The 72,089-nt window shown below is 38.6% G+C and overlaps 1 long non-coding RNA gene across 2 annotated transcripts; it reads right to left on the bottom strand.

The window, feature by feature from the left end:
• Nucleotides 1–16,161: 16,161 nt before the first annotated feature.
• On the bottom strand, nucleotides 16,162–38,172 carry LOC136230662 (uncharacterized). 2 transcript variants are annotated; one of them, XR_010689490.1, is made up of 3 exons: nucleotides 37,956–38,172; nucleotides 36,783–37,864; nucleotides 16,162–16,582 (listed from the first exon to the last, which is right to left on the bottom strand). It is a non-coding gene; the product is annotated as an uncharacterized lncRNA (long non-coding RNA). The 2 variants fall into 2 exon arrangements; XR_010689491.1 differs by lacking the exon at nucleotides 16,162–16,582 and adding an exon at nucleotides 31,513–31,643.
• Nucleotides 38,173–72,089: the final 33,917 nt, after the last annotated feature.

The following is a 72,089-nucleotide window of genomic DNA, read 5'->3' on the forward strand; positions in this document are numbered from 1 at the left end:
CACCGAATGGATCCTGCCGATGCTGGGGCGGGGCGTTGGGCTGGAATTTTCGGCACGGTGCCCGGCGTTGGTTGTCCTATCCCGGGCAGTGCTGGGCAGGCTGGGGCAGTAATTGGTGGGCATGGTGCCTCGAGTCAGAGCCCTTTAAGGGCTGGGTGTGAGGTTCAGGGACAGGGGAACGTGGCTTCCCCCAGGACTGTAGTTGGCATTAACGGGATAGGTAAAGGGTCTTGGAAAGACACAGTTATGGGGGTGGTTGAGGAGGAGCTTTGTTTAGAGGAAGTTGAAATGGTAGGGGATTCTGCGGATCTTTTCTCTGACTCTGACGAGGAGGAGGGTGCCCAGGATGATCCTCTTTGTCCGGTTATTAGACTGTCCTCAGAAGAGAAGCGGGAACTCAGAGAGAAGTGGAAGGTGTCTTTGATAGTTAAGGTGCTGGGGAAGAGGATCAGCTTTAATTATTTTGCCCAAAGGATTCAAGCCCAGTGGGCTAAGAAAGGGAAAGTCAGTATTACTGACCTTGAAAATGACTACTATGTCATCAAGTTTACTAGAGTTGAGGATTACAATTCTGTGATCAAGGGGGGCCCATATATTATTTCCAACCATGTTCTGGCTTTACGGCCTTGGATTCCAAATTTTAATCCTCATGATTCTACTGTTAACAGGATTTTGACTTGGGTTAGGTTTCCGGGCCTTCCCATTGAGTATTACAGTGAGAAATTTCTCAGCAAAATAGGAGGCATGGTTGGGAAGGTCCACCATGTGGATAAGACTACTATTGGTGCCATTAGGGGCAAGTTTGCTAGGGTTTGTGTGGATGTTGATCTTGCGAAACCCTTATTATCTAAATTCTGTGTTCAAAACAAGGTGTTCTTTATTGAGTATGAAGGCTTACATAACATTTGTTATGATTGTGGCATGTATGGTCACTCTCAGGAAGGTTGCCCCAAAAGGGAGAGTGTTTTGAAGGAGACTGTTGTGGAGAGTGGAAGTAAATCTGTAGGTAACCAAAGGAATGGAGGAATCTTCCTCCTGATACTATCAGTAAGGGGAATTCCTCTCTTTCTAAGCCTATTATTGCTCCTAGTGTGAAGGAGAAGCCTATCCCCAAAGCTAGGGAGGAGGCTGGTTCCAGCTTAGCTCTTAGGTCTGGATCTAGGTTTGGTGCCCTGTCTATTGAGGACGTTCATGAGCCTGTCCAGGGAGATGAGCTTATGGAGCACAGTATGCCGGGTCTGGAGTCTGTTGAGCCTTTTGAGCTTGTGGTTGATTCAGTTGGTTCTGGCGGCCCGAAAGATGAATGAGACTAATGAGGTTAGTTTTTCTACTCTTAGTGGGGATCCTGGGATTGGGAAATCAATGGGGGTTATTAAACCTAGCTTGAAGAAGCCAAAGGGTAAACAAAAAAGCATCCAGAATTCTTTGGCTTTTTCAGAGAAGAGGGGACCTGCGGGTACCTCGGTGAGGCTCTCAGGAGCCCCTAGTAAATACCTGGCTTAGGTAGGGTGGTGCGGTCAGTTTCCTCCTTTCGATGGACTTGTTGTGCTGGAATGTTAGGGGAGCGGCTAGCAAAGCTACCCGTATCCATATTAATGACCTTATTAAACAGTTTAACCCTTCGTGTTTTGCTTTACTAGAAACTAAGATTAGTGGAGAGAAAGCAGATGAGGTGGTTAATAAGTTTAAGAACTGGAGGTGTGTTAGATCGGAGGCAACTGGCCATGCTGGTGGGATTTGGCTTTTCTGGAGGCCAGATTGGATTCATTTTGATATTGTTAGTATCGATAAGCAGTTCATTCACTGTAAAGTGAGTATTTCCGGCAATAAGCCCTTCTTGATTACCCTTGTGTATGCTGACCCTATCTTAGCTAATCGAAAACGGCTGTGGGAGGTTCTCTTTTCTATGAGTGTCAGCATCTCTGATCCCTGGTTTATTGCGAGTGACTTTAATGATATCGCCTTTATGAGTGACCAGAGAGGGGGTTCCAATCATTATGTTAATCGCTGTCTTCACCACAAAAATAATATGGATTTATGTGGGCTTTCCGACCTGGGGGCTTCGGGTCATAGATTCACTTGGAAACGCAATAGTACCTTTGTTCATTTGGACAAGGTCTATACTAATGTGTCTGCCCAGACTTCTTTCCCTGAGAGTTCTGTTTTAAATCTTCCGTTCTGTCATTCGGATCATTGTCCTATTTTGTTTAGACTTTTGAGAGGCAACCGCCCTAGGGGGAAGAGACCGTTCCGGTATCAGCTGGCTTGGGAGTCCCATCCTAAGTTCAAGGAGTTCGTCCAAGAGAATTGGAAACCTCATTCGAATGTCCTGCAAGCTGCTGAAGGGTTCAGGAATAATGTGCTGGGGTGGAATAGGAATGTCTTTGGGCATATTATTAGAAGAAAGAATAAGTTGTTAAATAGGATGGAAGGCGTTCAGCGTAGGTTGGATGTGAGGTTTGATCACAGTTTGGATGGTCTCCTCAGAACCCTTCAGAAGGAGCTGGAAGCTGTGCTTAGGCAGGAGGAGCTTCTCTGGTTTCAGAAGTCTAGGAAATCCTGGATTAGAGATGGGGATCGTAATACCAGGTACTTCCATCTGTCCACTTTGATCAGGAGGCAGAGGAATAGAATTGAGGCCATTAAGGATCTTAATGGTGAGTGGGTGTATGAAGATGAGGTGATTCAGAATTTGGCTCTGGAGTTCTATAAGGATCTGTTCAAAGAGGATCTTGTCCAGCTGGAGAGGGCTCACTCTGTTGCTACCTTTCCTTTGATCAGTGAAGATATCAGTCAGAGTGCCTTTCTTCCTATTTCCCGAAAAGAGATTGACCGTGCCATCTTCAGCATTGGGGCGTCTAAAGCTCCAGGAATTGATGGTCTTCCTGCTGGCTTCTACCACAAGCATTGGGGTGTTGTGAAGGAGGGTATCTATGATTTTATCTTAGGAGTTTTCAATGGGTCTAAGGATATTGAGCTGGTTAATAGAACCCTCCTGGTTCTTATTCCAAAAATTGATAAGACTTCTTCCTTTTTGCATATGAGACCCATCAGTCTTTGTAATGTTCTTTATAAGACGGTTACAAAGATTGTGGCTAATAGAATCCGGGGTATTCTCCCAGAGATCATTTGTCAGAATCAGGGTAGTTTTGTACCCGGTAGACAAATGATGGATAATGTGGTGATTGCCCAAAAAATGGTGCATACTATGAAGATTAGGAAAGGGAAGAAAGGCATTGTGGCTCTAAAGCTGGACTCTGAGAAGGCCTATGATCGTATCAACTGGAACTTCCTAATGGAGAGTCTGGAGAGAGCTAGGATCCCGGACAGTTGGAGAAAGCTTATTAAGGTTTGTATTACTTCTTCTGTGTTTCAGGTTATGGTGAATGGGGATATGTCGAAGGAGTTCTCTCCGGGCCCGGGCATCCGTCAGGGTGATCCTATGAGTCCCTTCCTTTTCGTCATTGCTATGGAGAGGCTTGCCCACCTTATTCAAGATGCCATTGATATTGGGAGTTTCCACCCGGTGGCCATCAACAGCTTCTGTCCCCAGGTGACTCACTTATTCTTTGCTGACGATGTCCTCATCTTTCTTGAAGGTAATGAGGAGCAGTTGAGTGTCATTATGGATATTCTGGATTGTTTTTGTTCGGCCTCTGGTCAGAGACTTAATATCCAGAAATCTAGGATGATGTGCTCTAAGAATATGAATCCGAGAATTTGTAAAAGATTAAGTGATTTGTCTAGTATTCCTCTTACTAATTATCTTGGGAAGTATCTGGGTATTCCCCTCCACAGTGAGAGAGTGTCTAAAGTTTCCTTTAAAGATACTTTGGACAAAGCCAATACGAGGTGTGCCACGTGGAAAGCCAAGACTCTCTCCCTCGCTGGCCGCCTAACTTTAATTCAATCTGTGAATTGTGCAGCTCCCAACCACATCATGCAGGCTTGTCAGCTTCCGGATCCTGTGCTTAATGATCTTGATAAGATTAACTGGAGGTTCCTGTGGGGGGAAGCTGCGGAGGGCAGAAAGATCCATCTGGTGCCTTGGAGTGAGGTTTGTCAGCCCAAAGATTCAGGTGGCTTGGGTATTAGGAGAGCTAAGGATAATAATAAAGTTTTATTAATGAAACTCCTTTGGCGTATGTGGCAATGCCCCTCATCTCTCTGGGTTCGCCTTCTTTAAGGAGAGAGTTGTCAATTGTTCCTTCCTCTGGAAAGGGCTTAGCGCCGTGTTTGCTGAGTTCTGCTCGGGGGTTGGTCTAGAGGTGGGTAATGGTAAGTCCATTAGCTTCTGGTTCGATACCTGGATTGGGGATAAACCTTTAGTGGATGTGTGTACTTCCCCCCCCCCCCCCCCCCCCGCCTAGTGATATCCGCAACTGGAGGATTGCCGATGTGGTGGACTCTGAAGGGGACTGGATCTGGCCTAAGTTTGATACTTTCTTTAGCCTTGAGACTCTCCTTAGAATTCGGGGAGTGAAGGTGAGTAATCAAGCTGAAGACTTGGATAGGCATTGCTGGGCGTTGACGAACAATGGAGTGTATTCTTGCAAATCTGCCTTTGAAGCTTTTTCCCTCAATAGGTCTGATCATCCCTCGAATATTTGGAAGACCATTTGGGCCCTCAAAGTCCCCTACCGTATTAGGAGCTTCCTGTGGCTGGGCGTTAAGGACAGGTTACTTACTAACTCGGATAGGTACAGAAGGCACTTGGCGAACTCTGGAGCTTGCGGTAGATGTAGAGGCCATGTTGAATCTTTGTGCCATGCTCTTAGGGATTGCCCTAAGAGTAAAGAGGTTTGGAAGAAAATTCTCCCACATCACAATTTCTCTTCCTTCATGGCCCATTCAGTGGACGACTGGTTCTATGTTGGTATTAGTGGAAAGTTACTGTCTTATATGGAGCATGGTGACATCTTCTTTGCCATTATCTGTCATCAGGTTTGGAAATGGAGAAACGAGGAGATTTTTGGTAACAAAGCCGTGCTTTTGCCTAACTTAGCTGAGTTTTTCTCGAAGAAACTCTCCTCTATTATTGATAGTTTCAAAGGAGAGTCCCTTGCCAGATCTTCCCAGAGTAGTGATGTCCACCTCGTGAGTTGGAGCATGCCTAGAGAGGGGGTTGTGAAGCTGAACACTGATGGCTCCCGCCTCAGTAATGGTAAGATTGCTGCCGGAGGGGTTCTTAGAGATACGGGAGGCGCCTGGCTTTCTGGGTTTACCCAGAATTTAGGGTTGGGTTCTTCCTTCTCTGCGGAGCTCTGGGGCATTCTCTCAGGAATCCAGCTTGCTAAAAGGCTGGGTGTTAAGAGGCTTTCTGTGGAGTCCGATAACATGGAGGCCATCAAAATGATTTCGGATAATCATGCCATGGGTCTTCATAGCCGCAACCTTATCAGAGCTATTAAAAGGCTTAGCGCCTCCTTTGAGATCTTAGAGTTCAGCCACATTTTCCGAGAGCAGAACCGTGTTGCGGATCACTTGGCGGCGGCTGGCCATGAGGGGGAGTTAGGTGTTTCTACCCTTTCCGTTCCCCCTATCTCTCTCTCTCCTCTTCTTTTAGAGGATAGGATTGGGGTTAACTTCCCTAGGCTAATCCCTATGTAGTTGTTTTTGTTCGTTTGTTTTTCCTTTCCTTTTCTACCAAAAAAAAAAAAATATACAATTCTTTTATTTATATATTATTAAGTGCCTCTGATATTAAAAAAAATCTAATACTATATTTTTTAAATAAAAATACGCTTGCTTTAGTTTGTTCATTATACAATTCTTATTTATATATTATTAAGTGCATCTGATGCTAAAAAAATCCAATACTATATTTTTTAAATAAAAATATATTATATATTTTAATAAAATTTCATATTAATATTTTATTTATATAAGAAAATATATTTTTTTAAACATACGTTAGAACATATATTTTAACTTTTAAAACACGAACTATGAAGTTTTAAACATACGACATATTTTTTAGAACATACATTATGTTTTTTAGAATATGCGTTATGTTTTTTCGAACATGAGTTATAAATTATATTATAGAACAAATGCAAAACTGATCCAGATATCTACTGATTTTTTTAAAACATTATACTTAATTTTTAGAACACAAACTATAAACTTTAGAACATCCATTATATTTTTTAGAACATACGTTATGTTATTTAGAATATGAGTTATAAATTATATTATAGAACAAATGCAAAAATGGTTCATATATTTACTGATTTTTTAAAATAAAAATATATTATATATTTTAATAAAATTTCATATTAAAATTTTATTTATATAAGAAAATATATTTTTTAAAACATACGTTAGAACATATATTTTAACTTTTAAAACACGAACTATGAAGTTTAGAACATACGATATGTTTTTTAGAACATACGTTATGTTTTTTAGAACATGCGTTATGTTTTTTCTAATGTTATCAAACTTGGACCGGACCGACTGGTCGGACCGGAAACCGGTAAGAAGTCCGGTCCGAGTTTGACTGGTTTGATGAACTTTAAAAAACCTGGTGTGAACCGGAGTTGAACCGGCAATCGGAGGTCGAATCGGGAACCGGTACAACTCCGGTTCAGTATGATTGGTTAAAGAAAATTCAGAAAAAAATCAGATCCCGACGAGTAATAATAAGATTCCGGCGAGTAATGTTGGTTTCCGAGGATGATAACATAGAAGAGAATTTGATTAAGAACCTAATTTGCTTTTAAGAACCTAACTTGCTCTTTGAAATAGCAGAGAGAGTGGCTTCGAAAAAAGGAAAAGAAATAGTAGAGAGAGAGAAAGCGAGAGGCGGCGGAAGTAAAGTAGAAGAAGGGATGAGATTATATAAGGATTAAATTTAGGGTTTCTACATTTACATTTATAACTTATAAGACTCATGGGTTATTGGGCTAAATGATTTTAAAGGCCCAAACAGTTTTGTTTTCTTTTTTTTTTCTTTTATAAAATGCATTACTGAAATATGTAATTTATTATACCACTCACATTCATTAGATCATTCCAAAATTGGTATTAAATTAATTATATATAAATATTATTTATTTATTTATTACGTCATCCGGTCCGACCAATCCGAGCTATTCGATCCGACCAAGTGACCCGTGACCCAATTATAAATCCGGTTTGATGTCCGGTTCGGTTCTGATAACATTGGTTTTTTCGAACATGGGTTATAAATTATATTATAGAACAAATGCAAGAATGATCCAGATATCTACTGATTTTTTTTATAACATTATACTTAATTTTTAGATCACAAACTATAAACTTTAGAACATCCGTTATGTTTTTTAGAACATACTTTATGTTATTTAGAATATGAGTTATAAATTATATTATAGAACAAATGCAAAAATGATCCATATATTTATTGATTTTTTTTAAAACATTATACATAATTTTTAGAACACAAATTATAAAGTTTAGAACGTATGTAACAATATTTAGAACATCGCCATTAACATTTTAAAACATAAATAACATAAATTACAAAAATATAGAGAAATTAAATAAATAAGAAATTTGAGCATGTTCTTGGATTTATTTTTCTATTAACAATTCATTATTATGCACATTTCTTTTTTTATTAATAATTCATTATTATGCACATTTAATCGATATTAATAAGTGTATGCGTCAAATATTAAACAATAGAAGATACAAGGACAGTAGTATATTAAGCAGCACGCGACATAATATACAAGAAAAACAATTGGCTTAGTGGTAAGCAGCATGGAGTGTAGGTGAAAATGCTTGGGTTTGAATTCCACTAGCAGCATTCCATGTTTTATTTAATTTTTATACTAGAAAAGGCGTAGTTTTGAGTGTTCTCACATAACAAAGTGTCTTCGCCTAAAAAATGGTTCTCACAAGAGTCATCTCCTATATATATATAAGAAAAAAGTTACCAAACATAGGCAAATAATTTATTTTTTTCTTTTATAAGGTCTTTCTTATCTGGCTCGTGGTATTCGTTTCCTTATCAAGGAGTAGTTTAATAATGTAATATTCTTTATTTCCTATGGTGGGATTTACCTTTTATTTGACAAACACATTTTCCACTCTATAATCACATAATGTGTTTGACTTTAAGCATTACATGGCTAAATCTTTTATTTTAAGTATGAACTTCTTTATTTCTTTCTCTTTAATCTTTGCTTGTAATTTTTAGGTTCCGATTCATATCTTTCTTCTCTTGTTATTTTTATTTTCTATGCAGTTCACCAATAGTATTTTATGTTGGATGAAATAGTTAGGTAAGACTTGGATTCAAACCTGTGAATGATAAAATAGTTACCCCTCTAAGATTTAGAGATTATAAGTGTGAAGAATTTAATGAGTATAAATGAAATTGGTTTATTGATAGGATATATTGCATTATGAGTATTGTAGAATTTCTTAGTAGATACAAAATATTTTATGATTAAATTAGAGTTAATTAAATACGAAGAAACAAATAAAAGTATAACGATAGTTTATATATATATATAAGAAAAAAAGTTACCAAATATAGGCCAATAATGTTTTTTTTTCTTTTATAATGTATTTCTTATCTGGCTCGTGGTTTTCGTTTCCTCATCGAGGAGTAGTGTAATAATGTAATATTATTTATTTCCTATGATGAGATTTACCTTCTTATTTGACAAATACATTTTCCACTATATAATCACACAATTTGTTTGACATTAGACATTGCATCAATTGGCTAAAATATTCTTCTTTTTCTTAGGTATGAACTTTTTATTTCTTTCTCTTTAATCTTTGCTTGTAATTTTTAGGTCTGGTTCATATCTTTCTTCTTTTGTTATTTCGCTTTTCTACGTTGTTCACCAATAGTATTTTATTTTGGATGAAATAGTTAGGTAAAACTTGGATTCAAACTAGTGAATGGCAAAAAAAAAAAGTTACCCCTCTAAGATTCATTCCAAGCTCGAATCCAGGATAAAAAAGAAAGCCTTTCCCCTGCTGGTTTTGTTCTAGGGTGTTAACAAGGGGTTATGGAGGTTCCATCGTTTATAGTTTTCAATATATTTTGGTTAATTTTGTAAATTAAAACATATCTATTATTTCCGTGGTATGTTTCTTATGGTTATGTTTTATATTTTTTTAGGGAGATGGTAGACAAAGGAAAGAAACCAAGCAATGGTGAAGAGGATCATTATGAGAAGCAGTATCAGCAGTCAATTGTATCATTATCCTTCATCAACATCAAAGGCTTCTAATTCAACTCATGAAAATACTGAAACAAATCTCATGTTATTAGATGAAAATGAACTCTCTTCTAAATTCATGACCTTGAGCATTCCTGGTTTTGCTGATCTATCTTCTTCTTCAACAAATGAAGCTAATATGGCCGAGCAGAATCAAGTTCAAGTTGCAGTGCCCCGAGCGGCTAGAGCCTTAAGGAAACCTATATCGAAGAAGGAAATGAGGTACACTACTATATATGCTTCATATGTTAATGTGATGTTAGTATTATTTTATATTATATGTGTTCATCATTTCAATATGATCTTTAAGTTTCTCATTGCATGAACTTTTCAAGGATTTCCGCGGAGAATATATTGTATGCAATTCATTGCAAAACTACTTGGAACATTTCATTGTTGAATTAGTATAATTATTATAACATTTTTTAATAGACTCTGAGTTTTATTACTTAACCATAGAACTTTTCAAGTGTTTGCTCCCAAGCTTGCCTCTCATACTCAAAACGGCGTAGTTTTGAGTGTTCTCACATAACAAAGTGTCTTCACCTAAAAAATGGTTCTCACAAGATCCCTCTTATATATATATATATATATATATATATATATATATAGGGGTGAGATCCAGTGTGACAAGGGCTTACGGTGCGACAAGAAGCTTATTGTGTGACATAACAAAACTACGTAGTTTTGGCAACAAAATTCAATTCAAAAAACACGCGTCAACTTCATTCTCATGCCTTCCTCACACAAAAAACGCGCGAATCAAAGTTCATTCTTCACCATGCTTAATCGATTTTCTTCTCCTCACCATTGTCGATCGATTTGTAATCTGTATTCAGATTAATCTCTGATTTTCTTCTCATCTGAGTTATCGATCGATTTTCTTCTCTCAACATTATTGATCGATTCTCTTATCCTCAACATTATCGATCGATTTCTCATCTGTATTCATATAATTTACTCTGAATATGGAATCCGAACACCAAAATATGGAATATGAAGACCATAATCAGTCCAAAATGACACATAGAACAACATCATCTTCTGGTATTTTGCTTATATCTGCAACTCAAAATTTATCTGATATATATTGAAAATATTGAGACCTGTTCACATTAATAATAGATTTCTTACACTAATTATTCACAAAGGCTGTAGACTGAATGTACCAGTTGTTCAATGTAACTATATCATTTGTTCCAACTGAATGTACCATTTGTTCCTACTAAATATATGGTTTGTTCCTACTAAATGTATGGTTTGTTCCGAATGAATTATATCTGCTATATACTGAAAATATTGACATCTGTTTACATTAACAATTTATTCACTGTCTTGATAATAGATTTCTTACACTAATTATTCACAAAAATTGTAGTCTAAATTCTAACAAATTGTACCACTTGTTATATGTAACTATATCATTGAATAATAGCTATGATTAGTTTTAGGATATTTGGTTAAAGATATAAAAATGTGACACAATGCAAGTTTATTGAATAATAGCTGATTTCGGAGTTGACATGTAACTATATCATTTGTTCCAAATGAATGGCCTAATTGTTCCAAATAAATGTATGGTTTGTTCCGAATTAATGTACCATTTGTTTCAAGTACATCTTTGTCCTAATCTCGATTCTCTTACCTGTTTTGTAGATTTGCTTTCGCCTAGTTACTCTTCTACTGCAATTGTACCTTACACACCAGAAGTAATTACAAGACTCAGTCCTAACGGAACAAAATTATGGGTACCTAATTGTTCAAATGAGTTAAAACCTGCTCTTGGAATGATATTTCAGAATTATGATAAAGCTCAAGAATTCTACAAATCATATGCATGTGCTGCTGGATTTAATAGTAGGGTATCAACATCAAGAAAAAAACAAGGTGTTATAAAAGAACAATTTTTTGTATGCAATAAAGAAGGTTACAAATATCACAGAAAAAAAGCGACATCCAGTTATGTAAAAACCAGAAAAAGGAAACTCAGTCGTGTAGGATGCAGTGCTAAAATGATTATCAAACTTTCTGACAATGGAATCTATGAAGTGACACAGTTCAAAGAAGAACATAATCATATTCTTTACACTCCAGGATGTGTACAATATCAAAAAGAGGGCAGGAACATGAACCTTCTACTCAAAAAGATGGTAGTTAATAATGCAAAGGTAAACCATCTTCTTTATAATAGTTATGCATTGTAAATACTAAACTGATTAGTTGTATAATTTTGCTCATTTCATCTAAAAATAAAAAATCTGATTTGGTTGAATAGATGAATGTTGGTCTTCTGAAAACTTATAGACAAGCAAATGAACTTTATGGAGGATATGAAAATATTGGTGCATCGAAGATAGATTTTAAAAACTTCCAAAGAGACTTGAAAGCCTATATTAAGGATTCAGATGCACAAATGTTCGTAGATAATTTTCAGAAAAAAAGGAGTTATAGAGTGCATTATTTTTCGAATTTGAAGTAGATCAAGACGGCAGACTCTGTAGAGCTCTATGGGCAGACCCTGTATGTATCAAAAACTATGCTCTTTATGGTGATATGGTCTCATTTGACACCACATATAGCACAAACAGGTACTACAAAATAATCTTTGACATAAAATTATTGGTTTCTGCCCTTCATATACTGGTGTTGCCCCAAAAAACTTATGTTGTTCCAATACAAATGTCATGTTCTTCAAACAAAAAAAAACTTATTTTTATGCTACACTGAACAGTTACAATATGATATTTGGACCATTTACTGGGGTTGACAACCACAAAAAATGTATTACATTTGCATCTTGTTTCGTGGCTAACGAAGATATTACATCATTTGAGTGGGTTTTTAGAACATTTCTCAAAGTAATGGACAACAATGAGCTGACTTGCTTGATAACAGACCAAGATCCAGCAATGATAGTTGCAATAAAAAATGTTTTCAAAAAAATAGAACACAGATTTTGCATGTGGCACATTATGAAGAAGATGTCAGACAAAATAGGTATGAAAAATCATTCTATGCCCTTTATTTTCTATTATCCCATTCAATAAATAAAATGTTCCCAAATAATACATGTGTTGTTCCATAAGAATAAATAAATTGTTCCTACAGAATATATGTGTTGTTCAATATACATACATTCAATTTCTTCTAAAACTCTTTTGTTACTAATACATGACGACAAATGGATTGGAACAGATTTTATTTGCCCCAAGAAACAGATTTTATCACAAAGATAAATTCTTGCGTGTGGAGTGTAGAATTGGAACCAGAAGAGTTTGAGGAAAAATGGATGGGAATTATTTTGGAATTCAATTTAGAAGAACATGGATGGCTGAAACACATGTACACTACACCATAAAACCCCTACTGCAACCAAGTGAAATTGTTGGCTTAGACCCCTTTTTGAGTTGCAGTAGGCCAAAAATAGGCCAAACGCAACAAAAATGCAATTGTTGCGGATGCTCCTGTAGCATTATTTGCTAATGCAATAATTTGTAAACTATAGCAACAATTAACAATTGTTGGATATTTTTTAATATGTTGCAACAAATTTTTGATTAAAGCAACAAATTTACAAAACAATGCAACATGTAATTATTGTTGCATTAAATCTAATGCAACTAATTTATTTAATTTTGCAACAATTTTAATAGTTTCTGCAACACGAATATTGCATTTATATAATTGTTTGCAACAAATTTTATTATTTTCCAACAATTTTAGTTCGATTTTGCAACATATTTGGTAGCTTTGTGCAACATTTATAATTGAATTTTGCAACAATTGTAACCTGCATCTTTTTGTTGCATAACTTTTTAATAATTTCAACCTGTAATAAATGCAAATTTTGACTAATTTCGGAAAGTGTAATATAAAATATGACAAATATATTTACAAATAATGGTCCAAGTCATACATACACAATCTCTTACAAAATAAGATAAGAGTATCATAATATATGTCCAATACATAGTTTTCAAATTCTAAAAAACCACAATCTTTCATCGATGTCACTCATTAGCTTCTCCTTTTCCCAGGAAGGTCCCTATGGACCAAAAAGCTCGACAGCAAGCCTCAACTCAGGATCAGCTAAGAGTATGAATGATTGACAAGCAGTATAAGACCTACATGACCAGAAATCATTTAAGTTAATACACTTTTTAAATTTCATTTCCAGTTCACCATAATATTACAAACAAAACATGACCCCAAAGTTTTGATGAAGGAATAAGCAGGGATATGAAAGATTGATGAAAAGATTGAAGATTTCCCTTGGTTTGGGAGTTCAATGATGCTAAAAGGAAAAGATAAGATTTCCTTCGAATCACACAAAATCAAAACAGACCGATTATATCCTCAGCGGCAGTTTGAACTGGCGAATCTGAAAACCAAAATCAAATGGACCGATTATATCCAAATGTCAAACATACTAAAATGAAAAACACCACCATGTCTCTACTGCAAAATATCAACTGTCAATCAGTACTGTCTAGGCTAAAATTAATCAACAGAACACAGGTGTAGACACCGAGTCGGAGGACCTGTGACGAAAACCTGTAACAAGACGATCGAAGCGGTTGGTTCCGGAAGTTTTAAAACAAAAATATATAATAAAAAAGGAAGAAGTTAATAGGAGGCGCGGTCGTCAAGTGGACGGCTCGCGAGTGCTCAGCGACATGGTGCGAACGCCTAGCGATAGCCGACGCGTGTCCGACGACAGTTGGACGTGCGCCCGACAGCGCGGGGCGCACGCTCGACGTCCGCTGGACGCGCGCGCCCGACAGTGCGGGGCGCACGCCCGACGGTCGTTGGGCGCGCACGCCCGACAGCCTCTGGGCGAGCGCCCAACGACGTTGGGCGAACTCCCAACGGGCGTTGGGCGAACGCCCAACCTTGTTGGGCGGACGCCCAACGTGGTTGGGCGAATGCCCAACATAGTTGGGCGAACACTCAACTTTTGTTGGGCGGACGCCCAACGCATGTTGGGCGTCCGCCCAACATAAGTTGGGCGTCCGCCCAACTCAAGTTGGGCGTTCGCCCAACTAGGTTGGGCGTTCGCCTAACCTACTTTGGGCGACGCCCAACTTTAGTTGGGCGTCGCCCAAAGATTCCGGGATCCGTGCCTATAAAAGGCACGAGTCCCCATGCATTAGAGGGGGGAATTTTTGGAGCTTTCTCACTCTAGAAATTTTTAGAGAGAGAAAGTCAATTTTTTGGAGAAAATATTTTTTTCCCAAAAAAATCCAAATTTTCCAAAGTTGAATATTTTATCGAAAACACAAAAAACACCGGAAAATCACGATTCGCGGAATCAACCGACTTCGACTGTCAGATACCGATCTTGAGGTATTATCCGAGGACTAGACTCGTTTTATTTTATTTAATTTATTTCCTTTATTTATTTATTTTTATGTTATAATTTTATTTATTTAGTTATTTATTTATTTATCACGCTTTATTTAATTTTTCGTATTTATTTAATTTTCGCCTCGTATTAAATAAACGTTCGGTTTTGTTTTGAAATAAAAACCTCGTTTTAATATCCCAATACGAACCGTGATCCGATTCAAAGGTAGTTCGGGATTAAAAAACGTTGTAATTATAAGTTTTCAAATTTTTTCTAAATAACGTTTTAAATAAAAAATATCGTTTAGGAACCTCCGCTATAGACTATGATCCATTTTTGGTAGTTCGGAGGTCCAAAACGATAGAATAGATCTAATCCAAAGTGTTTGAATAAATCTGAAAAGTTGTGGACTGTTTCTGTAATTCTCCCTTTTCTGTCACTAATAGCTGTTTACCGACGGATTTTCCGTCGGTAAATCTGCTGGAACCTTAAATATCCATTTTTGAACCTTTTTCTTACCTTTTTGACATTTCTTCTTAAATATATCTCTATTTAATTATGTAAAATATTTGATAAATATATTTTTGGTTTATATAATTATTATCTACACATTATATATCTACTTATGCTATGTTAAAAATTTAATTCATATTGATTTGGTTTTGTAAATTGTATATAAGTATATATGTGTAGTTTTTGTGACTTTTTGGGGATTAATTGGTTTTTGGGTTATGATGTAAATATTATTTTTGAACTAAAGGTTATTTTCTATATTTATGAACCATGTTCATCGTTTTACATGTTTTAATTAAAATAAAAGTATATTATATCCAATATTATTTTTTTATTACTACTTCTACTTCTTAATACGTGTTATTTTCTAAATTTTGTATTATTACTACCCTTTTTGTATATATGTATATCTATGTATATTTACTCTATTTTCATACTTACATATATATTCTTTCAAATGTATTTGGTTGGGTGAATCGAGATTAGATTGTTAATTGTTGTGATTATGTTCAAGTAAGGTTCAATCGAGTGAAAAAGGGGAAAATAAACCACAAAAAGAGATTTCAATTTGGTTATTCAAACTAAAGTTTTTCTAGACATTCTTAAATTGTAAATAAAAGGTTTTTCATCATTTCAAACGATTTCCTAAAACATCACGTTTTAAAACCTTAATTCGTTCCAACGACGGATTAAGCGAACCTTGTAATTAAAATCATTTCTTAGATTGTGAATAATGGAGTTTTGAATCGTTTTCGTAATGGTTTTGTACAAAAATAAATGGACTTGTATGCTTAATCACGTTTTTGTTAAAACTTCTTATCCCACGTTTTCAAACACTCGAATCGTTCCAACGGCGATTCGAGTCGATATCATGTTAACCAACGGGGTTTTGAAACGTACCTAAATCGTTCCAACGGCGATTAAAGTACGAACCATGTCAATAAACTCGTTTTGGGAAATGAGATCAGCTTAGAATTAGTGTACAGATTAAGGCATAAAATCACACCGTGAATAAATCAATTCTTCCTTCTCCCCCTCTCTCTCCTATGTATTTTGAATTTATGTAAATGAGTGATTCTTTACTAAAATGGCTTTTAATAATACATGCTCAAAACGGTTTTCAAAACGAGAAAGAAAAGGTTTCAAATGAATTTCAAACTTAAAGAAATATGCGATTAGTCCGTTATCGCCTAACACGCTGAGTAGGAGGCCGGTGGTTCATAACCGGGCGATGTCGGGGTGCCTAGTAGCCTTTCTCCAGAAAGGAGCTAGCCTTCTCGGCTCGTACCTAAGTTTCCAGAACCCTCACCGGTCTCCCGCAAGGGATCGGTGTTCATTTTCCCATTCGTGGGTGGCGACTCTTCCATACTCCGAGCTCCGGTCCTGCCGAGCAGCTTGATTCCACGATTGGTTGCTTTCGGCGCCAATCACCGCTTACGTCGCCATGAGGTGTCCACCCCCCGGTCCGCCCGGGCGAGGCCGTTCGGCACCTTGTCTAACAAGTGGCGACTCTGCTGGGGAAGCGAGAAATTTGATTCCGGAAGGCGTGTATTAAGCCTTTAACGGGGACAGATCGTATTATTTCTTTTCGTATGCATTCATAAGCATTATTGCAAACCTTTTGGGTAATTTCCGCAAAACCTCTAGCGAGAGTCCATTCGTCGCTCGAAAGAGGCTAGTGTAAGTTCCCCCTTACAGTAAGGCGCCAAAGGGTCCCCATCCATTCGTTAGGGGCGAATTTGTATGGTCCTGTGAGGTCCCGCGATCAGCCGTGTCAGCATATAGTAGCCTCAGAAGTTGCCATAGGATTACCCATTAATATTTTTGATGTGATAAATGAATCAGTTCTTGTTTTCAAATTGCCATGATACGTGTCTAATCCTAAAACATGTAAAGAAAATGAAACGATACGTTAATATATACTCTTAAACCGATGTACAAACTACACCAAAACATCGAAATGATTCGAACTAAAGACGACTTAGTCATCTCGTATGAATGAACTTGTGCGACCTGCCTGGTCCCTTTCTGTGTCCCGAAGAAGGCACATGTTCAGAAAATGCGTTATGACGTAAGCACGTATTAGTATGAATCGGTTTGATATTAAGGATAGTTATATCTCGATTCAAAAGACTATATTAATGGTAGCCAGTATTCACATTCTTTAAATAGGTTGGGATAAAACGAGATTATGACAAAACGAAAACAAAGAACATTTCTGTTTCGAATGACCCCATTGTAACGTAAAGAGTTTCGCAAACGTGGCCCGTCCCTTCCGAATAAAAGACGAGCTCTTACATTATGCCTTGTGTTGTTCTTGAGAGAAATGGGCGTGTCCGCAAAAAGTGACTAAGAAAATAAAAGAAAAGCAAAAATAAACAAACGACCGAAGTCATTCTGTATCTACGATGTATATCCATCCCGAGGGTAGTTAAAGAAAATGAACCAATGCCGTTGAATACGTGCCTCGAACGAGTATATACGCCGTTTAAGATCATAAAGCCAAATTAAGCTAAACTGCATAATTGCGCCATATGGACGAGACTGTGGGTTTGACTAACGGCTCGATCATTTCGACCGTTACCAAAACTACAAGAAGTATGGCCCGATCTGCGTGTTTGCTTGACTCGTGCCTAAATGAAAAAGAACGGTAATATCCCTGCTTCGAATAAGCATGCGATTCAACGAAACGTTGATTTTCTATAACCACGCTAGGGTGATATATATCCCGTAGATGAGAAGAAATGAAAACTTGTTGTCAGCCGAAAGATTACCGTGCGCTTAAATAAGACTCGATGTCTTCTCATATAGCCAAAATGAGCAAACAGATTCTTGATGCTAAAAACAAACGCGTTACGCGATGAGTCCGTTCCCTAAGAAAAAATCCAAAAAGTGATTTCATCACTAAACAAACGCGTGGTTGCGTCTCTCGATAGATCCAAAAGATCCCATTGTAATCCAAAAATCGAGATATAAACCCACGCGAGTAAAAGGGAATGAGTCATTGTCAATAACGAACGATTGAACCAGAAGAATAACTCGTACCACGTCTAAATCCGAGATACGCTCAAAAGGGAATCAAAACCCAAACGAATGCGTCTCGCAAAATAACGAGGGACGAGTTATTCAAAAGAACAATCCATTTGGTCGATATCTTAGTCACTGAGCGTTGATACGTCAAAATGAACTGTATTGTCTGATGGATGATTTATTTTTCCGCAATAATCGACGGCATCACGCGTCCCCTGGACCGCAATGTGAGCCCCAAACCAAAATCCTAAGAAAGAGACTGAGACCATCGAGTGTGTGGAGGAATAAGGGTGGAAGAGAGATGTTGTGATACGTGTAATTAGACTGACGTTTGTTCTTCTTATCTTATATATCCGTAAATAAATAAATGCACACACCACGAATCATGCATATAAATCATGCATACATGCTAATGGATGACCGTTCGCGCAGATTTCATCATTAAGCGGTTGTGGTTTCGCGAGAGTAACCGGCTAGTCAGGCAGTTTGATCAGCTATAGATAGACAGTTCTGAATCAGCAGTTGTGGCTTCTGAATCATCTTCGTCCGAGTATACTCAGTCTTCTGTCAGTATGTCTGCGACCGACGAAAAGGTGGCCGAATTGGAAAACTCTGTGAACAACATTAACGATCAGTTGGCCGCAATTTTGGCCCAGCTAGCTGAGCTGGCATTGAAGGATAACAAGAGTGGTAGTAAGCGGGCTGAGAATGAGGTAAACACTGGCCCCCGCTTTGGGAACGAGGATGACTATCAGGATTATATCCAGAAACAGCTTGAGAAAGAGAAGGCTAAGGAAGAGGAGTGGAAGCAACACATCACTCAGGAGGTGCAGGATCTGCGTGGGGGAAGCTCCGGAAGTCAGGACTTTTATAATTTGAAGAATTGTTTGTCAGCAGCTGCTTTGCCTTTGAAGTTTTGACTTCCTGACATGAAAAAGTTCGATGGAACTGGGGATCCTACTGCCCACATGAATCAATATGTTGCTGTTATGAAGCACACAATCCTGACTGAGGATCAAGTCCTGGGGCTGTTTAATACTTATCTGGAGGGGGCTGCCCTCATATGGTTTCATGCGTTGCCGATGGTGACGAAGAGAGATTGGAAGGAGTTGGCAAAATCCTTCATCGCTCAGTATAGTTTCAATACTATGCTCGAGGTTACTCTGAAGGAACTAGAGAGCACTAAGCAACAGGTCGGGGAATCTTTTTCTGATTTTGTAAGGAGATGGAGGGCCAAAGCGACGGTTATGAAGCAGAAGCCGCTTGAGCAGGATCAGATCCGAATGGTAGTGGGTAACACATTGCCGTATATTAAGAATGAACTGCGGTATATGCCTTTTACCAATTTCAATCAGATGTATAGCTGCGCCTTGACAGTTGAGGGGGACGGAGAACCGAAGAAAGCTTATACCAAGTGGACGAAGTCTGGATATAGTGTCGGAGGGCCAAGTGCGAGTGCAGACTCCGCCGCAGTGAAAGTGCTTGATCTTAATGCTATCGAGAAGAGGCAGTTCGCCAAATTTGATCAAACCTATGCAAAAGTTTTCGAACGGTTGCAGAAGAAGGGATTGTTGAAAGCCCTCACTCCTTATAACAAAGCTCCACCTTCTCCGCAGATACAAGCTAGGGGATACTGCGAATTCCACAGCAGTTATGGGCATACTATTGAGAACTGTGAGAGGTTGAAGCACGAGATCCAAGATTTGATTGAGGAGAAGAAGATAGCTGATCCTTCATCAGCGAACCCTTCCACTAGGCGTAATCCACTGCCTAATCATAGGGTGAGCATGATTGGAGTCGGGCTGAAAGAAAGCATGGTTGTGGAATCCTTCGGGGAAAATGAAGAGGAGTTGTTGGACTCCGATGAGAAGAGCAATATAGGAAATGGTCTATATGTGTCCTTCCTTGGCAAAGAACAGGAGAGTGAACCGATGGATGAAAGGTTGGACGGTGGAGCACTGTATGATGAAGATAGTGCTGAAGAGACCGGGGAAGGGTCGTCTCGGACTATTATGCCAGAATTGAGTCTATTTAGTGGTGGAGAGAATCCCGATGTGCACTTGCGTGAATATATGCACGATATGTTTGTTGAATCCTTCGGGGTGGACGAGATTGCTCAATGGTTCCACCATTCGTTAATAGGCGAGCCTTTGGGATGGTTCCACTCGTTGCCCGACTCCTGCAAGCATGATTGGGAACGGTTGTCAGATTTATTCCTAGAAAAGTACCAGAGAGCTAAGGACAGGACCGCAGAGCGCTTTGCGATGCAGATTGGACCCATCAAGCGTCCGTTGCCGAGGGTCAGTAAGTATAATGGCAACAAGGATCCGATGGAACATCTTCACTTCTACTTGTCGGCCATGGGGCCTTTGGGTTTTAAGGAAGAAGAGATCACTAGCCTGTTTTGCAATTCACTAATGGGGGAGCCGCTGATGTGGTATATGTCTCTCCCAATGCATATTAAGCGCGATTGGGCCGCGATGACGAAGAGGTTTATCAAAGAGTATACAGTATGGATGCTTGCGGAACAAACACCGGACTCGCCCTCCTATGAGACACCTGAAGCGGTGTTAGCAATGCCTAGGTATGGTGGATACCGGGATCCTATTGAGCATGTGAGGTTATTCCGCAACCATATGTATGACGCCGGGTTCCCTCAATGTGAATTACATGAACATTTCCCGGAAACCCTCATGGGAGAAGCCTTGTTGTGGCACCAAGGCCTGTCAGAGGAAGAAATGGGTCATTGGATACCTCTTAGGGATGCTTTTGTGTCGAGATATGAGATGTACGTTCCATGGACGGGATCCCTGGAAGATTTAGATAGGATCAGGCAATTCCCCGAGGAACCATTTGTGGATTACGCTAGGAGGTGGAGGCACCGCTACGAGCAGTGTCGTGAAACGATGAGTGATAAGGTGCAGCTCATGTGCATACAGAGAGGCGCAATTCCATTGGCGGCAAGGAGGATGAGCAGAGTATCCCTCAGGGATTATGATGATTTGATAGGCTGGGCTTTGTATGGATCAGCGGATCCCTTTTATTTGAATTCAAACGTTCCTCACGTAATGGATCTGATGATTGTGGACATTTGGGAAAGTTCCTCGGATGAGGAGTATACTGATCGGAGGATTCCTATCAATATTTGGGATGAATCTGATGATGAGCCGGAAATCGCCGTCATGACAAGATCAGGTCGAGTGGCCGAGGGAAAGGCACCTGTGGTTGAGACTGAGATAGGGGAAGGATCGGCTCCCAAGCTAGATGACCAAGTCCTCGAGCAGTTGAAGAAAACACAAGCTAAGTTTACGGTGTGGGAAGTCCTATGCCATTCCAAGTACCACCGTGAAAATCTGATGAAAGAGCTGCAGAATTTGGTTATTTCTACCAATACTGAGCCGGCAGCGTTAGTAGGGGCAATTATGGCCCGGAAGAAGACTGAAATCACGTTCACTGACGAAGATCTCCCAGAAGAGGGGAAGGCTCACAATAAGCCCTTATACATCCGAGCCGAAATTAACGGGAAGAAGACTAGCTGTGTGATGGTCGATGATGGATCGGCCATTAATGTTTGCCCACTGAAACTTTTGTCCAAGTTGGGAGTAGAAAGAGGAGATTTGACTGCCTCGGAAACCGTGATCAGGGCCTATGATGATAGCCGTAGGCACATTGAAGGAGTTTTCAAGGCTAAGCTGAAAGTAGGGCCGCATGAAGAGGAGATTGAATTCACTGTGCTGGATATACCGGTGACGTTTGCCGTGTTGTTGGGACGTCCATGGTTCCACAAGTTGGGAGGTGTGCCCTCCATGCTCCACCAAATGATCAAATTTCCCTTCGGGGAGGAGATAGTGACGATCAGAGCTGAGAAATTGAGTTCAGTGGCGGCATTGGGAATTGAGCCTCAGCTTTTCTCCGGATTCCAAGTTTCTGGGATCTACGAGTCTAGCATGACCACCGATGTGGTGAAGATGATGAAAGGGGGTTTCATCCCCGGTATGGGCTTGGGAGCACACCATCAAGGGTTGCCAGAATTTCCGGATTTCAAGAGTCAGAAAACCCGGAAGGGCTTGGGGTATGAGCAGGGAGGTCCGTCCAACACAGGTGGTGAAGGAAAAGTGGGCCTAAAGAAGTATTTTGTGAATGAGGGTCACAGGAAGGTTTGTTCGGGGGCTCCTGAGTCATCACTAGCACCGGAGGAAAGATTCTGCCAGGTTTTGAGATCTTCAATGATGTTACCGACTGGGGCAAAGGAAAGGCAAGCTGTTTCGTCGAGGAGATCATGATGTTAGATTTGAATGCCGAGGAGCAGGTCATCACTATGGAAGCCACTGTGGGAGCGGTGAATGAGCCCAGTACCTCCAAAGTTTATGAGAAACCCGAGAACCTTGTTGATGAAAATTGTATTACTGCTTTATTTGAATCCGATGATGTACTCGCCAACACTATCAATGAAATGAATTCTGATTTTGCTTACTTGCTTGATGTTGATCGTGATCATTCCATGCATTCTCATTCATATAACATGCCTACATTTGAAATCAATACAATAGAAATATCAACTTTCAATCTTGGCACGGATGAAAATCCTAACTTATACAAATTGCTCAAGAATTAACTATTGAAGAGAGGAAAGAATTTGAGAGAATAATTAAAAAATACGAAATAGTGTTTGCTTGGACATACGAAGACATGCCAGGAATTGATCAATCAATCGTAACTCACCGTATTCCAACATACACCGATGCTAAGCCCGTGAAACAGAAACTCCGACGCATGAGGCTGGAATGGGCAGATAAGATCAGAGAAGAAGTGAAGAAACAGTTAGAAGCGGGGTTCATCGAAGTAATCGACTATCCCCCTTGGGTCGCAAATGTAGTGCCCATCGCGAAGAAGGACGGCAAAGTGAGAATGTGCGTCGATTATAGAGATCTTAACAAGGTGTGCCCCAAAGATGAATTCGTATTGCCTCACATCGACGTATTAATCGACAGTGCAGCATCGAGCGTCTTGCACACAAATGTGGACGGCTTCATGGGCTACATGCAAGTTCAGATGGCAGAAAAGCACAAGGCAAAGACCTCGTTCACAACTGAGTGGGGAACATACTGCTATACGGTAATGCCGTTTGGTTTAAAGAATGTCGAGGCAACTTATCAATGAATGGCTACGGCACTGTTCTATGATATGATACACAAAGAGGTAGAAGTTTATGTGGACAACATGATGGTCAAGTCGGAGACGGGAGAGGGGCATTTCGCGGCACTTGAGAAGTTTTTGGCCCGAATCACAGAATTCAAGCTAAGGTTAAACCCGAAGAAATGCTTCTTTGGCGTTTCATCGGGGAAAATCTTAGGCTATGTGATCAGTAACAAGGGAATTGAGGTGGATCCCGACAAAGTGAAGGCCATACGGGAAATGCCGGCACCAAAGAATGAGAAAGAAGTGAGAGGATTTCTGGGGCAGGTTCAGTATATCAGTCGGTTCATAGCACGACTCACTGCGATCTGCGAGCCGATCTTTAAGCTGCTACGGAAAGATCAACCAACGATTTGGAATGATAAGTGCCAGCAAGCATTGGAAAGTGTCCGAAACTATCTGTCTAATCCGCCGGTTCTGAGACCGCCTAAACTTGGAGAACCGCTTCTCCTTTATGTAGCAATCGAATAGCGATCTGTTGGGGCAATGCTGGCCCAAGAAGGGGACACCGGTGTGGAGCACGCGGTGTATTATCTGAGTAAGAAGTTCCTGGAATATGAGCTTAAGTATAACATGATCGAAAAGACGTGCGTGGCGGTAGTATGGTTAACAAAGAAACTACGACACTATTTTCAATCTTACAAAGTGATCATTATTTCCCGGATGGATCCTGTGAAGTATCTGTACCGAACTCCGTTTCTAACAGGGAAGCTAGCCCGATGGTTGTTGCTTTTGTCCGAATTTGATATCGAATATGTAACGAAGAAGGTTATCAAGGGGAGAGCCGTAGTAGAATTTCTGGCCAACCAACCTCTAAATGCAGAAGAGGAAGAGATAAATTATGATTTCCCCGATGAGCACTTGAACGCGATAGAAGTTATACCATGGAAAATGTTCTTCGACGGAGCGGTTAACTCAAATGGAGCCGGAGTAGGAGTGCTACTTATCTCACCAGAAGGAGAAAAGGTCCCAATGGCAAAGAAGTTATCCTTCCCTCTCACCAATAATATGGCCGAATATGAAGCGTGCATCTATGGGTTGGAGTCGTTAGCAGCACTAGGAGCATCATATGTTGAAATCTGGGGCGACTCAAAACTGATTATCGAACAAGCGCAGGGAAACTGGGAAGTAAGAGAGGAAAGGTTGCGTCCATACCTAGACGAGTTGGAGGGATTGGCACAGAGATTCAGCGAGTGTCGTTTTTATCACATTCCTCGAGCGCAGAACCAAGCAGCGGATGCTTTGGCCACTTTGGTGTCAGTATGGGATAACCCTCGGAACCTTGCCTCGAAGCCTTTGGTGCTGAGGAGGTCCCAAAAACCGTGCTGTGAAGATGTAATGCTATTGGGAGCAGATGAAAAGCCTTGGTATTTTGATATCGTAAACTTCATGAAAAGTGGGGCATACCCGGCGGAATCAGAACTTAGGGATCAGGCTGTGATTAGAAGGTTAGCTCAGCAGTTCGTCATCCACAATGACTTGCTTTACAAAAGGCACGCCGATGGTTTACAACTGAGATGCTTAGACGGGGGAGAAGCCCGTGAGGCAATGGAGTCAGTACATTCGGGAATTTGTGGAGCCCATATGGGAGGAGCAGTATTAGCAAAGAAAATCATAAGGCAAGGCTTCTATTGGCTCACCATGGAAAGAGATTGTAACGAATATGGGAAGAGATGCCATGATTGTCAAATCCACAGAGATTACAATCATTTACTAGCTATGGAACTGCACGTGTTAGCACCCATTTGGCCGTTTGCGGCTTGGGGCATTGATATCATCGGAGAGGTGAGGCCTAATGCTTCGAACGGGCACAAATTCATTGCAGTCGCTGTTGATTACTTCACCAAGTGGGTAGAGGCAGAATCATTTAGCAAGTTGGGGTCTAAGCAGATGAGGAAGTTCATTGAAAAGCACTTGATCACCAGGTTCGGAGTGCCTCATCACATGATCACGGATAATGGGGTCCAGTTTCAGGGAGAGGTGAGAAGTCTCTTCCAAGAGTATGGTATTGAACATCATAGGTCTTCTCCGTATCGCCCACAAGCTAATGGGGCAGTAGAGGCGGCTAACAAGAACCTTAAAAGGATTCTCATAAAGACAGTAGAATCGCACCGGAACTGGCATGAACAGCTTCCGCTCACTTTATGGGCTTATCGCACGACAGTTAGAACATCAACTGGGGCAACGCCGTTCTCCTTGGTATACGGTGCGGAAGCCGTTCTCCCGATTGAGATTGAAAAGCGATCGTTGAGAATCGCAGTAGAAGCAGAGATTCCCGAGACGGAATGAGTGAAGAAGCGATATGAGCAATTAGCATTGGTGGACGAGAAAAGGATGGAGGCTCTTTATCATATGCAGTTATATCAGAGAAGGATGGCCCGGGCCTTCAACAAAAAGGTCAAGGCCATCCCTATCAAAGAAGGGGACCTGGTGCTGAAACAGATCCGAATGACGCACACCGACCCTAGGGGCAAGTTCAGGCCAAACTGGGAAGGACCATTCCTCGTGAAGAAAATCCTAAGCAAAGGGGCGGTGAAGCTTACTACTATGGACGGCATGGAGTTCTCCGAGCCTACCAATCTGGGTAGGCTTAAGAAATACTTTTCTTAAAAAAAAAGAAAAAAAAGAAATGAAAATTCCCGATAGGTTGAAAACCCGCAAAGGGCGGCCTATGCAACAATAAGGGACATCCCAATGGGTGAAAACCCGAAAGGGCACTCATTTGAAAATTCCGGGATAGTAAAAGGAGAGATGAAAAATCGCTGGGATCTGAAAACCGAAAAGGCGGGTCCTGGTAACGATAGTTATATCTTGAGCAATTATAAAAATAATGTATAAGCGGCTAAGTATTTCTATTGTTTGTAAATAAATAAAGGCATGAATATATTTGAAGAGGATGATTGGAATCATTACAATCTACTGAATGCATTGTATTATGAATCATGAGTTATACATTTCCTACCTCTTTCACATAAAAAGCCTACGTCCTATCCACCCCTCTCCCTATATACAAGCTATACATCGGGGTAATACTAATGAAAAACCTACAAATAATAAGCCTAATAAGGGGGAAGATCCCAGTAATCCTCGAAGTCCCTCAGACGAGAAGCCCGCTCCGCAGAAAAGGCCTCTTCAGCGATCCGACGACCCTCCTCGACGGCAAGGCGCCCCGCGGTCTCCACTCGCGTCCTCTCCTCGGCAGCAAGACGCCCCTCGGTCTCCGCTCGCATCATCCCCGACCAATGAGCGTTCCTCTCCCGATAGACCTGGCCGACCCTGGCATCGGCCTCCCGCTGCGACTCACTCCTCCTCTGCTCGTTGGTGTGGAGATCGCTCTGTAAAAAAAAAAAAAAGAACATTGAAACAAGGCAACAACAGAAGTCATACATACATATGTGCATACATTCCACTACACTAAAATAAAAAAATAAGGATACTTACCAGGTGACTGGCGCAACGAAGGCTGAGTCGCTCTCGGAGATAACCAGATAACCCCACGTAATCCGTGCATGTCTCCCTCGAAGTGCGGAGGGCGTCCGGGGGATCAAACGGTATCCTCGATGTGAAAGCAGGAGGAGCTATCTCAACGCCGGCATAGGCCACTCCGGACTCGTCATAATGAACTGTCGAGAAGTCCCTCCCAAAGTCGGGGATAGGTACGCCTAAAGGGGGCCACTCCGGCCGGGCGACGCCCGAAGACTCGCCCGCATAATAGGAGGGCTCGCCCGCAGGCGTTCGAGCCTGAACACCATCAAAGAAGTCGGACATCCGAGCACTCCTCAAAGAACCCTCCTGCATATGAAGACACAATGAGTATCCCTAACCACCTCGCAAGTAAAGAATGAAAAACGGTCAAGCACTCACTGGGAGCTCCTCCCTACCAAAAACCGATGCGACAGCCTCGGCTGAAAACACGTCCGTCCTAGGATCCACCTCCATCGCAATCTCGGGAGCGTCCGCCGGGGTCAACAAAGTCGATAAATAGTGAGCACGACCCCCTGCGTGGTCCTACACGTCTCGGGGGGCAAACTGGCGGGTCAGGTCGCGACGAATGTCCGACAGAGGCATGGTCCTCATGGCAAACATGGACACGGGAATCTCGCCAGGTGTCCAGTGCGAGGTGCTAACCACGGTAATGCCCCGATCACCCAAGTACCAGGCCCGCACGCAGGGGCATGTGAGTACGCACCGCTGCCTCTGGATGTGGGTAACATACATGTAGTCAGGACCAAAGTCGAGGTCATCCCATCCGAATCGAATCTGAAAACAAAAAAAGAAAAGTCAAGTCTGATCAAACGAAAATCTAGCGTAGTTAGAAGATGTTCACCTGCCCCAAAGTCCGCGAGTCGATCCACGCTAGGAATCGCGCCACTGTCCGCCTCTCCTCGGCGCCTAGATCAAACTCACTCCACCGAGCCATAAGTGGAGGCCTAACCACCCGCGGTCTGCGCCGACGCTCGCATGGAAGGATCCGCCTCTCATAGGCCCAAACCTGCTCGCAGAAACAAAGGTTACTAACAGAAATCGCGAAAAGAATAAAGAAACACCGAAGGTGTAACCACGAAGTCCTTGCGCTTCCGGCAAGTCAGATCCAAAAACTTATACAGAAAAGCCAAGCCGGCTCCTGCCCAATCATAAGATGACACTGCGTCCAAATCACGAAAGGCCTGGATAAGACCCGCGTGTATCGTCCCGCTCTTGGTGCGGAAGATCGTCTCGCCCAAGGCGTATAGAAGAAAGCTGCGAACAGCCAGATCAGTGTCGTCTAGCCCGCAGGAGTCCCTGCGACTCAATAGTCCGGAGGTGGTAATAAACTTCACCGGGGTGGACTTGACCCCCGTGTAGTCTCCAGGTCCAATCAGAGCAGCTAACTCATCGCGGTTGACCCGGGGACGCACCATGTCGAAGAAGAGGGGAACCGGGATACCACTCCCCCGCAATCCGGTCAGCAGGGAGAAGTCACGGGGCGAGATCGTCATCTCCCCAAACGAAAAGTGGAAGGTGTGGGTCGAGTCTACCCATCTCTCACATAAGGCGCGAAGGCCGAATCGATCACACACTCTGTTGGCGTGAGGCAACGCCAGGATAAAGGGCTCAAAGCCCAACTCTCGAACCCGGGCTTTAGCCGCCGGGCTCAACATGGCATACCAAACGTGGATCTCCTCAGTGGTCCCGGAAATACCAATGACCTGGAAGGAACAGAACGGGTAAGTTTAAATCTCGCTCCTAGTCTCGTGTCTAATAAAGGTGTGTTAACCTTGTTGTCCTTTTGGTCATACTTAAGTCTAACCTAGAGACTCTTTGTCAATTAGGATCGTCATTTGGTGAAATTTTGTTCTTAGGGTCGTTTGTATAAGATTTGACTAGTTCATTATTGTCGCACCCTGGCTTCCGGTTTTTACGCAGGTCAGGGTGCGTGGCCGGCTCGATCCGCCTTTCTCGTGTTTTAAGGTTTCGAGTCGCCACCAATCACCACTTGGAAATACGTGTATGCGGGCGTGATTGGTCGCCCTATCTATTTGGAATGACTCTGTATGGTTTGGTTTCGACAAGGATGGTCTTCAGAGAGATTCAAGGTTCGTTTTTCCGGTTACGTGTAGGGAAGAGATGTGATCTCACCCTACCCCGCCCGACGTATCGGTACTATTGTGATATCATGTGTTTGCTATTCGTTTTGCTTTGAATTGTCTATATAAACTAGGTACTTGCACGCGTTTGGGATTATAGGGTTTAGTACAGAATTCTAATGACGTTTTCACATCAATTAGAATTAACTTGGTTTAGGAGTTCGAGTGACGTTTTCACATCAATTCGAGTGAATTTAATATTCAAATGACGTTTTCACATCAATTTGAATTAATCTAATTTATAAATTCAAATGACGTTTTCACATCAGTTTGAATTAATTCAGAGATAAATTCGGATGACATTTTCATATCAATCCGAATCAGTTTGGTTTAATATATTTTTTATTGATTCGGGATAACATCTCGAATTGATTTATTTTCGTTTTAAATTACGCGTGCGGCGCACACGTAATCTCTTTTTATTAAATTAGAGTTTAATATGATTTTACGTATATCACATATACGATAAAATAGAATAAAAGATCTAAGGGCGAGCATCTCGAATTCAAGCGACGTTTTCACATCGACTAGAATTAGCTTGGTCGCGCATTCGAATAACGTTTTCACATTAGTTCGAATTAATTTGATTAACTATATCGGTTCGAGATGACATCTTGAAATTTGATGTATTATTTCTCCGAATACAATATATATGGCATGTGTGTATTCAGAAGCCAGTGCAAAGTTTCTAATGAAGAATATCCTCACGCGTATCGTCGAGTTAATAATGCATTTTTGTATTGGCTTAAACTAATTCAAAAGAACCGCGCATTGTGTTATTTAGCCCCTTTTTTCGAGTCAACTTTATTATTATTATTTTTTATTAGGATCGTGTGTATCACATACACGCGGGGATTCATATTTATTTCACTATCTTGGGTCGGTGACACGTGAAATCGGATAATTAAACTCGAACCAACATAATTGAATTAAATGGGCTTGTTTATTCCAACCAAAGTTAAAGGCCCAAAATTAATAAAAAGAATACCTATATCTAAACCCACACCACCTCCATTCATTTGTTTTATCAAACTCTTCAAATCCCATTTTCTTTTCTTCTCCTCTCATCTTCTCGAACTTTCATCTTCTCACCCCTCACTGCCATCGATTCTCTCTCTTCGGTTCCCATGGATTCCGACCACTCTTCTCGCCGTTCTCACTCCGTCTACTCTTCTATGGGCGTTTTTTGGTCATCTCTCTGTATTTTGACATGGTTCGGACCGTTGGGTCCGTTTTTGGGCGATTCGGAGACGGTTGCCGTCCCTCACCTCCGATGACGAGTTCGAACTTCCGAGGGGGTGGTTCTAATCAGTGGGAACCTACATGTAAAGGTGAGCTATGAGGTTTGTGTCTCTTTTGCTCTCACTCCTCCTCGACCTCGGTTTCTCTTCGGGTTTGCCGCGAGTTCTGAGAACTCTTAGAGGCGTATGAAATGTTCTGTGGTTTGAGGTAGATGCTTGCTATGTTGATCTTGTTAGAGGCGTGTTGTTTATTCGATTTGTAATGCTTGTGGTGTTTTTTGTTGGGAATGGATTATTTACTGGGAACAATTTGGCTTGAGATATTTTCGGGATGCTTGGCTGTGTGGGTTCGATTTTGGCTATTCCTACTGTTATAGTCCATTCTTACTTGCCTGAATTTAGTTTTGTGTGGAGATGGTTTCCCGTGACCTCCAAACGGGTTCCGAGAACGCAACCAGAGCCGTTATCGGCTCTGGAGGGTGTTTCGGTTCTCCGTTTGGCGTGCTCGGGAACGGGTTTGAGTTACGGTTACTACTTGGTTGATTTATATGAGAAAAAAGAAGCAGCAGTGATACAATAACGGATATATACGTGTATATATGTATGAATGTGAGTAAATTGCAAATGAATTTACCCTTGCTCTTTTGATTGCTTTTCTGAGAATTACAGTATTGGAGAAGCTTTTCCTTGCATCCCCTCTTTACAGTGACAACTCTTCCTATTACAGTGATGAAAGATTTTCAATCTTTTTTTCCTTCCCCTGTTACATTGAGATTACAGATGTTTTCTCCCTCATTACTCCCCTTACATTGTGTTTTTGGCTCTCAATTCCCCTTTTTCCTCTTTTTTCTGTATTACAGTGATGAAGCTCTTTAAAGAAATCCCCCCTTTTACAGTGATAGACTCTCTCTATTTATAGTAAGAAATTTGCCTGTGAATTATTGCTCATCATTTTTCTTTATTTCCTTCTGTACCCTTGAGGGTTGTTTCGTCAACCTGCTTGCCCATTTTTTGGTAAAAATGCCAATTGGTCCTTGTAATTGTGATTTTTGCAGACTGACGCCGTTGGAATGAATTCTGGCCTGAATTTGACGCCGACCCGGAATGAATTTGAATTGTTTTTGACACGAGCGGACTCTGTTGGACTCGTAGGTTACAAAATTCCGAGCTCTTGAACTGATAGTTATTCGTGCTTCAGGCATATATCGGACTTGAACTGACAATTACCCGTGCTTTGGAATCGGACTTGAATTGAAAATTATCCGTGCTTTGGATTTTGTTGGACTCGTATGAATAGTTCTCCGAACTTCTGATTTGTTGGACTTGTTGTACCGCAACGAGATAACTCAGTCATTTGAACGTGATTTGATAATTTTTTAGAATATTCTTGCTTTTTGGGGATATCGGGAATTTCTGGGTATCTCAGACATTGGCGAGCTGGTCTTCAGATTCGTCAAAATTACTGTAAAAAACAAAAATAATAAGAGAAATATTCATATTAATAATGCAATATTTATTTGTTACTGAAAATTCCATTTTTAAGCGTTCAATTGTCGTTAATTTATTAACTTCTCAATTTCTGAATCCATTTGTCATAATTCGTTATTTAGAAATCAACTATATTCTAAACGTTTAATTATAATATAAATCGTAACCAAAGTCAATGTTAACTTTAACTTTAATATACGATACTACATCATAATCCGCAATTCAGACTATAGACATTTCTAGATATAGTTTACGACAAATAAATAAGCATTGAAATGTTAATTCGATTGATTGACATCTGAACCTTAATAAATTATAACTCGGATTCAAGCAAATTCAATTTTATTCAAAATACAAGGAACATATCTCGAATAAAATTCATAAAAGGTTAAAATTATACTTTAATTCTATTAAGTCGCATTTTGAATATAATTCGATATTTTTATCGATTTATACCGAAATATGACAAATTAGCCTTAATAGCACAACTTTTCCACAATAAATTATTTTCGAGATTATACCATATATTCTGGATAATTCATGAATTGTTCAAATTTTGAGTGAAATTTATTAAAAACTTAAAAATTGGTCCGGACAAAAATGGGTATCTACAATTATTTTTGGTGTTTCACTCTCCAGCGTGTGGGCAAAGAGATGGATCCAATTTTAGCATTTAACTTGGTCGTTTAGGCTTTTTCTACTATTCACGTGCACTTTTCATGTTTTTACTATTCACGTGCACTATTCACGTGCTGTTCACGTTTTTACTGTTGCATGCATTGTTCGTATTTTTACTATTCACATGCATATAGGTCAAATTCTTTCAAAAGATAAATAAAGCATTGCTTACGTGCATAGAAATTCGCGTTTTCTAACTAAAGGTCTTCTAAACGGCTTAGAGGTTAGCATGTAAATGATGTTCAAAGTAGGGCTACTAAAGCCTAGAAGTTTAGTCAAAAGATAAAAGAGTAGAGGGGTACCTACCTGATTAATGTTGGTCCGGCTCAGATGAGAAGCAGGATCCTGAAAAGGGGCCACTGTAGTCAGGTTCTCAAAACCCGCATCCATGCCCTTCGTACCATCGTATTTATCCAAGTCCATCACGAGAATGATCCAAATTAGAAGTTAGAGAGAGAGAGAAGAGAGAGAAGGTGTGGGGTTGAAATGAAAACCAACCACCTTATATAAAAAAAGGGAATTGCATTCCCGTAAATAGCGAAAAAGGTACGATGTGACATAAAGGTAAAAAGTAAATAATTGATTACCAGGTGCACAAACCTCCGATTTGCAGTCCGTTTCAGCATGCGTTTCTTCCAGGCGGTGACCGATAACATCAAGATATGACTCCAGATGACAGCCAAATTTTACAGAACAGTGGTGCCAGTCAAAATACAGACAACAGTCAACAGAAAAATAATTGTTAGTCTAAATCGTTCCAGACGAAAAGATAAGGACGCTCTTATCAAGCAACTCAAATACCTGAGACGATAGCTCCAGTAAAGACACAGACGACAGCGCTTTAGAATTCAGAATAGTTAGAAAGAACCTTTTGCTATTGAGCCATCTTACCCGCGGTCGTGGACCAGGGTTGCTTTTGAGCCATTTTACCCACGGTCGTAGACCAGGGTTGCTTTTGAGCCATTTTACCCACGGTCGTAGACCAGGGTTGCTTTTGAGCCATTTTACCCGCGGTCGTGGACTAGGGTTGCTTTTGAGCCATTTTACCCGAGGTCGTGGACCAGGGTTGCTTTTGAGCCATTTTACCCGCGGTCGTGGACCAAGGTTGCTTTTGAGCCATTTTACTCGCGGTCGTAGACTAGGGTCGCTTTTGAGCCATTTTACCCGCGGTCATGGACCAGGGTTGCTTTTGAGCCATTTTTACCCGTAATCGATTTAGAGACTAGGGTCGCTAGAAAGAGCTTCTTACCCGCAGTCAATTTAGGCTAGGATCCTTAAGAAGAACATCCGCCAGCAGCCGATTCGAAGGCAATGACGGAGAGGGTCGAAGACGATGCTGGAGCGCGCAGCGCAGAGATCAGGTATTCTTCCTCCCACTCTTTACCTGTCTTTTACTTTAATATATTTACATTGCATGTGTTGCGTTAGCAAAAAACGTTTTCAAAACACACACATCACTGTCAAAATAGGAAAGTAGGGGCAACTGTAGACACCAAGTCGGAGGACCTGTGACGAAAACCTGTAACAAGACGGTCGAAGCGGTTGGTTCCGGAAGTTTTAAAATAAAAATATATAATAAAAGGGAAGAAGTTAATAGGAGGCGCGGTCGTCAAGTGGACGGCTCGCGAGTGCTCAGCGACGTGGTGCGAACGCCTAGCGGCAGCCGACGCGTGTCCGACGACAGTTGGACGCGCGTCCGGCAGCGCGGGACGCACGCTCGACGTCCGCTGGGCGTGCGCGCCCGACAGCGCGGGGCGCACGCCCGACGGCCGCTGGGCGTGCATGCCCGGCAGCCTCTGGGCGAGCGCCCAACGACGTTGGACGAACGCCCAACGGGCGTTGGGCGAACGCCCAACGCATGTTGGGCGTCGCCCAACTGAAGTTGGGCGTTCGCCCAACATAAGTTGGGTGTTCACCCAACTAGGTTGGGCGTTCGCCCAACCTACTTTGGGCGACGCCCAACTTTAGTCGGGCGTCGCCCAAAGATTCCGGGATCCGTGCCTATAAAAGGCACGGGTCCCCATGCATTAGAGGGGGGGGGGGATTTTTGGAGCTTTCTCACTCTAGACATTTTTAGAGAGAGAAAGTCAATTTTTTGGAGAAAATATTTTTTTTTCCCAAAAAAATCTAAATTTTCCAAAGTTGAATATTTTATCGAAAACACAAAAAACACCGGAAAATCACGATTCGCGGAATCAACCGACTTCGACTGTTAGATACCGATCTTGAGGTATTATCCGAGGACTAGACTCGTTTTATTTTATTTAATTTATTTCCTTTATTTATTTATTTTTATGTTATAATTTTATTTATTTATTTATCACGCTTTATTTAATTTTTCGTATTTATTTAATTTTCGCCTCGTATTAAATAAACGTTCGGTTTTGTTTTGAAATAAAAACCTCATTTTAATATCCCAATACGAACCGTGATCCGATTCAAAGGTAGTTCGGGATTAAAAAACGTTGTAATTATAAGTTTTCAAAATTTTTCTAAATAACGTTTTAAATAAAAAACATCGTTTAGGAACCTTCGCTATAGACTATGATCCATTTTTGGTAGTTCGGAGGTCCAAAACGATAGAATAGATCTAATCCAAAGTGTTTGAATAAATCTGGAAAGTTGTGAACTGTTTCTGTAATTCTCCCTTTTCTGTCACTAATAGCTGTTTACCGACGGATGTTCCGTCGGTAAATCTGCTGGAACCTTAAATATCCATTTTTGAACCTTTTTCTTACCTTTTTGACATTTCTTCTTAAATATATCTCTATTTAATTATGTAAAATATTTGATAAATATATTTTTGGTTTATATAATTATTATCTACATATTATATATCTACTTATGCTATGTTAAAAATTTAATTCATATTGATTTGGTTTTGTAAATTATATATAAGTATATATGTGTAGTTTTTGTGACTTTTTGGAGATTAATTGGTTTTTGGGTTATGATGTAAATATTATTTTTGAACTAAAGGTTATATTCTATATTTATGAACCATGTTCATCGTTTTACATGTTTTAATTAAAATAAAAGTATATTATATCCAATATTATTTTTTTTTATTACTACTTCTACTTCTTAATACGTGTTATTTTCTAAATTTTGTATTATTACTACCCTTTTTGTATATATGTATATCTATGTATATTTACTCTATTTTCATACTTAGATATATATTCTTTCAAATGTATTTGGTTGGGTGAATCGAGATTAGATTGTTAATTGTTGTGATTATGTTCAAGTAAGGTTCAATCGAGTGAAAAATGGGAAAATAAACCACAAAAAGAGATTTCAATTTGGTTATTCAAACTAAAGTTTTTCTAGACATTCTTAAAGTGTAAATAAAAGGTTTTTCATCATTTCAAACGATTTCCTAAAACATCACGTTTTAAAACCTTAATTCGTTCCAACGACGGATTAAGCGAACCTTGTAATTAAAATCATTTCTTAGATTGTGAATAATGGAGTTTTGAATCGTTTTCGTAATGGTTTTGTACAAAAATAAATGGACTTGTATGCTTAATCACGTTTTTGTTAAAACTTCTTATCCCACGTTTTCAAACACTCGAATCGTTCCAACGGCGATTCGAGTCGATATCATGTTAACCAACGGGGTTTTGAAACGTACCTAAATCGTTCCAACAGCGATTAAAGTACGGACCATGTCAATAATCTCGTTTTGGGAAATGAGATCAGCTTAGAATTAGTGTACAGATTAAGGCATAAAATCACACCGTGAATAAATTAATTCTTCCTTCCCCCCCTCTCTCTCCTATGTATTTTGAATTTATGTAAATGGGTGATTCTTTACTAAAATGGCTTTTAATAATACATGCTCAAAACGGTTTTCAAAACGAGAAAGAAAAGGTTTCAAATGAATTTCAAACTTAAAGAAATATGCGATTAGTCCGTTATCGCCTAACACGCTGAGTAGGAGGCCGGTGGTTCATAACCGGACGATGTCGGGGTGCCTAGTAGCCTTTCTCCGGAAAGGAGCTAGCCTTCTCGGCTCGTACCTAAGTTTCCCGAACCCTCACCGGTCTCCCGCAAGGGATCGGTGTTCATTTTCCCATTTGTGGGTGGCGACTCTTCCATAAAGTTTCAGGAGCTTAATAAACTAAACTAAAACAGAGAGGTTCAATTACGAAAACCTGTAAATTCAGGTGCTTGAAATTATGTTTTCCCTATTTTATTGATAGGAAAATCAACAAAATCCAAAAGAACAAAGAAAAAACCCAACTTATTACAACTTAAAGGTATGAACTTTTTCAACTTTTCATGTCTCATGCAACACACGAACATACAAATCGATGATTATACGAGCTAAGGCGAACAATAAGTATTCAATGGTCAATACTATACCAATGCAGCTACCGAAGTGAATTAAAAATGCGCAAGTATGGTTAAGATAGAGGTTGAATTAACATACCATGTGAGTGTGTAATGTAAATGATCTTGCGGCATGACTGAACTATATCTGATTAAAGTATACAAGGCAGAGCATCCAGGTCCACCAGTTAGCCATAGTAAGAGAGGATCATGTTTAGGATTTCTTTGGGATTTGACGAAGTAGTAAAAGAGCTGCACATCTTCTAATTTATCAACTCCAATATATCTGATTCATAACACTAATTAATTCTTGATCCATCCTACTACACTTGTGTATGAATCTGCAAGCTTTGAGTTCAATTGTAATAACAAAATAACAACCACAGATAACCAAAATCTTACCATTTCTGAGGATAACATTAATTGGATTGGATGTCCTAATTTATAAAACAATTAAGGAAAAATAAATGGAATGGAAACGTAGAGCAGTTGCATATTGAATATTGAAGGTAGAATAAATTAATTAAGAAATAGACAAATTAACATTTCAATATTTACTCATTGACAACTTCCTTAAAATGTGGACCCCAAAATACAATAAGCCATTTCATTGTTTGGACATTTAAGTCCTTTTCAATTCGATTGGTTCCATAAGAGAAATCCAAGGAGAATAACTGCTGGACCTGGAGGACTGCTTCGTAAATGTAATGATCACTCTCAGGTTGATTAACAAATGCAAATAGTTACTTCATCGTGATTGGGAGGTTAAGTTAATTCATTCTTATAGAAAAGGTAAGAGGCCTAAAGGCTAATTAAAGAACAACAAATAGGCATGTTAGAGATCTGTATTATTCTACATTAGTCTTTTAAGTTAGTTTCTAACTAATTGATATGATAGCTGTAAATATCATTTGATTTTATGTAATCTCTTATCTTTTCCTAATGTATAGGAGGATTCTTTTCTCTGTTAGTCATTAGGGTCTTTACTTGTACTTCTATTTCTCTTGAGAGAAACCAATAAAATACAGAGTTTCTCCATTCTCTCTCTTTCTCTAAAACTTACGTTACTATGGTATCAGACTGAGGAACAATTCCCATTCCGCCAACAATCCCACCGGCTGCAAGATCCGCTAATGCATGACTCGAAGAGAAATGTCCATTCACCTTGTATTGAATGTTAAACTTCAAAAAATGAAGGGAGAAAATAAATCAATAACCATCACAAATCATCTATAACCAAATACAAATCATTTATAACCAAATACAAACTTACCCGGGTTTAGATTTTATGCAGAAGAGGTGGAGATGAACCAAGAAGGTGGAGGCGGCGGTGGAGTGGAGAGCGAGTAGGAAAATCCGCTCCCTGTTTTCGGCGCCGTGAGAAGTTGAACGACTGGAGATACGAACGGCGGTGGACGAGGTGGAGGTGGAGGTGGCGATGGAGTGGAGTGGACTGGCGATAGAAGTTAGAACCCTAGAAAATAAGTAAAGCAGGAGATATACGAACAATAGAAAAGATTCTACATCTACTACTTTTAAGATGAATTGTTTAAAACTTCTAATATTTGTTACATAATTAGTGAATGATTAACAAGAAATAGAATTGGTCGAGATGGTTGAGACATTTGATAGTGTATCAATTGGTTAGAGGTTCGATCCTCAATGTCCACATTTTAAAGAGTAAATGTTTTTCATTTTATTTATATATAAACGGGGATTACTCGTCGGAGATTTAAGTAAATGTTTTTTTATTTTATTTATATATAAATGGAGATTAATTGAGGATTACTCGTCAGGGCTTTACGGGTACGGGGATCCCCGCGGGGCGGGGTACCATTTCACGGCCCCACCCCGTACCCGCCTACGGGGACCATATTGGTCTCTGTCCCCGTCCTAGACAAAAAACGGGACGGGGTCCCGACGGGTACGGGTATTTCCCGCCCCAATTGCATCCGAAATTCAAATTAATTTGTGCAAAGCACCATAGAAAAGTAAAATTAAAAATTTTATATAAAATTTAGAAAATTTCTTTTATAAGTTTATATATTAATAAAAAAAAATTAATATTTAATATTGTATAATGGTTTCTAAAAATTAATATTATATAATTGTTCTTAAAAATTAATATTTATATATATTAATAAAATAATAAATTATTTTACTTGCAAAATTATATATTTGTTAGTTTTTCTTTATTTTTGTTGTATTAGATCACGTAAATGTCAATGCAACAATTATAATTTTGTTGCTTTCTCGGTTTTACCTTATTTTTTGTAACAATTTAAACAAATTGTTGGATTAATTTGCTTAAAAGCAACATGACAAGCAACAATTAATATTTTTGTTGCATAATTTTTTATAATTTTGCTAATTTAAAGATTATTGCAACAAAAATGCAACATTATTGAAATACAACAAAATAAACTCATTTAATGCATCAATTTTTAAGCAACAAATTCAAATTTGGTTGCATTAGGGGTTTTATGGTATAGTGGTATGATATAAGATCAACATGGATTCCTGCTTATTTCAGAGACTCATTCCTAGCCGGCTTAATGAGAACAATATCAAGGTCAGAAAGTGAAAATCACTTCTTCACTTCTTTCACAAAAAGTCATTTAACTCTCATAGAATTCCTCCTCCGGTTTGAGGGTGCAATGGAAGCACAAAGACATGCACAAGGTAAAAATGACAATGATTCCAAACACTTAATACCTATATCTCAAACACCAATTCTTATTGAAAAACATGGATCAGAAGTATTTACAAGAACAATCCTTTATGAATTTCAAAAACAAGTGCTAGATGCTTCCTTTAATTATGGAGTGGATGATATACATAAATACAATGACAAATGCATAATCACTGTAAGGGAAAAGGTAAAAAAACAACATATCAGGTTGTTTATAATACAGACAATAGTGACACAGTGCAAGATGTTCAATAGAGCAGGAATTCCCTGTAAACATATGGTGTTCGTATGGAAAGATAGAATGCTGGAGAGAATTCCTGAGCAATATGTCCTAAACAGATGGAAAATCTTACCAGAGATAGCATTGCAAAATAATGTTATAGAAGAATGTGCTAGAACAATGGGTAAGAAAATAATGTTGAATAACTTATGGTTTGAGATTCACATGACTGTGTGCTTGGCTGAAGGGGATGAAGAGGACCTAAATAATCTCACAAGAAACATTCAAGCATTGAGGACAGAGTTGGAAGCAAAGAAAAGAAAGAACATCAACAATTCTACTAAAATTCAAGACATAGAGATGTTGGTTGGAACAAGTCGGCCCTCTGAAGTTCTAATCAAAGAACCTAAAATTTCAAAAAACAAAAAGGAACTGGGATTCATGTTACAAACAGTGAGAAAAGATTGAAGGGAGAAAAAGAGAAAACAATTGAACAAACATAGAAAAAACAAAGAATGTGCAAATGTTGTAATCAATTGTGCCACCACGACATTAGAAACTGTCCAGAAAAAGCAAAGAAATAAGGTAAATTCCCTGTCTAAACTTTCTTTCCTCTAGCAGTATATTTTCTTATTTGACTTCATTTCGAAAACCTGTGTTTTAATTTCGAACAACATGTGTTTACATTAACAATATATGGACATCAATAATATATAGCAGTAAAAAAAGGCAACTTCTAGGAGAAATAAGTAAAAACATAACAAAATATATCATTAAATAAAAAAAAACATAAAAACATAAACATAAAAAACATGCAAACATAAAAATCAAAACAATTATTCACAATAAAAATCATTATCAGGACCTAAAATGTCACACCCGACCCTAAACGGCATCGGGTATGAACGGAAGACAGGATAACGAACGTTATCCAGTCTAAAAGGCGAAACCGATTTCCTACGAATAAAAATTTATTCGGACTACCTAAAGATTTTATTTGATTATTTGGCTTGGACTCGATAATTCTATCAAGCTTCCTACGTATCCCGAACATCTTTTAATATTTAAACCGGGAATCAAAGCCACGTAGTTCTACCTATCTTAGGTAGTTCTCTTTAACTTATTTACACGCTGATGAAATTAATAGACTTCATTTTATCGCTACTACTATTCATAATATATTTAGCATCCTGATCTACGATTTCAACTCGTCGATTAACCCGTTAAAAGCTTAATTTAATTTCCTAATAGCTTAACTTAATTTCGAAATAGACCAAAACGCTTATTCAGACCATAGCGCGAATACTTTATCGATTCGACAACATAAAACTTAAAGTTAAAAACCTTAAAATCACGTTATGCAAATCAAAACCACTCGTAACCAATCAAATGTTTGAAACCAATTCGTAATCAATCAAACGTTTTATCAAACCAAATCCGTAATCAAATAAACACTTTATCAATCAAACTCGTAATCAATCAAACTCGTAATTAATCGAACGTAAAACCTTATATCATAATCGATTCATAACCGAAAACATAAAACTTTATATCCTTATATCCATCCTAGAGTTTCTCCCATTATGTATCAATCCATAACCACACATATCAATTCAATAACCACATAGTCGAGACGTCTCTTTAACCTTGCCTAATCCCGTATTGGTCTTACCCAACACTTCGCTGCCAATACCCGACTAGGTCTTTACACTGTGTACACAGGCCACGTTCCTCACTGAACATGGTCTTCAATTATCAAAACTACCGGTCCGGATTACTCTAGATGGATATAAAAATTCCGAAAATCATAACGTGCTGAAATTTCCTTTCACAATCAAACTTCCAATTTGTTCAATAACCACAAAATCATCTGATCTCAATTAACTATTTTTGCAAAATAATCACAATATTTAAAATCAAATAATCGTTTTATAACTAAAATAGTTAAAATATCGTATAAAACCACCGATTCATAATTTAATCGAAATCCAAGAATTTAATAGCTCAAAATATTATATCGATAAAATTTAATATCGTTAAAAGTAAATATCCTTATCATACTATTTTCGGTCACCGAAACAAAAATTCTAAACCGAATTACTATTGGACTGTCGCTTAAAAATTAATCAAATAATCTTAAAACTAAATTTTAAACCAAAAACTTTTATCAGACTATTCTCATTTGTCAACGAAATTATAACGTGTAAACCAAATTAGTATCGTTAATTCCGATCGAAAGTTCAGTTAGACTCATGACACTGCTAGGACTCTATTCATACTAATTTACAATTTATGTATTATTATTATTATTCAATATATAAAAATTGAGACTGTGACAATTTACTAATAAACTTGCATAAATTATTTCTATGATCGAAACCTCCAAATACTCGTCTATTTTCCTATGTAACTGCTAACTTTCTAACTAAAACTGATATATATATATATATAAAGATAAAATAATGTTACCTCTCGTGACTCTTCTAAAACCTGCCTCGACGAACCCGTCATTGTAGCTTTAATTGTAAGTGAAGATTTAATCCAAATGAAATTACCTTATAAAAACTATCTAATGACATTAACCCCAAATTATGTAATAAGAAAATCATTCCCCCATTTATTTTTTTTTTGTTTCATCCGTATATGTTGGAAAAAGAAAAAGGAAAGCCTCCTTTCATCCCATTTTTGAACCCCAAAACTCACTCTCTTCCCTATTGTTTTTTTATATAAGGTATATATATAGCAAATTAATACCACATTGCACTCACAATTCATGCATATTAACACCTATCTAATACGTGCATCATGAGTCATATTTATTTATTATTATTATTTTTTTTAATAGATTGTTTCCATAAATAATAAACAATGATAATGGGTTCTTATTATTATATCAACAATGGTTAACTAAAATTTTAAATCTAATTTTACTTTCCAATCTATAGTTATGTATCACTAATACTACTAATAATAAAATAATAATAAATAATAATAATAATAAATATAATAATAATAATAAATATAATAATTATTATTATAATTAATAAAATTGCATATTGTTAGTTTAGTAGATATTTAGACATTAAAGTTTGTATAATAGTATTTGTGGTACTCTTAATTTATAATAGTTTATACCTAAAATATTAAATTACACCCAATACTATAATTATAATATCCAATTAATTAAGACGCTATATATAATCTAAATCGGGATATAAAGATTGAAACTTTCGGACACGATCGTGACACTAAGTGCAAATTCAACAATTCTCCTTTTACGACTATCAATGTTCTCCAGCAACTTTGGATGTCGAGAAATAAAAGGAGAACAGAGGTACTTAGATTCCTTAACAGTCCTCTTTACACACCCTCCTCCACCATTTTCATTATCAAGACCATATTTCAAAACAATTTCTCCCAAATCTCGACGTAATTCGTTTATCACATCTATACTGTATCCCGTCCTCCTACGATCCTTATCCCACTAAAAAACATATCACAATTAAAATCATGCATCAAAACTATAACTTCAACATGTCATATATTAAAACTAATTGTTCCAAGAATAAACACCAATTGTTCAAAGAAGAAACACCAATTGTTCAAAGAATAAACACTTACAATATTATCAATCTTCAACACTTTCTCAGACACTATATCATGCATGTACTTAATTACATAATAACCACATCTTGTGGTATCTGTCTGAGTTGGAATATTCTGCAAAATAAAATACAAACAACTTAAAAACAATAAAATAAAAATATAAAAATATACATACAAATTAAAGACGTACCACAGGGCAAATCCATTGTACCAAAAACTTCTGATGATAAAAAGAATTAATAGATCTACAAAGCAAATTCATATATATATCAAACTATTGCATTCAAAAAATAAAATATATTATAAAAAGGCATTTGATTATTAAACATACTCATCAACAACAAATCTCCATTGATCATTTTCCACGCCCAAACGAGATTTCAATGGATCCAACAGAAAAACATGTTTCCTCTCAAGATCAACGACAATCAATGTCCAATGATACCTGAGGAAAACAAACACATTAGTACAACTAAAATACATTATTAACCAAATAAAATAAATCATCAGTATAGATAAATAATGCATACTGTTTGTTTCGCGGTATCAGATACAAACATTTGATGCCGCACTGTTCACATCTCTCTGTCAAAAACTTGATCTTCTCCCCTATCGTATTAACTCTTTCAAATTTATTAGTTCTATTTTGATCAACAAGGGAGAAGATGATATCCAATCTATCATTATTCAGAATCACATCATAGAGGTGCCTGTACAAAATACACACAAAACATATACAGTAAACATGCCATTCAAAAAAAATATATAATCACTAATACAAACATGGAATCATAGATTAAAAAAAATACCTCATGTAATAAATAATTGGGCCACACCCTATTGCAACTAGATCAGCCAAATCACGAATATCCCTCCTCAAAATAACTGCATTCACCGCATGACCAAAAATATAATATTCAAAAATGGTAAAAAATGTCCTCCCATAACATAAATACTTGTTAGCCCATATGCACATCTGCAAATTCATCTGGAACATCTTCAGGCAAAGACTCCAAGTCTATCATCATCATCATCATCATCGGACATCTCTGTCTCAATTCCATCATCGATATCACTGTTGAAAATATAAAACAACTCAAATATATAACAAAAAAAAATACAATGTTCCACACATATATAAGAAAGGTTCCAAACAATTGAACCATTTGTTCCACACATAATCACTTACACAATTTCATCATTAAAATCAACAACCTCATCGCCTTGATGTTCATTTATACAAACTAAAGCACTAGGCCCACAAACTATATCACCAGGCCTACAAACAACATAAAACATCAATTAATCCACAAATATTAATTGAGTTGTTCCAAAACAAAAAACACGAATTATTCCAACAAAATAAATTACATTTCAGATGAAACAGCTTCATCAGCTAAGGACTGGCTTAACAACTCAAATTGAGGAGCAGAATTCATCTTTATTTTCAACTTCAGTCCTTCAGCTGACTCTACTTTCCCTCTAACTTTCTTCACTACTCCTCTCTTCTTCTTCTTCTTCTTCTTCTTCTTCTTCTTCTCCTTCTCTGCTCCTCCTCTCTCTTTTTCTAAACCTCCAGCTCTCTTTCTCTCTACCTGCTTGTTGTATTCTTCATCAACAACATTATATTCTTCCCAAAAACCAGAAAGATTAAAAAAATCATTATCCTCATCAGATTATTTAAATAATTTTGCTGAATGCTGACTTGCTACCATTCGCTCGGAACGCTGGCTCATCCTCTCTTCCTTCCTCACTCTGTACTTCATAAAAATGTTCTCAACAAATGTATTCATTCGTACAGGTAAATCATTCTCCTCAAACATACTTTCTACTTCATCCAGCAACATAAACATCTTAGTTACATCAGTAGCTAAACTCTTAGCCACTAATTTAAACTTGCTCATGAATTCCTGCATTTAGAAAAACATTATTTACTAATTTATCAAAAAGAAACAAAATCTTCTATATAAAAGAAAAACAGAGATGCATACCATGAAGTAACTGGGACAGCCAGAAACTCCTTCTTGAGTATCTTTTTCTTCTCCTTCTTCTACATGCTTCTTCTTCTCTTCTTCTCTCTTCTTCTTCTTCTTCTTACCTTCTACCTTAGGGCCTTCACATTCTACCTCTGCCTCAGATTCCACTAATCTCTTCAATACAATCCCCTTGCCAAAACTACTGGCTTTTTCCAACTTAATTCTTTCAAAGATTAAAACCTTATTCCATACAGAGGTTAGTGGAAAGGAACGTGGCCTCAAATCAACACCACATTGCAAACGATCAAAATAACATATCTACAATAAAACAAAAGAGAAAAACAAATTATAATCAAATACATAAATTGTTCAAAATAAAAACATAAATTATTCCAATAACTGTATCAACACATTAAAACAATTACCATTATAAATGGAAGAGGGCCTGTGAAAAAATATGGCTTAGAATCGTTATTGTAAGAAAGAACAGAATCTATAAGATGCTTAAAACTAAAACAGCACCAATCCAACTTTGAAATTTCAGTCACATTCATGCAACTGAATAAAAACTTATTGTACAACGCCCTATTCTTTGTTGATCGAATGCAACGATTGACAATAATAACAATAAAGTTCCAAATGAACTCATCGCAAACATCCACCATCAACAGATTTGTGCAATGCCGTTGAAACCCTAAAAAGTAAGAAACAAAACAAAAACTAAATACAAAACCTAAACAGAAAATATAAACAAAAAAACTAAGACCATGCATAATACAATATCTAAAATGAACAAAGAAAACACAGAGGAACTCACCGATATCTTCACAAATACACCAAAGGAGAGCCGAACCTACCGATAAAGTAAAAAATACAGGAAATGAGAGCCATAAGTCGAACAAAATATTCAACAAAAAAACGAACGGAAATGAAAAAACAACAAACAGAACTTGCATAATACAATATCTAAAATGAACAAAGAAAACACAGAGGAACTCACCGATATTTTCACAAATACACCAAAGGAGAGCCCAACCTACCGATAAAGTAAAAAATACTGGAAATGAGAGCCATAAGTCGAACAAAATATTCAACAAAAAAATGAACGGAAATGAACAAACAACAAACAGAAATACGATGAAAACGAACACGAAAACATAGAGGAACTCACCGATATCTTCCCAAAAACACCAAAGGAGAGTCGGAACAAAGAAATCGAATGAAAAAATCCACAAAAAAATGATCGGAAATGAAACAGGAGCAATCAGAAAAGGAGAGAAATATCGGAGAAGAACCGGAGAAGAAAGAAAAACCGAAGACAAAAAATAAAGATTACAAATATATCCCTGACTTAACAACTATTTATACTAAGCACGAAAAATTACAAATATACCCCCTCCGTTTTTAAACAATTACCAAAAAACCACAGTCACAGAATAAGCATTGTCACACCATAAGGAATGTGTCACACCTGATCTCTCATATATATATATATATATATATATATATATATATATATATAAGAAAAATGTTACCAAACATAGGCAAATAATTTATTTTTTTCTTTTATAAGGTCTTTCTTATCTGGCTCGTGGTATTCGTTTTCTTATCAAGGAGTAGTTTAATAATGTAATATTCTTTATTTCCTATGGTGGGATTTACCTCTTATTTGACAAACACATTTTCCACTCTATAATCACACAATGTGTTTGACTTTAAGCATTATATGGCTACATCTTTTATTTTAGGTATGAACTTCTTTATTTCTTTCTCTTTAATCTATGCTTGTAATTTTTAGGTTCCGATTCATATCTTTCTTCTCTTGTTATTTTTATTTTCTATGCAGTTCACCAATAGTATTTTATGTTGGATGAAATAGTTAGGCAAGACTTGAATTCAAACCTGTGAATGACAAAAAATAGTTACCCCTCTAAGATTTAGAGATTATAAGTGTGAAAAATTTAATGAGTATAAATGGAATTGGTTTATTGATAGGATATATTGCATTATAAGTATTGTAGAATTTCTTAGTAGATACAAAGTATTTTATGATTACATTAGAGTTAATTAAATACGAAGAAACAAATAAAAGTATAACGATAGTTTATATATATATATATATATATATATAAGAAAAAACATTACCAAATATAGGCCAATAATGTTTTTTTTCTTTTATAATGTATTTCTTATCTGGCTCGTGGTTTTCGTTTCCTCATTGAGGAGTAGTGTAATAAATTAATATTATTTATTTCCTATGATGAGATTTACCTTCTTATTTGGCAAATACATTTTCCACTATATAATCACACATTTTGTTTGACATTAGACATTGTATCAATTGGCTAAAATATTCTTCTTTTTCTTAGGTATGAACTTCTTATTTCTTTCTCTTTAATCTTTGCTTGTAATTTTTAGACCCGGTTCATATCTTTCTTCTTTTGTTATTTCGATTTTCTATGTTGTTCACCAATAGTATTTTATTTTGGATGAAATAGTTAGGTAAAACTTGGATTTAGACTACTCAATGGCAAAAAAAAAAAAAAGTTACCCCTCTAAGATTTATTCCAAGCTCGAATCAAGGATAAAAAAGAAAGTCTTTCCTCTGCTGGTTTTGTTCTAGGGTGTTAACAAGGGGTTATGGAGGTTCCATCGTTCATAGTTTTCAATATATTTTGGTTCATTTTGTAAATTAAAACATATCTATTATTTCTGTGGTATGTTTCTTATGGTTATGTTTAATATTTTTTTAGAGAGATGGTAGACAAAGGAAAGAAACCAAGCAATGGTGAAGAGGATCATTATGAGAAGGAGTATCAATAGTCAATTGTATCATTACCTTTTCCTTCATCAACATCAAAGGCTTCTAATTCAACTCATGAAAATACTGAAACAGATCTTATGTTATTAGATGAAAATGAACTCTCTTCTAAATTCATGACCTTGAGCATTCCTTGTTTTGCTGATCTATCTTCTTCTTCAACAAATGAAGCTAATATGGCCGAGCAGAATCAAGTTCAAGTTGCAGTGCCCCGAGCGACTAGAGCCTTAAGGAAACCTATATCGAAGAAGGCAGGGAGGTACACTACTATATATGCTTCATATGTTAATGTGATGTTTGTATTATTTTATATTATATGTGTTCATCATTTCAATATGATCTTTAAGTTTCTCATTGCATGAACTTTTCAAGGATTTTTGCGGAGAATATATTGTATGCAATTCATTGCAAAACTACTTGGAACATTTCATTGTTGAATTAATATAATTATTATAACATTTTTAATAGACTCTGAGTTTTATTACTTAACCATAGAACTTTTCAAGTGTTTGCTCCCAAGCTCGCCTCTCATACTCAAAACGGCGTAGTTTTGAGTGTTCTCACATAACAAAGTGTCTTCACCTAAAAAATGGTTCTCACAAGAGCCATTTCCTATATATATATAAAAGAAAAAAGTTACCAAACATAGGCAAATAATTTATTTTTTTCTTTTATAAGGTCTTTCTTATCTGGCTCGTGGTATTCGTTTCCTTATCAAGGAGTAGTTTAATAATGTAATATTCTTTATTTCCTATAGTGGGATTTACCTCTTATTTGACAAACACATTTTCCACTCTATAATCACACAATGTGTTTGACTTTAAGCATTACATGGCTACATCTTTTATTTTAGGTATGAACTTCTTTATTTCTTTGTCTTTAATCTTTGCTTGTAATTTTTAGGTTTCGATTCATATAATTCTTCTCTTGTTATTTTTATTTTCTATGCAGTTCACCAATAGTATTTTATGTTGGATGAAATAGTTAGGCAAGACTTGGAGTCAAACCTGTGAATGACAAAAAATAGTTACCAATCTAAGATTTAGAGATTATAAGTGTGAAGAATTTAATGAGTATAAATGGAATTGGTTTATTGATAGGATATATTGCATTATGAGTATTGTAGAATTTCTTAGTAGATACAAATTATTTTATGATTAAATTAGAGTTAATTAAATACGAAGAAACAAATAAAAGTATAATGATAGTTTATATATATATATATATATATATATATATATATATATATAAGAAAAAACATTACCAAATATAGGCCAATAATGTTTTTTTTTCTTTTATAATGTATTTCTTATGTGGCTCGTGGTTTTCGTTTCCTCATTGAGGAGTAGTGTAATAATTTAATATTATTTATTTCCTATGATGAGATTTACCTTCTTATTTGGCAAATACATTTTCCACTACATAATCACACAATTTGTTTGACATTAGACATTGCATCAATTGGCTAAAATATTCTTCTTTTTCTTAGGTATGAACTTCTTATTTCTTTCTCTTTAATCTTTGCTTGTAATTTTTAGGTCCGGTTCATATCTTTCTTCTTTTGTTATTTCGATTTTCTATGTTATTCACCAATAGTATTTTATTTTGGATGAAATAGTTAGGTAAAACTTGGATTCAGACTAGTGAATGGCAAAAAAAATAGTTACCCCTCTAAGATTCATTCTAAGCTCGAATCCAAGATAAAAAAAGAAAGCCTTTCCCCTGCTGGTTTTGTTCTAGGGTGTTAACAAGGGGTTATGGAGGTTCCATCGTTCACAGTTTTCAATATATTTTAGTTCATTTTGTAAATTAAAACATATCTATTATTTACGTGGTATGTTTCTTATGGTTATGTTTAATATTTTTTTTAGGGAGATGGTAGACAAAGGAAAAAAACCAAGCAATGATGAAGAGGATCATTATGAGAAGCAGTATCAGCAGTCAATTGTATCATTACCTTTTCCTTCATCAACATCAAAGGGTTCTAATTCAACTCAGGAAAATACTGAAACAGATCTCATGTTATTAGATGAAAATGAACTCTCTTATAAATTCATTACCTTGAGCATTCCTGGTTTTGCTGATCTATCTTCTTCTTCAACAAATGAAGCTAATATGGCTGAGCAGAATCAAGTTCAAGTTGCAGTGCCCCGAGCGGCTAGAGCCTTAAGGAAACCTATATCGAAGAAGGCAAGGAGGTACACTACTATATATGCTTCATATGTTAATGTGATGTTAGTATTATTTTATATTATATGTGTTCATCATTTCAATATGATCTTTAAGTTTCTCATTGCATGAACTTTTCAAGGATTTTTTCGGAGAATATATTGTATGCAATTCATTGCAAAACTACTTGGAACATTTCATTGTTGAATTGGTATAATTATTATAACATTTCTTAATAGACTCTGAGTTTTATTACTTAACCATAGAACTTTTCAAGTGTTTTCTCCCAAGCTCGCCTCTCATACTCAAAACGGCGTAATTTTGAGTGTTCTCACATAACAAAGTGTCTTCACCTAAAAAATGGTTCTCACAAGAGCCATCTCCTAGATATATATAAAAGAAAAAAAAAGTTACCAAATATATTAAATTAGAGTTAATTAACTACGAAGAAACAAATAAAAGTATAACGATAGTTTATATATATATATATATATATATAAGAAAAAAAGTTACCAAATATAGGCCAATAATGTTTTTTTTCTTTTATAAGGTATTTCTTATCTGGCTCGTGGTATTCGTTTCCTCATCGAGGAGTAGGGTAATAATGTAAAATTATTTATTTCATATGATGAGATTTACCTTCTTATTTGGCAAATACATTTTCCACTATATAATCACACATTTTGTTTGACATTAGACATTGCATCAATTGGCTAAAATATTCTTCTTTTTCTTAGTTATGAACTTCTTATTTCTTTCTCTTTAATCTTTGCTTGTAATTTTTAGACCCGGTTCATATCTTTCTTCTTTTGTTATTTCGATTTTCTATGTTGTTCACCAATAGTATTTTATTTTGGATGAAATAGTTAGGTAAAACTTGGATTCAGACTAGTGAATGACAAAAAAAATAGTTACCCCTCTAAGATTCATTCCAAGCTCGAATCCAGGATAAAAAAGAAAGCGTTCCCTCTGCTGGTTTTGTTCTAGGGTGTTAACAAGGGGTTATGGAGGTTCCATCGTTCATAGTTTTCAATATATTTTAGTTCATTTTGTAAATTAAAACATATCTATTATTTCCGTGGTATGTTTCTTATGGTTATGTTTAATATTTTTTAAGAGAGATGGTAGACAAAGGAAAGAAACCAAGCAATGGTGAAGAGGATCATTATGAGAAGCAGTATCAATAGTCAATTGTATCATTACCTTTTCCTTCATCAACATCAAAGGCTTCTAATTCAACTCATGAAAATACTGAAACAGATCTTATGTTATTAGATGAAAATGAACTCTCTTCTAAATTCATGACCTTGAGCATTCCTGGTTTTGCTGATCTATCTTCTTCTTCAACAAATGAAGCTAATATGGCCGAGCAGAATCAAGTTCAAGTTGTAGTGCCCCAAGCGGCTAGAGCCTTAAGGAAACCTATATCGAAGAAGGCAAGGAGGTACACTACTATATATGCTTCATATGTTAATGTGATGTTAGTATTATTTTATATTATATGTGTTCATCATTTCAATATGATCTTTAAGTTTCACATTGCATGAACTTTTCAAGGATTTTTGCGGAGAATATATTGTATGCAATTCATTCCAAAACTGTTTGGAACATTTCATTGTTGAATTAGTATAATTATTATAACATTTTTTAATAGACTCTGAGTATTATTACTTAACCATAGAACTTTTCAAGTGTTTTCTCCCAAGCTCGCCTCTCATACTCAAAACGGCGTAGTTTTGAGTGTTCTCACATAACAAAGTGTCTTCACCTAAAAAATGGTTCTCACAAGAGCCCTCTCCTAGATATATATAAAAGAAAAAAAAAAGTTACCAAATATATTAAAATGGTGTCTTCAACTCATGAAAATACTGAAACAGATCTCATGTTATTAGATGAAAATGAACTCTCTTTTAAATTCATAACCTTGAGCATTCCTGGTTTTGCTGATCTATCTTCTTCTTCAACAAATGAAGCTAATATGGTTGAGCAGAATCAAGTTCAAGTTGCAGTGCTCCGAGCGGCTAGAGCCTTAAGGAAACCTATATCGAAGAAGGCAAGGAGGTACACTACTATATATGTCACGACCCAACCCAGGCCATGACCGACGCATAAATTAAATTAACTTTAATCTATGCCAGCCTTAATTCTGAACTAATAGAAATTCCAAAATTTACTAACAGAATATCAAAGTCATCTCAATTACATCAATAAACCTTAAAAGAATCAAATGTGCAAGTTTAAACCTCAATAATCAAAATTCTCTAACGGATAAAATAAAGCTAAATTCTTAAGCAGTCTCCTTCAATATCAATCCAAGGGTTACCTCACGAACATGGACCTTAATCTGAAAAAGAAAGATTCAACGTGGTATGAGATTTTCGTCTATACGAGCGAAAACCTCAGTGAGCAGTAGCTATAGCACACAACAGAAAAGGAACAGGCAGGCTGGCTGATACTATTAAATCATGATAATTATAGCTCAAAATATAGTATTTCAAAATCAGTTAAACAAAAAGGTCAATATAAGATAATCAATTCAAAATACTGGAAATCAATTGTCAAACAGAATCCTGAAGCCTTTCAAAATATCAAATATTAGAATAATCAGAAAATAAGGCAAAAGCTTTAAAACACATGGTACATTATAACAGAGTGGTGATACTGCACACCACCAGGGCCAGATAAGTGGTAAGCGCGCTACCAATAACAGATACAGATAACAGATAATTGCCTTCACCGATCTTATGCATGATTCTAATGTTGACAAAACTGACGACAAGACTGACAACTGACATCATGACTCGAAGACAAATGCAAAGTCCTAATGTTATGAAGATCGGTGAGAGGCCAGATAACAGATACAGATATACTGAGCACTTGTACTAGTTTGAAAACATGTAATATACATATATAAATCAGAAAATCATATCTGATTGAACAAATTATCAGATTTCTAAAATAAAAGTAATAACTGCAATCAATCGCGTATCAGAAAGTAGAGATCATATCAAACCAGATTTTAATAATTTCAGAGAGTAACTGACAATAGAACAAATCAAATATAAAGGCCTGTTCCCAGAAGATACGCTCTAATACTAAGGATATTTAGTAAACACAAAGTTCAAGATATACGTTTTTATGAAGGAAAATATACAGTCAAGTGCTAATTTTTGATAAACCATTTTTCAGTCTGATATTTCAATCAATAGGGTCATGTACTATAATTACCACTCACCTGAGATTTGAAACACTGCTTTGCCTAAGATCACGAATTCTTGTCGATTAACGGTCCAAGGGAATTCCTGAATTTCCTATTGATAGAGAATGATGGAAACCGAACCAATTAATCTAAGCTCGAATAGGAACTAAATTATTATAGACACTAGAGATTGAAGGAGCAGGGAGATTCATATATACTTCCTAAAAGAAATAAGAGTATTCTATAACCATAATTCCTAACTGATAGGTAAAGAAAATTAGAGTTTAAAATGCACAATTAAATCAATTGATAAAGATTAAAATATTAAAGAGTATACTGATTATACCCAAAACCAGGCGGAACAACAAACATAGAAGAAAAACATTATGTGTATATATAAGCTATGAAAGCATAGTTTAGTTTGTAAAAAAAAATATATATATATATATATATATATGCTTAGTACCCAAATAATTCAAAGCTAAAATATATATTATAATTGATAAATGAATCCATGGCAAACAAAGGGTAAGGTTGGCCTAAAAGATCATCATTAAGTCTCTCTTTTCAAAGTTCAGATTTTTAAAGTAGATAAAATTGAAATAGCTTTTGTAGGATTCATCATTTAGCACTAATAAAATAGTAGAATAAAATATTAATATAAAGTGTAGTTATCCAAGGTTTAGCAAAACAACAAATTGAAACTCTATATGCCTAAATTAATTGGTAAAAAAAATATACATGAATCCACTTACTTGATGAACCAATAAAATCGACTTTCACTGCAAAACTTTGAACCTTAATGGAAGAGCGATGGTATTGACGGAGGCTCTTCGAAAGAGTAAAGGAGGAAAAATGTTTTTCGAAAGAAAAAAAAGGACTAGGTTAAAAAGACAAGGTAATAGTTTAAACCTAGGGACTAAAATACTTTTAAAATAATTAAAATACTCTAATTGACTAATAACTACTAGATAATAAATATAATTTTGATATAAGTAAAAATGCTATAACTTAAATATCGTTGTATAGTGAGTATGATATACACATATATTATTTAGGTTAGGGTCATTACATTCTTCCCCCCTAAAGAAAATTCGGTCCCCGAATTTTAATTATAAGGACACTAACCTGAAACATCGAACAAATGAGGATATCTGGTTTGCATCTCGGATTCGGTTTCCCAAGTGGCTTCACTACAAGAGTGATTACACCAAAGAACTTTGACTAAAGGAACTTCTTTAGATCGCAGCTTGCGAACTTGACTATCTAGGATCTTTATCGGTTGCTCTTCATACGATAAATCATCGCTGACTTGTATAGTTTGAGGCTGTAAAACATGGGAAGCGTCTGGAATATATTTCCTAAGCATTGATATATGAAATACCGGATGAACCTTAGAGAAATCATAAGTTATCTTCACATGAAGAAAATGAGCTGACTTAGTTAAACGATCGACTATCACCCAAATAGAATCATACCCTCCCCTAGTACGAGGCAATCCTACCACAAAGTCCATAGCAATGTTCTCCCACTTCCACTCAGGAATAGGTAATGGTTAGAGCAACCCAGACGGTCTCTGATGTTCTGCCTTGACTTATTGACAAGTAAGGCATTTAGCAACAAAGTCTGCAACATCTCTCTTTATTCCACTCCACCAGTATAACTCCCTTAAATCTCTATACATCTTAGTGGAACCAGGATGAACTGTATAAGCTGAACAGTGTGCTTCCTCCAAAATTTCCCTTTTTAAATCATCAACATCAGGAACACACAGTCTAGTCCCATAACGAAGAACTCCATCATCACCCATCACTGTCACGACCCCATCCAGGCCATGACCGGCGCATAAATTAAATTAACTTTAACCTATGCTAGCCTTAATTCTGAACTAAAGGAAATTCCAAAATTAACTAGCAGAATATCAAATTCGTTGAAATTACATCATAAAACTTAAAAGAACCTAACTATTCAAGTCAAATCTCAATAATAAAAAAATCTCCAAAAATAATATAAAGCTAAATTATTAAGCAGTCTCCTTCAACTTCAATCCAAGGGTTACCTCACGAACAGGGACCTTAATCTGAAAAAGAAATGTTCAACGTGGTATGAGATTTTCGTCTATACGAGCGAAAACCTCAGTGAGTAGTAGCTATAGCACACTACAGAAAAGAACAGGCTGACAGGCTGATACTTTTAAATCATGACAAGTATAGTTCAAAGTATAGTATTTCAAAATCAGTTAAACTAAATGGTCAATATAAGGTAATCAATTCAAAATACTGAAAATCAATTGTCAAACACAATCCTGAAGCCTTTCAAAATATCAAATAATAGAATAATCAGAAAATAAGGTAAAAGCTTTAAAACACATGGTACAGTGTAACATGGTGGTGATACTGCACACCACCAGGGCCAGATAAATGGTAAGCGCTACCAATAACAGATACAGATAACAGATAATCGCCTTCACCGATCTTATGCATGATTCTAATGCTGACACAACTGACGACAAACTGACAACTGACAACCTGACTCAAAGACAAATGCAAGGACCTAATGTTATGAAGATCGGTGAGAGGCCAGATAACAGATACAGATATACTGAGCACTTGTACCAGTTTGAAAAAATGTAGTATACGTATATAAATCAGAAAATCATAACTGATTCAACGAATTATCAGATTTCTAAAACAAAGGTAATAACTACGATAAATCCCATATCAGAAAGTACAGATCATATCAAGTCAAAATTTAATAACTTCTTTGTAACTGGTAATAAAACAAATCAAATATGAAGGGCCTGTTCCCAGAATATACGCTCTAATACTAAGGATATTCAGTAAAATAGAAGGTCCAAAATCTACGTTTTTATAAAAGGAACATATATAATCAAATGTCAATTTTTGATAAACAGTTTAAAGTCTGATATTTCAATCAAATAGTGTCGTGTACTATAATTACCACTCACCTGATACTCCGAGTAAAGCTAGATCCGAAGCTTAGTTATCAATCTTCCAAATCCATCCGAAGAACATCAAATTTCCTATTCGACCAACAAATCCAACTAAATTACTCCAACATTACCTCTAGTATACTCATTTAGATCAATTATTCTACATGATACTAAACACCATAGCTAAAATCCTAAAATAGGATATAAGGAGTATTGAATAAATAATATTAATATAAAATAAAAATATTTTGTTTGATAGAAAGGAAAAAAAACATGGATTACTCGTATGAAACTTGAATTTGTTTAACCTTCAAAAAGTGTAAAACATAAACCAGGGTGTAAGATGACTAATGCCAAAAATAATGTCAATGGAAGAGTAATTAAGGAGTTAAACTAAAAATAAAGGAAACAATAATTATTAAAACTAAAAAAATAAAACTAAAATGCTATAAGAAAAAAAATGAAGAAATACCTTTTGTTGCAGTGTAGATTTCAGGAAGATGAAAGTGGCGGCTTCTCTTTTCCAGAGAAGAAAGAAAGTTTTTGTTTTTATTTAAAATAAAAGTTTAGGGTTAGTCTCTTTAGATAATGATAGAAGATTAAATTTAAATTTGAAAAATAAAATAAAAATATCTAAAAATCAGACAAATATCTCCTTTAGAAATAAATCATATATTTAGTTATAAAACAATTGAAAAACAATTAAACAAATTTTTAAAATGCAAAATCAATCTGTGGTTGAAATCCACTGAAACAAAAAAAAAGTATAATTATTATTAGATAATCTACCTTAATTAGCATTTAATAATAAAAGAAAATTGTACAAAATTAATATAAAAAAAGACCAAAAAGTTCGGGATATTACATTCTCTCCCCCTTATAAAATTTCATCCTCGAAATTGTATCATGGTCAATCTATGAGCGCCCTATCTCAACCACTACCTTAGTTCCAGTGAACTTACATCTCTCTAGCAAAAATTTATAACCAACTAGGTTTTATAACTTACTTCGATTTTGCGTGCCCCTTAAACGGCATAGCATTGACATTATATATATTCGTGAATCTTAATTTAATATACATATCTCCAAGCATGTTGAACGTAAATTACAAATTCAGTCATCCAAAATCCTCTTTTAACTTATAAAACACCGCTGTAGACACCGAGTCGGAGGACCTGTGATGAAAACCTGGAAACAAGACGGTTGAAGCGATTGATTCTGAAAGTTTCAAAAAAAAAAAAAATAATAAATAAATAAAATAAATAAGTTACGGTCGGTCGCTGTTGTCGATCGGATGGCCCGCGAATGCTTAACGGCACGGTGCGAGTGCTTAGCGGCGGCCGGCGCGCGTTCGACGACAGTCGGACGCCCGCTCGACGACGTAAAGTGCGCGCTCGACGTCTATCGGATGCATGCATCCAACCATGAATGGTACGCGCTCGGTGTCCGAGCAAGACACGAGCTTGGCGGCACGGGACGTGCGCTCGTCAGCCACGAGGCGGGTGCGTCCGGCAGCGCGGAACACGGGTTCGGCGGTCACGACACGTGAACGCCCGACGACGCGGAGCGCGAGCTCGGCGGCCGCGGGGCGTGCACGCCCGACGACGTGGGATGCGCCCCGGCGGCCGTTGAGCGAGTGCCCGACCGCGTCGGGCGGAAGCCCAATGGTAGGCGGGCGCGAGCGCCCAACCGCGTCGGGCGGACGCCCAACGCTGTTGGGCGACCGCCCAACAATCGTTGGGCGGCCGCCCAACAAGCCTTGGGCGGTCGCCCAACAGCTTTGGGCGACGCCCGATTTTGCTCGGGCGTCGCCCAAAGCTTCTGGGACCCGTTTCCCTATAAAAGGGGCACGGATCCCAATGAAAAAGGGGGAGGACTTTCTTTGGAGCCTTTCTCACTCTAAACATTTTTAGAGAGAGAAAGTGAAATTTTTTTGAGAAAAATATTTTTTTTCTCAAAAATTCCAAAGTTCCTAAAGTTAAATTTTTACTAAAAAATATAAAAAACGGGAGATCGCAACTTGTGGGATCAATCGGCTTCGACTATCAGATACCGAATTTAAGGTATTATCCGAGGACTATACTCTTTTATTTTATTTTATTTATCTTCTCCTTCTATTTATTTTTATGCTATAGTTTTTATTTATTTAGTTATTCATTTATTTTGTCACGTTTTATTTAATTAGCGTATTTATTTAATTTTCGTTTCGTGTTGAATAAAATTCGATTTTGTTTTAAAATAAAAAACCTCGTTTTGATGTCCCAATACGAACCATGATCCGATAAAAAGGTAGTTCGGGTATCGAAAAACGTTGATATTATAAGTTTTTTTAATCTAAAAGAAATTTCCAAATAATGTTTTAAAATAAAAAACATCGTTTTAGGAACTTCCGTTATTGACTATGATCCATTCTTGGTAGTTCGGAAATCCAAAGCGGTTGAATTAGATTTAATTTAAAGCTTTTGAATAAATCTGAAAATAATTGGAGTGCTGTTGTAATTTGCGATTTCTGTCAGTAATTGCTGTTTGCCGACGGATTTTCCGTCGGTAAATCTGCCAAAACGTAAAAAATACCATTTCAGTCCATTTTTCTTAACTTTTAAGCTTTTAACCCTTATATATATAGATATAATTATGTAATATATGTTTTTCCAACTGTTTTAGATATTTAGTCTATATAATCATTTAGGATGTTTGCGTATCATTTTGTATTCAATTTTAAATATAAGTATATGTATATATATATTCTTTTTATTCATTTGAGTTATATCAGATTTTATTTTGAAGGTTATTTACTTGGGTATTTTGGGAGAATTAATAGATATTAGTATATGTTATTTTTGATATTTAAAACTATAATAGTTATGTATATATGTAGTTTTGGGACATTTGGGTTATTTTATTAAATGAAATTATTTTGGATAAATGTTATTTTCTTATTTATGAAGTTTATTTACTATTTTCACCTCTTTTAAAGTATAAATATATTGTACCTAGTATTTTCATATATGTATAGTTTCCTTTTTATTAACTCTTATTTTCATATTCTCTTTTGATTTGGATGTATATATATATGCTTAAAATACTTTCTTTATTCTTTTGGACCATTTATGGGTTCATGTTTCAAATGGGCTTTATTCGAGTGTGAATCTTGGTTTAAGTGGGTTTATTATTGTAATTATAATAGGTGAAAAGTCCATTAAATAAAAGAGGAAAATAAATCACAAAAAGAGAGTTTTTCAACTTAATCATTTAAACTAATGAATTTTTAGAGGTTCCTAATGTAAATAAATGGAGTTACTTTAGTTAATATTTCAAAATTGGTTCCAAAACATCACGTTTTAAAACCTTAATCCGTTCCAAAGGCGGATTAAGCGAACATTGTAATTAAAATCGTTTTCTTTGTGAATAATAGAGTTTTTGAATCATTTTCTTAAAGGGTTTGTACAAAATTAAATTGACTTGTATGTTTAATCATGTTTTCCTATTAAAAGGTTTTTATCCTAACGTTTTCAAACACTCGAGTCGTTCCAACGGTGATTCGGGTGAACTTCATCAAACGGGGTTTTAAAACGCACCTAAATCGTTCCAACGGCGATTAAGGTGCGAACCATGTAAATAAACTCGTTTTGGGGAAATAAGTTGGTATAGAGTAAACACACAACATGACATTTAAATAAAGTCGTAAACCACTTCTTTCTTCCCCCTTCTCTGTGTATGCATAATATAAATGGGTGATTCTTTACTAATGTGGCTTTTCAATAATATATGCTCAAAACGGTTTCTAAAAAGAGAAAGAAAAGGTTTCAAATGAATTTTAAACTTAAAGAAGTATACGATTAGTCCGTTATCGCCTAACATGCTGAGTAGGAGGCCGGTGGTTCATAACCGGGCGATGTCGGGGTGCCTAGTAGCCTTTCTCCGAAAAGGAGCTAGCCTTCTCGGCTCGTACCTAAGTTTCCCGAACCCACACCGGTCTCCCGCAAGGGATCGGTGTTCATTTTCCCATTCGTGGGTGGCGACTCTTCCATATCTCCGAGCTCCGGTCCTGCCGAGCAGCTTGATTCCACGATTGGTTGCTTTCGGCGCCAATCACCGCTTACGTCGCCATGAGGTTGTCCACCCCCCGGTCCGCCCGGGAGATTAGGCCGCGGCACCTCGTCTAACAAGTGGCGACTCTGCTGGGGAAGCGAGAAATTTGATTCCGGAAGGCGTGTATTAAGCCCTTAACAGGGACGGATCGTTTTACTTCTTTTCGTATGCATTCATGTGCATTATTGCAAACCCTTTGGGTAATTTCCGCGAAACCTCTAGCGAGAGTCCATTCGTCGCTCGAAAGAGGCTAGTGTAAGTTCCCCCTTACAGTAAGGCGCCAAAGGGTCCCCATCCATTCGTTAGGGGCGAATTTGTGCGGTCCTGTGAGGTCCCGCGGTCAGCCGTGTCAGCATATAGTAGCCTTAGAAGTTTCCATAGGATCACCCGTTACTATTTTTTATGTGATAAATGAAGCAATTCGTGTTTTCAAACCGCCACGATACGTGTCTAATCCTAAAGTAGGTAAAGAAAATGAGACGATGTGTTAATATATACTCGTGAATCGACATACTAATTACCCTAAAACATCGAACAATTTAAACTAAAGACGACTTAGTCATCTCATATGAATGAACATGTGCGACCCGCCTTGTCCCTTTCGGTGTCCCGACAAAGGCACATGTTCAGGGAATGTGTTATGACGTAAGCACGTATTAGTATAAATCGGTTCGGTGTTAAGGATAGTTACATCTCGATACAAAAGACTATATTAACAGTAGCCGTTATTCACATTCTTTAAATAAGTTGGGATAAAACGAGATCATGACGAAACGAAAACGAAGAACATTTCTGTCTTGAATGACCCTGTCGTAACGTGAAAAGTTTCGCACAAGTAGCCCGTCCCTTCCGAATAAAAGACGAGCTTTTACGTTATGCCTCGTGTCGTTCTTAAGAGAAATGGACGTATCCGCAGAAGTGACTAAGAAAAGAAAAGCGAAAAACTAAACGACCAAAATCATTCCGAATCTACGACATATGTCAATCCCGAGAGTAGTTAAAGAAAATAAACCAATGCCGTTAAATACGTGCCTCGAACGAGTGTATACCCCGTTTAAAATCTCGAAGCCGAATTAAGCCAAACCATATAATTGCGCCATATGGACGAGACTGCGGGTTTTGACTAACGACTCGATCATTTCGACCGTTACCAAAACTGCAAGAAATATGGCCCGATATACGCGTTTGCTCGATTCGCGCCTAAAAGAAAGAAAACGGTGAAATCCTTGTCTCGAACAAACACGCAATTCAACGAAATGTTCATTTTCTATAGCCACGCTAAGGTGATATATTCCGTAGATTGGAAAAAGATTTGTTGCTAGCCGAAAGAATACCGTGCGCTCAAACAAGACTCGTCGTCTTTTCACATAATAAAATAAGCAAACGGATCCTCGACTCTAAAAACAAACACGTTACGCGATGAGTCTGTTCCCTAAATTCAAAAGTGATTCCATCACTAAATAAACGCATGGTTACGTCTCTCGATAGATCCAAAAGATCCCGTGGTAATCCAAAAATCGAGACACGACTCCACGTGAATAAAAAGGGAATGAGTCATTTGCAAATAACAAACGATTGGAATAGAAGAATAACTCGTACCACGTCTAAAAACTGAGATGCGCTCAAAGGGAGTCAAAACCCGAACTAATGCGTCTCACGAAAGGACGAAAGACGAGTTATTCCAAAAGGACAATCCGACTTGGTCGATTTCTTAGTCACTAAACGTGGATATGTCAAAAACGAACTGTATTGTCTGATGGGTGATTTACTTTTCCGCAATAATCGACGGCGTCACGCGTCCCCTGGACCGCAATGTGAGCCAAAAACCAAAATCCTAGGAAAGAGACCTGGACCGACGAGTGTGTGGAGGAATAATGGTGGAAGAGAGATGTTGTGATACGTGTAATTAGACTAACGTTTATTCTTCTTATCTTATATATCCGTAAATAAATAAACGCACACACCACGAATCATGCATATAAAATCATGCATACATACTAATGGATACCGTTCGCGCAGACGTCATCATTAAGCGGTTGTGGTTCCGCGAGAGTAATCGGCTTGTCAGACAGTTTGATCAGCTATGAGTAGACAGTTCCGAATCAGTAGTTGTGGCTTCTGAATCATCTTCATCCGGGTATACTCAGTCTTCCGTCAATATGTCTGCGACCGACGAGAAAGTGGCTGAATTGGAAAATTCTGTGAACAATATCAATGGTCAGCTGGCCGCGATCTTGGCCCAGCTGGCTGAGCTAGCACTGAAGGACAACAAGAGTGGTAGTAAGCGTGCTGAGAATGAGGTGAACGATGGCCCTCGCTTTGGAAATGAGGAGGATTATCAGGATTATATCCAAAAACAGCTGGAAAAAGAGAAAGCTAAGGAAGAGGAGTGGAAGCAACACATCACGCAGGAAGTGCAGGACTTGCGTGGAGGAAGTTTCGGAAGTCAGGACTTTTATAACTTGAAGAATTGTTTGTCGGCAACAGCTTTGCCTCTGAAATTTCGGCTCCCTGACATGAAAAAGTTCGATGGAACGGGAGATCCCACCGCTCACATGAATCAGTATGTTGCGGTGATGAAGCACACGATCCTGACGGAGGATCAGGTCCTAGGGCTGTTTAACACCTACCTAGAGGGGGCTGCCCTCACATGGTTTCATGCGTTACCAATGGTGACAAAGAAGGATTGGAAGGAATTAGCGAAGTCATTCATCGCTCAGTATAGCTTTAACACCATGCTGGAGGTCACCTTGAAAGAGTTAGAGAGCACTAAGCAACAGGCGGGGGAATCCTTTTCCGATTTTGTGAAAAGATGGAGGGCTAAGGCCGCAGTGATGAAACAAAAGCCGCTTGAGCATGATCAAATCCGAATGGTAGTGGGCAACACATTGCCATATATTAAGAATGAGTTGCGGTATATGCCTTTTACCGATTTCAATCAGATGTATAGCTGTGCTTTGACCGTTGAGGGGGATGGGGAGCCAAAGAAAGCTTATACCAAGTGGACGAAGTCTGGATATAGTGCCGGAGGGCCCAGTGCAAGTACGGAATCTGCCGCAGTGAAAGTGCTTGATCTTAATGCTATTGAAAAGAGGCGGTTCGCCAAGTTTGATCAGACCTATGCAAAGGTTTTTGAGCGTTTGCAGAAAAAGGGATTGTTGAAAGCCCTTACCCCGTATAACAAAGTTCCACCTACTCCGCAGATACAGGCTAGAGGGTATTGCGAGTTCCACAGCAGTTATGGGCATACTATTGAGAAATGTGAGAGGTTGAAGCATGAGATCCAAGATTTGATCGAGGAAAAGAAGATAGCTGATCCTTCGTCAGCGAACCCTTCCACTAAGCGTAATCCATTGCCTAATCATAGGGTGAGCATGATCGGATTCGGTCTGAAATAAAGTGTAGTGATGAAATCCTTCGAGGAAAATGAAGAGGAGTTGTTGGACTCCGAGGAAAAGAGCAATGTAGGAAATGGTATATATGTGTCCTTCCTTGGCAAGGAACAGGAGGATGAACTAATGGATGAAGGATTGGACGGTGGAGCACCGTATGATGAAGATAGTGCCGAAGAGACCGGAGAAGGGTCATCTCGAACTATTGTGCCAGAATTGGGTCTGTTTAGTGGTGGAGGAAATCCCGAGGTGCACTTGCGTGAATATATGCGCGACATGTTTGTTGAATCCTTCGGAGTGGATGAGATTGCTCAGTGGTTTCACCATTCACTGATAGGCGAGCCTTTGGGGTGGTTTTACTCATTACCCGACCCTTGCAAGCACGATTGGGATCGGTTGTCGGATTTGTTTTTAGAAAAGTACCAAAGAGCTGAAGACAGAACTGCGGAGCGCTTTGCGATGCAGATCGGACCCATCAAACGTCCGCTACCGAGGGTTAGTAAGTATAACGGCAATAAGGACCCTATGGAGCACCTTCACTTCTACTTGTCGGCTATGGCACCCTTGGGTTTTAAAGAGGAAGAGATCGCTAGCTCGTTTTGCAATTCATTGATGGGTGAACCGTTAATGTGGTACATGTCGTTGCCGATGTATGTTAAGACCGATTGGGCGGCAATGACGAAAAGATTTATCAAGGAGTATACAGTATGGATGCTGATGGAGCAAACCCCTGATTCCCCGTCTTACCAAACGCCTGATGCGGTATTAGCGATGCCTAGGTATGGTGGATACTAGGATCCTATTGAGCACGCGAGGTTATTCTGCAATCATATGTATGACGCCGGATTTCCGCAATGTGAGTTGCATGAACATTTTCCGGAAACCTTGATGGGTGAAGCCTTATTATGGCATCAAGGTCTATCAGAGGAAGAAATGGGTCATTGGGTACCGCTTAGGAGTGCCTTTGTGGCAAGATATGAGATGTACATTCCGTGGACGGGATCCCTGGACGATCTGGATAGGATCAGGCAATTCCCCGAGGAACCGTTTGTGGATTATGCTAGAAGGTGGAGACACCGTTATGAGCAGTGTAATGAAACAATGAGTGATAAGGTGCAGCTTATGTGCATACAACGAGGTTCTATTCCGTTGGCCGCAAGAAGGATGAGCAGAGTGTCCCTCCGTGACTATGATGAGTTGATAGGTTGGGCTTTGTATGGATCGGCGGATCCCTTTTACTTGAATCCGAATGTTCCTCACGTCATGGATTTAATGGTCGTGGACATTTGGGAGAGTTCTTCGGACGAGGAAGATACCAATCAGAGGATTCCTATTAACATTTGGGACGAATCGGATGATGAGCCGGAAATCGCGGTAATGACGAGATCAGGTCGTGTGGCCGAGGGAAAGGCACCTATGATAGAAACTGAGATTGGAGAAGGGTCGGCTCCTAAGCCCGATGACCAAGTTCTGGAGCAGTTGAAGAAGACACAAGCTAAGTCCACAGTCTGGGAAGTTCTATGCCATTCTAAGTACCATCGTGAGAACTTGATGAAAGAATTGCAGAATCTGGTTATTTCCACCGATACTGAGCCGGCAGTGCTAGTAGGGGCAATTATGGCCCGAAAGAAGACTGAGATCACATTTACTGACGAGGATCTCCCAGAAGAGGGGAAGGCTCACGATAAGCCTTTGTATATCCGAGCGGAAATTAACGGAAAGAAGACTAGTTGCGTGATGGTCGATGATGGATCGGCCATTAATGTTTGTCCTTTGAAACTCTTGTCGAAGTTGGGAGTGGAGAGAGGAGACCTGACAGCCTCTGAAACTGTGATTAGAGCGTATGATGACAGCCGTAGGCACATTGAGGGAGTCTTCAAGGCCAAGTTGAAAGTAGGGCCGCATGAAGAAGAAACTGAGTTCACCGTGCTGGATATACCGGTAACCTTTGCTGTACTGTTGGGACGCACTTGGTTCCATAAGTTGGGAGGTGTGCCCTCCACGCTCCACCAAATGATTAAATTCCCTTTCGGGGAGGAGATAGTGACAATCAGAGCTGAGAAATTGAGCTCAGTGGCGGCATTGGGAATTGAGCCTCAACTTTTCTCCGGATTCCAAGTCTCCGGGATTTATGAGTCCAGCATGACCACCGATGTGGTGAAGATGATGAAGGGAGGTTTCATCCCAGGAATGGGCTTAGGAGCACACCATCAGGGGTTGCCAGAATTTCCAGACTTTAAGAGTCAGAAAACCCGGAGGGGTTTGGGATATGAGCAGGGAGGTCCATCCAACGCAAGTGGCGAAGGAAAAGTGGGCTTGAGGAAGTACTTCGTGAATGAGGGGCATGGAAAGGTGTATTCAGGGACCCCCGAATCATGGACTAGCACAGAAGGAAAGATTCTGCCGGGGAGCTGCTTTGTCGAGGAGATTATGATGCTGGATTTAAATGCCGAGGAGCAAGTCATCACCGTTGAAGCAACTACAGGAGCGGGAGATGAGCCTAGTACCTCCAAAATTCATGAGAAACCCGAGAACCCTAACGATGGAAATTGTATTACTGCTTTGTTTGAATCAGATGATGTAATCACCCATGCTATCAATGAAATGAATTCTGATTTTGCTTACTTGCTTGATGTTGATCGTGATCATTCCATGCATTCTCATTCATATAACATGCCTACATTTGAAATCAATGCAATAGAAATGTCAACTTTCAATCTTGGCACGGATGAACATCCTAAACTTATACAAATTGCTCAAGAATTAATTATTGAAGAGAGGAAAGAATTTGAGAGAATAATTAAAAAATACGAAATAGTGTTTGCTTGGACATACGAAGACATGCCAGGAATTGATCAATCAATCGTAACTCACCGTATTCCGACATACCCCGACACGAAGCCCGTGAAGCAGAAACTCCGACGTATGAGACCAGAATGGGCAGATAAGATCAGAGAGGAGGTGAAGAAGCAGTTAGAAGCAGGATTCATCAAAGTGATCGACTATCCCCCTTGGGTCGCAAATGTGGTGCCAATCGCAAAAAAGGATGGCAAAGTAAGGATGTGCGTTGATTACAGAGATCTTAACAAGGCATGTCACAAGGATGAGTTTGCATTGCCTCATATCGACGTATTGATCGACAGTGCAGCGTCAAGCGTCTTACACACGAATGTGGATGGTTTCATGGGCTACATGCAAGTTCAGATGGCCGAAAAGCACAAAGCAAAAACCTCGTTCACAACCAAGTGGGGGACATACTGTTACAAAATAATGCCGTTTGGCTTGAAAAATGTCGGGGCAACTTACCAGCGAATGGCCACAGCACTGTTCCATGATATGATACACAAGGAGGTAGAAGTCTACGTGGACGATATGATGGTCAAATCAGAGACAAGAGAAGGGCATTTTGCCGCGCTCGAGAAGTTTTTGGCCCGAATTGCAGAATTCAAGCTAAGGTTAAACCCGAAGAAGTGCTTTTTTGGCGTTTCGTCGGGGAAAATCTTAGGCTATGTAATCGGAAATAAGGGAATCAAGGTGGATCCTGATAAAGTGAAGGCTATACAGGAGATGCCGGCGCCGAGAAATGAGAAGGAAGTGAGAGGGTTTCTGGGGCAGGTTCAGTATATCAGTCGGTTCATAGCGAGACTCACCGCAATCTGCGAGCCAATCTTTAAGTTGCTAAGGAAAGACCAACTCGCTACTTGGAATGATAAGTGTCAGCAAGCTCTGGAGGGCGTCCGGAACTATTTGTCTAATCCGCCAGTGCTGAGACCGCCTAAACTGGGAAAGCCGCTTCTCCTCTATGTAGCAATTGAGGAGCGATCTATTGGGGCAATGTTGGCTCAAGAGGGAGACACCGGTGTGGAGCACGCGGTGTATTATTTGAGTAAGAAATTCCTGGAGTACGAGCTCAAGTACAACATGATCGAAAAGACATGTGTGGCAGTAGTATGGTTGACAAAGAAACTGCGGCACTATTTCCAATCGTATAAAGTGATCATTATTTCTCGGATGGACCCCGTGAAGTATCTATACCGAACTCCATCATTAACGGGGAAGTTAGCCAGATGGTTGTTGCTTTTGTCCGAGTTTGACATTGAATATGTGACGAAGAAGGTTATCAAAGGGAGGGCCGTGGCAGAATTTCTGGCCAACCAACCCCTGAATGCAGAGGAAGAAGAGATAAGCTATGATTTCCCCGATGAGCACTTGAACGCAATCGAAGTTATACCGTGGAAAATGTTCTTCGACGGAGCAGTTAATTCGAATGGAGCCGGAGTAGGAGTACTACTTACCTCACCGGAAGGAGAAAGGATTCCGATGGCCAAGAAGTTATCCTTCCCTCTCACCAATAATATGGCCGAGTATGAAGTGTGCATTTATGGTTTAGAGTCATTAGCGGCACTGGGAGCGTCATATGTCGAAATTTGGGGTGACTCAAAGTTGATCATCGAACAGGCACAAGGAAACTGGGAGGTAAGAGAAGAAAGACTACGTCCGTACCTCGATCAGCTAGAAGGGTTGGCACAAAGATTCAAGGAGTGTCGTTTCTATCACATTCCTCGAGCACAGAATCAGGCGGCGGATGCCTTGGCCACTTTGGTGTCAGTTTGGGACAATCCTCGGAACCTTGCTTCGAAACCGTTGGTATTGAGAAGATCTCACAAACCGTGCTACGAAGACGTAATGCTGTTAGGGGCAGATTAAAAACCGTGGTATTTCGACATCATGAACTTCATGAAGAGTGGAACATATCCGGCAGAGTCAGAACCTAGGGATCAAGCTGTGGTTAGAAGGCTAGCTCGTCAGTTCGTCATCCATAACGACTTGCTTTACAAAAGGCACATTGACGGATTACAATTAAGATGCTTGGATGCGGGAGAAGCCCGCGAGGCAATAGAATCAGTACATTTAGGAATTTGTGGAGCCCATATGGGGGGAGCAGTACTAGCTAAGAAAATTATTAGGCAAGGCTTCTATTGGCTCACCATGGAAAGAGATTGTAACGAGTATGCAAAGAAATGCCATGATTGTCAAATCCACGGCGATTGCAGTCATCTTCCGGCCATGGAACTACATGTGCTAGCACCTATTTGGCCATTCGCTGCTTGGGGCATTGACATCATCGGCAAAGTAAGGCCTAACGCTTCAAATGGACATAAGTTTATTGCTGTCGCCATCGATTATTTCACCAAGTGGGTAGAAGCAGAGTCGTTTAGCAAACTGGGATCCAAGCAGATGAGAAAGTTCATTGAAAAACACTTGATCACCAGGTTTGGAGTGCCTCATCACATGATTACGGATAACGGGGTCCAGTTTCAGGGGGAAGTAAGAAATCTTTTCCGAGAATATGGCATTGAACATCACAGGTCTTCTCCGTACCATCCACAGGCTAATGGAGCAGTAGAAGCAGCTAATAAGAACCTTAAGAGGATTCTCATAAAAACGGTGGAATCACATCGGAATTGGCATGAGCACCTCCCACTCGCGTTGTGGGCTTATCGCACGACAATTAGAACCTCAACTGGGGCAACGCCATTCTCTTTGGTGTATGGAACAGAAGCGGTCTTGCCGATTGAGATCGAAAAGCGATCGTTGAGAATCGCAGTGGAGGCAGAAATTCCCGAGGCGGAATGGGTGAAGAGGCGATGTGAGCAGTTGGCTCTAGTTGACGAAAAAAGGATGGAAGCGCTTTACCATGTACAGTTATACCAGAGAAGAATGGCTCGGGCTTTCAATAAAAAAGTCAAGACCAGCCCTATCAAAGAAGGAGATTTGGTGCTGAAACAGATCCGTGTGACGCACACCGACCCAAGAGGGAAGTTTAGGCCTAACTGGGAAGGGCCATTCGTCGTGAAGAAGATACTAAGCAAAGGAGCGGTGAAGTTAACTACCATGGACGGCATGGAATTCTCCGAACCTACCAACCTGGATAGGCTTAAGAAATACTTTTCGTAAAAAAAAAAAAAAAAAGAAAAGAAAAAAAAAAGAAAAAAAAAAAGAAAAATTCCCGATAGGTTGAAAACCCGCAAAGGGCGACCTATGCAACAACGAGGGAAATCCCAATGGGTGAAAACCCAAAAGGGCACTCATTTAAAAATTCCGGGATAATAAAAGGAGAGAAGAAAAATCGCCGGGATCCGAAAACCGAAAGGCGGGTCCTGGTAACAATAGTTATGACTTGAGCAGTTACAAAAAAAATGTATAAGAGACTAAGTATTTCTGTTGTTTGTAAATAAATAAAGGGCATGAATATATTTGACGAGAATGATTGGAATCATCATAATCTACTAAATGCATGGTAATATGAATCATGAGTTATACATTTCCTATCTTACTTTTCATAAAAAGCCTACCTGATATCCACCCCACTCCCTATACATCAGCTATATATCGGGGAAACTCTAATAAAAAACTACAAAGCAATAAATAACGAGCCTAATACGGAGGGAAGTCCCAATAGTCCTCAAAATCTCTCAAGTGTGATGCCCGCTCCGCATATAGTGCCTCCTCGGCAGCTCGCACTCGCTCATCAACAACTCGTGCTCTCTCATCGGCGACCCGTGCTCTCTCCTCAGCAGCGAGGCGTCCGATCGACTCATCGCGCGCCCTCTCCTCGCCGGCAAGGCGACCCTCAGTCTCCCGTCGCATCATCCCTGACCAGTGGTCATTTCTCTCCTGATACACCTGACCGACCCGGGCGTCGGCCTCCCGCACCAACTCGTTCTGCCTCCGCTCGTGGGCATGCAGATCGCTCTAAAGCAAAAGAAAGGAAAAACAGATAAAAATAAGAAGCAGCGTAGGCACGAACATAAATCATACATATATGCATACATTCCACTACACTAAAGTAAAGTAAGGATACATACCAGGTGATCGGCACAACGCAAGCTGAGGCGGTCTCGGAGGTAACCGGACAGTCCCACATAATCTGTACAGGTCTCTCTCGTAGTCAGAGAAGCGTCTGAGGGATCAAATGGGACCCTCGAGGAGAAGATGGGAGGAGCCGCCTCGAATCCCGCATAAGCGGCCCCGAACTCGTCATAACAAATCGTGGCAAAGTCTCTCCCGTAGTCTGGTAGGGGCACACCTAGGGAAGACCTCTCCGGTCGGGCAGCGCTGGAGGACTCGCCGACATAGTAGGGCTGCTCGCACACATGCGTCTGAGCTCGAGTGCCGTCAAAGAAATCGGATAAATGAGCACTCCTCCAGGATCCCTCCTGCAAAAAAAAAACACACAATAAAAACCTCTAAACATCTCATGAATGAAATGGTAAAATGAGAAAGGGGGCGGAACCACTTACCGGGACCTCCTCCTGACCAAAGACTGCCGTAACAGCCTCCCTCGAAAATACATCTGCCACCGGATCCACCTCCATCGCTGCCGCCGGGGCATCCCTCGCGCTCAGCAGAGTAGATAAGTAAAGCTCGCGGCCCCCGGCGTGAATCCACACCGCTCTACCAACAAACTGACGGGTCAGGTCCTGACGAAGGGTCGATAGGGGCATGGTCCGCACCGCAAACATAGAGACGGGGATCTCACCCGGTGTCCAATATGCGTCACTAACTCCGGTGATGTCTCGGTCCCCCAAATACCACGCCCGCACGCAGGGGCCGGTGAGCACACTGCTGTTCCTGGATCATAGATACATAAGTATAATCGGGACCGAAGTCAAGGTCGTCCCACCTGAACTTAATCTAAAAAAATGCACAAAGAGAAAGTCAGAAAGGATCAAACAAGAATCTAACACGACTAGGCATCATCCACCTGTCTGAGGGTAAGGAAGTCTATCCAATCTAGAAGTCGTGGCACCGTCCGTGTCCTCTCGGCACCCAAGTCGAAATCTCTCCACCGGGTCATGAGAGGCGGCCTCGGTACTCTCGGTCGAGGTCGAGACCGGCTGGGAAGAATATGCCTCTCATACGCCCACACCTGCGGTAAAAACAAGGATTAGGAGTGTGAAAGACGCAAAGAAGATAAGACGGGCAAGTCAAAAAGGCATCGCGTACCAGCAAAGCGAAGGTGTAACCACCGAAATCCTTGCGCTTCCGGCAAGTCAGATCCAAAAACTTGTAGAGAAAGGCTAAGCCTGCCCCCGCCCAATCATAGGAAGCCGCCGCATCCAGATCGCTGAGTGCCTGAATGAGACCCGCGTGTACCTTCCCGCCCTTCGTGCGGAAAATCATCTCACTCAGAGTATATACCAAGAAGCTACGAACCGCCAAGTCGGTATCGTCGGTCTCACAAAAATCTCGCCGACTCAAAAGGCTCGCGGTGGAAATAAAC

This window comes from Euphorbia lathyris, chromosome 5 (genome assembly GCF_963576675.1).
Source record: "Euphorbia lathyris chromosome 5, ddEupLath1.1, whole genome shotgun sequence".
Classification (NCBI taxonomy): domain Eukaryota; kingdom Viridiplantae; phylum Streptophyta; class Magnoliopsida; order Malpighiales; family Euphorbiaceae; genus Euphorbia; species Euphorbia lathyris.